Consider the following 68,597-nt stretch of genomic DNA (forward strand, 5'->3'; position numbering starts at 1 on the left):
GCTGGCATTTTTGGGAGATGCCTGGTCTTCTCTCCAGCCAGTGGCTTCTGCCTCCTCCGCCCTTCCCCACGTGGCGAAAGCGTCGGGCTCAGCCCCATCCATCGCCTGGGCGGGTGAGCTGTCAGGGCAGTGGGATCTGGAGACGGTCGCCGTGGCAGCCAGCTCGGGTACCCGCGTCTCTGAGCAGCAGTGCGGAAGCCTGTTTCTGAGCATCCCTGACCGCAGCCATGAGCAGCAGCCCCGCCAGTGGCGTCTCCTTGGAGGGGATCTCGCTGGATTCCTCCGAGGAGTCCGAGCTCCGCAGGGAAGGTAGGGATTCTCCTCCCCAGCAGATGCATGGCGGTGGGGAGGCTGCTTCTGGAATCATGAGGGGGATTGGCTCCCTCCCTCCCCCCCGCCTTCCCTGCTGCCTCCAGGGCTGTGGTCCAAGCTGAGCTGCGACGTGAGAAGTCAGAGATGCTCGGGCGGGAGAGGAGAGCTGAAAACAGGAGGCCAGTGATGGTATGACTGAGCTGGCCAAACCCCCAGCAAAGGAAGGAAAAGGGACACCGAGATGGGTTGGGGGGCAGAGGCTGTGCTTGAGCCAACTCTGCCCCCAGGGGAACCACTGACCCCCTCCCCCATTTCCCCACTGCTCCTTTCCCCTAGGGGTGCAAATCTAGGTTCTGCTCACCAGGAATGGGCACTGGGCGGGTGAGATGCTGCAGGCTGGGATCTTTGCCAAGATGGCAGAGCTGCCTGGAATTTGGGGGGCAGAAAGGGGGTGGATCTCTGGGGGGGGTTGGTCCCCATCATCATGCTTTTCCCATCCCTTCCAAAGAGATGAATGGCTGGGGGGATATTCCCTCCCCCTGCTACGCAATAGCTTGTATCTGGGGGTGTGGGACACATCAGTTCAGCTCCCTCCTACCTCTGTATTGGCACATTAAGGCACTGTTGCTAACTGGGGCGTGGGGGCAGGGACCAGGGTTTTGGGGTCTCCCTGTGCCCTTGGCTCACCCCGGGGTCTGTACTGGGGAGGGGGTTCAGTATATATAGTGCAAGAGCTGGGTGCCAGCAGGGGCCCTTTGCCTTGCTGACCAGGGCATCACTCGCTCTGTGGGTGGCTCTGCACACATTAGGGGGCCCCCATTGACTTGAGTGGGGTATCACTGTGGGCAGGAGTTGGTCTGTAGTTATTAATACGGGCATTTGGGGGAAGGAAAATTGGATCCACCTCTCTTATCTCCACTGAAATGCACTGGACTGAAGGGGCTTCTCTGGGGGGCAGACTGGAGGTGAATGGGATGGGGGCTGCCAGCATGCGTGCACCTACCCATTCTCCCTTGATTTCCCTTGAGTTTAGACAGTGGCTTATGAACGGGCAGATGCAGTGCTGGGAGCAGCTGCCTTGGGGGGTCCCTGAGGTGGTGACAGAGGGGGGTTGGCGTCCCCGACTGGAGAATGGTACCTACAACAGCCTCATAGAGGAGGGTGCCATGGGTTGTTTCTTTCCTTGGCCTTTCACCTCTGGGGCGCTGGGCTCGGGATTAACCAAGGATCCATGCATCAAGGTGTCTGGTGCTGAAAGCCCGGGTGGTCTTGACACCCACCGCACTGGTGGACACAAGGGGCTCTCTTTCTTTGAGGGATAGCGGTGGAATAGCAGGAGGTGCTGCAGATCATCATCAAGGTACCTGAGGTCCATAGATGGCTCAGGTCTGAGGGGCGTCAGCAGAGCTGGGCGTGGGGCTCAAGACGGACAAGCAGGGGAGTGTGGGTTGGGACCGAGGGACGTTGGCAGAGCTGTGTGTGTTGAGGAGCCTATGACGGCAATGCAGAGTACATAAGAATGGTCGCACTAGGTCGGACGGTCAAGCCCGTATCCAGGATCTGACTGTGGCCGAAGCCAGATGCTTCAGTGGGAGTGAACCGAACAGGGCAATTTCAAGAAATCCATCCCGTCTATCAATCCCAGCTCCTGGCAGTGGGAGATTTAGGGACACCCAGAGCATGGGTTGTGTCCTGGATCATCTTGGCTAATAGTCATTGATGGATCTATCCTCCATGATCTCATCTAATTGTTTTCTTAACACAGTTATACTTTTGGCCTTCACAACATCCCCTGGCAATGAGTTCCGCAGGTTGACTGTGCGTTGTGTGAAGAAATACTTCCTTATGTTTGTTTTAAACCTTCTGCGTATTCATTTAATCAGGTGACCCCAAGTTCTTGTGGTACGTGAAGGGGTAAATAACATATCCTTATTCACTTTCTCCTTGCCATTCATGATTTTATAGATCTGTATCATATCTCTCCTTAGTCGTCTCTATTCTAAAATAAACAGCCCTGGTCTTTTTAATTGCTCCTCATATGGAAGCTGTTCCATACCCCTAATCATTTTCATTGCCCTTCTCTGCACTTTTCCCAATTCCAATATATCTTTTTTGAGACAGGGCAAGCAGAACTGCATGCAGTATTCAGGGTGTGGGTCTACCATGGATATATACAGTGGCATTATGACATTTTCTCTTTTATTATCTGTCCCTTTCCTAATGGTTCCTAACAATGTGTTGGCTTTTTTTTGACTGCCCCTGCACCCTGAGCAGGTGTTTTCAGAGAACTATCCATGGTGACACCAAGAGCTCTTTCTGGAGTGGTAACAGCTAATTTAGACCCCCTCCTTTTGAATGGATAGTTGGGATTACGTTTCCCAGTGCGCATTACTTCGCAGTTATCACCATTGAATTTCATCTGCCATTTTGTTGCCCAGTCGCCCAGTTCAGTGAGATCTCTTTGTAACTCTTCGCAGTCTGCTTTGGACTCGGCTATCTTGAGTCGTTTGGTGTCGTGTGCAAATTTTGCCATCTCACTGGTCACCCCCTTTTCCAGATTGTTTATGAATGGGGTGAGCAACACTGATCCCTGTGCAGATCCTTGGGGAATGCCACTATTTACTCCTTTCCATGGTGAAAACTGACCATTTATTGCTACTCTTGGTTTCCTGTCTTTGGACCAGTTACTGATCCGTCAGGGGACCTTCCCCCTTACCCCAGGACTGCGTCCTTTGCTTAAGAGCCTTTGGTGAGAGCCCTTGGGCTGGTCTACACCAGGGGTTCTCAACCGTTTCCTTTCTGAGGCCCTCCCCTGACCCCACATGCTAAAAAATTCCACAGCATTCAGGGGTAGCAAGCAGGGCAATTGCTCGGGCTTTGGCATTCTGCCCTGGGCCCCAGTGAGTCTAACGCCAGCCCTGCTCTCTGGCTTATTTTGGCAGCCACCCTGAAACCTGGTCGCGGCCCCGCAGGGGCCCTGGACCCCCCAGTTGAGAACAGCTGGTCTACACTATGGAATTAGATCGACCCAAGGCAGGTCCTGTGGAAAATGTCAACACTTAAATTTCACGCCTGTGGACGTAACTGCCTCGCTACGCCGACTTAATAACTCCACCTCTCCGAGTGGTGTAGAGTGCAGGTCACTGCAGTGTCAATGGAGATATTTTCCCTTTCAGTATCTATCCCTTTCCCAATTGCGCTGGCTTTTGGGACTGCTGCTGCACAGGGTAGACGCTGGGTTGCTTACGGCAGGACTGTTCCTGGCTTTCAGGAGCCTGCCCCACACTGCCCCACGTGGACAGTACAATCGAAGCCAGCTCTCCTGGTGAGGAGGCGCGTGGCCGGCATGAGGAGCACCGTGTGGATACGCACGAGCCGTGTCATTACTGCGATGCCGGCCCGTGGGCGTAAATTCGGTCAGCTGCGTTTTGTCGTGTAGACAGGGCCCTGGAGGACTGTGGGCCCCAGGCCAGAGATGCAGTGGGGACGGACTGCTGGGAGGATGTGACCCCTTAGTCGGCGGGCGACTGCTGCCGATTAGAGGTGCTGCTCGTTTCGGAACTGCCTCTGGGTTCATGGGCCTAGTTAACCCTTTAATGGCAGGATTGTCAAAACTCCCTTGTGCTGAGCTGGGGGGTCTCGCTGCTCAGCCTGTGTTGATTGAAACGTCGCTGCTCTTCCCTTGTGTGACAGGCCAGCTCCAGAGAGTTCGGCACAGGGGCACCTGTTTGCCCCTGCCCGTGCCCACATTTCTGCCCGGGCTCCGTAGGACACGTGTGGTCACACACTTGCACTTATCACCCACGTACACACGTGGAGACAGAGCTAGTGCACGTCTCGACGCTCACACTCCGGCCTGTAGGTTCAGACACTTGCCCGCAGATACCCGGGCGCTTGTTTGGCACATCCCTGCCCAGACTCGACCACGTTTGCACGTCCAGTGACGAGCGTGCACTCACATGCCCCCATTGGCACCTGGAGACCCCAGTCATGCACCAGCACCCCATTGTGCAAGGGGCTGTACAAACCCAGAACAAAGTCACTACCTGCTCCAAGGCACTTGGTGCATGCCTGTGGGTTCGCACATGTTCTGACTCACAGATCTGTACTGTCCGTCCCTAACACTGCGTGTGTTCTCCCATCCCATTGGCATGCACACAGATGTATTTATGCCTCCCCCTGTCTCCAAAAACATTATTTTTATTCAGGTTACCATAGCGACTGAGATGGGTGGGCCCAGCTGGGTGATGTGCAAACACCTTGTCCCTCCCCCAAAGAGCTTACAGTGTAAAGGGACAAAGGGGAAACTGAGGCACAGCAAGGGACTGTGACTTGCCCACGCTTGCCCAGCACCAGAGCTGGGAATAGAAGGCAGATTTCCTGAATCCTCGTCCAGTGCTGCCTCTGTTCACAGCCGTCTGTCTGCCCCCAGAGTGGGGTTGGGAATGGCACCTTGCCGTGATGAATACAACCATCCACAGAGGGAATATTCATGGGACGCTCTGTGTGTCCTGCCCCGTTCCCATGCAAATCGTCCCCTTATCCCCACTCCCTATCTCCGCTATGGCCCTAGGCTGCAGGTTCGGCTGCTGGTGCCCTCTCTCCTTTTCCTGCATGCCCTGTCTCCTGGGCACGGGCCCAGCTTGCCCCAGCCAACAGCTCCATTCCCCTAGCCCCGGTGGGGTCTGTAAAGAGGAGCCGGCTTGTGTTACCTCCCTGATTTGGCCTCCCCCTCCGGCCCCACAGCAGGAGCCCAGGAGCAGGGTCTGATCCGCTGAAGTCACCCCCCCTGGAATGTGGGCAGCACGGAGCAGTAAACAGCCTCCAGCCTGGCTGCTCCCCCGCCCCCAACCACATGCAGCTGCTGCATTCAGTGGCCTGGAGCCAAATCTCTTATTAATGAGCTCGGTGGATGGGGCATTCGGGGACAGACGCTCGTCGCTCGCTGCCTCGGTGGCTTGTTTGTGGTTTGGGCACATGTGTTTTGGGGGGCCACCCCCCCAATTCGTTCCTGAGCAGTCGAGGTGCATTGGGAGGCATTTTCCAGTGAGCCAGCTGGTCCCAGCTGGGGTCCTACCAGTGCCCCCCCAACTCCTCAGGGATCCCCAAATCCAGGGTTTCTCCCATAACACCCCCCCCTCACTCCAACCCCTGAGGAGGATCCAGCTGAACCCTGGATTCCCCACCTCACCCCATAAAGGGATCTGCCAAATCTGGGCTTTCTCCTCAGAACACCCCCTACCCCTAATGAGATCCCCCCGAATCCAGGATTGCCCCTCACCCCACCTGCTCACTTGTACCCCTCCTAGGTTCTGTCCAAGCCCCCATATTTCCTTTGACAACCTTCTGGGTCCCAGATTCCACCCCCCCTCCCCCCCGCTTCACAGAAAGTAGCTATAAATATTCCAATGTGTTTAATATTTAACTCCCCGGCTCCACAAAGGAGATCGTTGCTGTGGATTCCAGGTGGATTGTTGGGGCTGCACCTTCACCAGTGGGGCTATTGCCTGGGGCAGGGAGCTCACCACGGGAGGGTGGGTGATGTGTGCTTGGAGTCGAGGGTGAGTCCTGCCCTGATCTATCAGGGGCAGTGCAGGTTCCTACGTTACCCTGGCATCAAAGCTCCTCCCAGTCTTCAGTATATTTACCCTCATCACATCATAGAATATCAGAGTTGGAAGGGACCTCAGGAGGTCATCTAGTCCAACCCCCTGCTCAAAGCAGGATCAGTCCCCAATTTGTGCCCCAGATCCCTAAATGGCCCCCTCAAGGATTGAACTCACAACCCTGGGTTTAGCAGGCCAATGCTCAAACCACTGAGACATCCCTGTGAGCCAGGGCGGTGCTGTGATCCCCGGGTTACAGATGGAGAACCGAGGCGCAGAGAGACTGAGGGGATGTTTACGAGGTAATTAGACACTGGGGTTGGCTCGTGCCAGCCGACTTGGGCTCGCTGGGGCCGGGGTAAGGGGCTGTTTGATTGCGGCTTGGAGATGTTCGGGAGCCGGGGCTCTAGGATCCTGGGAGGGTCTCGGAGCTCGGGCTGCAGTCTGAACCCGAACGCCTACCCTGCAATCAAACAGTCCCTTAGCCCGGGCCCTGCGAGCCCGAGTCGGCTGGCACAGGCCAGTGGTGGGTGAATAATTGCAGTGTAGACACACCCTAGGTGACCTTCCCAAGGTCACGCAGGGTGTTTGTGTCAGAGCACATGCCCAAGCCAGCACCTTAACCATTGGGCCATCCTTCCCCTCACTTTGCTCCCCCAACAGTGGAGATGGGCCTCACTCGAACCCCCCCAGATCTGAACGATGGGGTCCAGTCCAAATTGTGCAGCCGGGACCCACCTCCTTTCTGCTCCAATCTGAGACCAACTCTCCTTCCCCCCCCTGCCCCTTTAAGAGCCCCGGATCCAATGCCCATACCCTTAAAGGGACAGGATCCTGGGGGTGGCGACATCTGTTCCGAGATTGGGGTCACTTCTCATCAACCCGAAAGCGAGCCGGACACGTGGGACAGGGCAGGAGGCTGGCTGAGTTGCAGATGGCACAGCTCGTCCTCCCCACCCGGATTCTCCACCCTTGCCCATTTCTACAGCCACACCTGCCTCCCGCCCTCCTGGGTGGTGCTGGGAAATTCTCGGGTTGTTTCTTTCTTTAAGGAGAAAATGCACCTTTCCCTGCCGGCGCCTGTTACCAGTTGGGGTGCCGGGGGGAGAGTGGGGGGTCTCGTGGCTGACTGGGTGCTGAGCCATCTGCCTGCAGAGAGGGGGCAGGGCAGGGGGCCGTGGTGATGAAGTGGCTAATTGCCAGATGCAAATTGGCCCCGTTTGAAGGGGTTAGGAAGTGGCCTTCTCCCAGGGGTCCCAAAGCAGGATGGCCTGACTCTGACCGATCTTGGGGTCATGCTGATTGCCAGATTTGGGGCCAGGAAGGAATTTACCCCCCTTGGGCAGATTGGGCTGGGACCTTGGAGTTTTTTGCCTTCAGCTTGGGGAGGTGGTCCCTGGCTCGGTTCATCTGCACGTCTCTCGCCTGGTCAATTCCCTGCCATTGCAAGGGGCTCAGGCTCTGGTGGCCCCTTAGGCTCTCCTGTTCTCGGCCTGGGGTCCACAACAATTTACTTTGCTGCGGGCTGGCTTAAGTGGAACTAACGCCATTGGGTTCAGGGGGTCTATCTGTGCGACAGGCGATGGCTTGTTCCTTACAGGAGGTCAGACGAGATGAGCTAATGGTCCTTTCTGGCCTGAAACTACACACTCCTCTTTGGCCCGAGGGTGTCTCAGAAGGACAGGGACCCGGGGGTGGGGTGAGGGGTTGTCACTGAGACCACCCCATCCCCTGTCTGTTTGCCAGCGCCCCGAGCAGCTCATTCTGGGCAGCTGTGTGGCTGATTCTTCTCTCAAGGTGGTCGCAGCTTGGGACGGAGTGTGCCAGGCTGTGGGTGGTTGAATCCTGCTGGTAGGGTCTGGGTCAACCCTGTGCCCCGGCAGAGGCAGTGCGGGGCCTTGACGTCCGCCCTGTGTGGCTCTTTCTTTTTCTTCTCCTCCTCCCTCCGTCTCTGCCCCGCTTCCTTGCACTGGGATTCCCCCGCTTTCACCCTGCCCTCTTCTTCTGCACCCCTATTTCTTCCCCCAGCCATGCAGCAGGTGCTGGACAACCTGAGCGACCTACCCAACTCCACCGGGGCGGCTGACCTGGATCTCATCTTCCTCCGAGGCATCATGGAGAGTCCAATAGTAAGATCCTTGGCTAAGGTACAGTCGCATGGGGTGGCTGGGGAAGGGGCAGCAGCTGTGTTTGAATCTGCTTTTCCCGATCAAGTGCAACTTCCCCTGTCCCGGTCTTCCTGCCGCAGGTGCCTTTGTGCGGCGGTTCTGTTGCACAGTCGTCCCTGGCTCTCCCTTGTGTTTCCATTTCCATGGGCGGGCTGGGGTAGCTGCTACCAGGCCAGGCTCTTCTGGGTGTGGCTGGGAGCCACTGATGTCTGGCCTGGCCCCAGCTTTAGCCCCCTGCACTGGTATAGAGGGTCACCACCTCCTGTGACCTTGGACTGCAGCTGGCCTCCCCCAGGCCCCCCTTGGCCAATCGCATCCAGCTGCAAAGTGCACAGGTCTGGAGCGGGGGGTCATGCGCGTGGATGGGTGTGCAACGCCTGTGCGAGCGTGTGGCGTGTCAGCGGTTGAGTTGATCGAGTGGGGGTGACGCGTGTGTAACGGGGAGGAGGTGGGTGTGAGATTCTGGGAGTAGGGGTGTGTGTGTGTGTGTGTGGATGAAGCTGTTTGGGAGGGGGTTGTGGGTATATGTGCGTGTGGAGTTTGTAGGTGACACGGGTCTGTGGATGCTTGTGCGTGCGTGTGGTTTTGAATGTCACTGGCTGATCGTTTTGGGTGCTTTTCCGAAGGGTCTGACTGTATAGTGGGGTTGTATGAATGTGTGGGACACAGGTTGTGCTTCCCAGGTTGTCTGCGTGTGCTCCAATGAGCTTGTGTGTGCAGATTGGTCACACTTTGGAGCATGCTGGTTACACTGGTGGGTGGCGATGCACTCGCGCCTGTCTGTCTGCTGGCTCCAGCCTGTGTGTTTGTTCACGCACCCGTGTGCTGGCTCCAGTGTGTGGGTGTGAGTCTGTGTGTGACAATGTTATTTTTAGTACCCTTCTGTGCCTTGCTCCTCTGGGTGCCCAGGCAGTGACCTCCCACCCTGCCAGCCCCCGTCACTGGCACCGACAGAGGGGGAGAGGAGAGGCACCAATTCAAGCAGGCTGGAGATGGGCTAGCTTGCTGGGCTGCTCCCGGGCTTGGCTGTCGGAGTCCCTCGGGGGGCCGGGTGACGAGCGTGGGGGGGGGGCTGGCGGTGAAGTGCCGGAGGCACAGACCCACGGGGCTGGAGGCGCTCAGGAGAGGGAGATTTCTGCTCCCCAGTTCTTCTCTCCTCACTACTCTGCCAGGCCGACCCCCCGCCTCTCCCGGAGGGCTAGTGGCTGGAAGACGTGTGTCTGCCTGCCTGGATGCTGTGTGTGTGTGTGTGTGTGTGTGTGCTACCGTGTGTGTGTGGGCATACCAGCGCTCTGTGTGTGTGCGTGTGCGTGCGTGTGCGTGTGTGTGTCTGTGTGTGTGTGTGTCTGTGTGTGTGTGCGCGCATACCAGCGCTCTGTGTGTGTGTGTGTGTGTGTGGGCATACCAGCCGTGTGGGCATATGAGCAGTGTGTGTGTGTGTGTGTGCATACCAGCGCTCTGTGTGTGTGTGTGTGTGTGTGTGCTACCGTGTGTGTGCGCATACCAGCACTCTGTGCGTGTGTGTGTGTGCGCATACCAGCACTGTGTGTGCGTGTGTGTGTCTGTGCGTGTGTCTGTATGAGTGTGTGTGTCTGTGTGTGTGTCTGTGCGCATACCAGCACTCTGTGCGTGTGTGTGTGTGCGCATACCAGCACTGTGTGTGCGTGTGTGTGTCTGTGCGTGTGTCTGTATGAGTGTGTGTGTCTGTGTGTGTGTCTGTGCGCATACCAGCACTGTGTGTGTGTGTGCGTGCGTGTGTGCGCGCGCGTGTGTCTGTGTGCGCGCGCGCGCGTGTGTGTCTGCGTGTGTGTGTGTCTGTGTGTGCGTGTGTGTGTGCGTGTGCGTGTGTGTGTCTCTGTGTGTGTGTCTCTGTGTGTGTGTCTGTGTGTGTGTGTGTGTGCGTGTGTGTGCGCGTGTGTGTGTGTGCGTGTGCATACCAGCACTATAGGGCAAGCAGGGAATACGGGGGGGGGAGGGGTGCAAGATGCCCGGAGGCCCGATCAGCGGCTGTGACAGCTGGCGTGGCCGAGTCTCAGCGGATTCCACCGCCCGCCCCTCCCCGTTTTAGCCCCAGAGATGCTGGGCTGGGTGGGGCTGGCCTCGCCGACGGGCCCCTTGCCCCCTGCCATCCTGTTGTTGCCTAGGAGCAGATGCTGGGGTATTAAGCACCATGTGATCGGGCGTCTGTGTCACAGGGCTGGGGGTGGCAGGGGGCCAGGTGCGGCATCACAAGCCCCCCCCCCGTCTCTTCCTTTCCGCGCAGGGCCCGGCGCCTTGCTCTCGCCGGCCAGGGGCTGCAGGCGGACGGGGGCTAACGGGGTTTGTCTGGGCTCTCTCATCCCCCTCCGCAGGCCCACGAGCGCCTGGAGGAGACCAAGCTGGAGGCCGTGAGGGACAATAACGTGGAGCTGGTGCAGGAGATCCTGCAGGACATCGCCCACGTCGCTGGGAGCAACAGCACGGCCGCCGAGCTGGCATGCATCCTGCAGGAGCCCCACTTCCAGGTGCCGCCGGGGGGCAGGGCTGAGCATGGCCCTCTGGCTGTGTGTGGGGGGCAGGGGGTCTGGCTGGGGTCTGGGGGGCAGGGCTGAGCATGCCCCTCTGGCTGGGTGTGTGGGGCAGGGGGTCCAGCTGGGATCTGGGGGACAGGCAGGCTGGCCAGGGTTATGCCCTTCTGGCTGCGTGTGTGGGGCAGGGGGGCTGGCTGGGATCTGGGGGGCAGGGCTGAGCATGCCCCTCTGGCTGCGTGTGTGGGGCAGGGGGTCCAGCTGGGATCTGGGGGACAGGCAGGCTGGCCAGGGTTATGCCCCTCTGGCTGCGTGTGTGGGGCAGGGGGCTGGCTGGGATCTGGGCGGCAGGGAGGCTGGCCAGGGTTACGCTCCTCTGGCTGCGTGTGTGTGGCAGGGGGTCCAGCTGGGATCTGGGGGGCAGGGCTGAGCATGCCCCTCTGGCTGTGTGTGTGGGGCAGGGGGTCCAGCTGGGATCTCGGGGACAGGCAGGCTGGCCAGGGTTATGCCCCTCTGGCTGCGTGTGTGGGGCAGGGGGTCCGGCTGGGATCTGGGGGGCAGGGGGTATAGCCAGGGTTACACCCCTCTGGCTGTGTGTGTGTGGCAGGGGGTCCAGCTGAGATCTGGGGGATGGGCAGGTGTCACGGAGTCCCTGGGCGATGCTCTGGAACTGCTCCCCATGAAGCCAGTCAGGACTCTGGGGAAGTCGCCTTTCTGGGAGCAGCCTGTCTTCAGGACACACAGCTCACACAACTTCCACCTTCCTGGGTCTGACCTCGGAGCATTCAGCATCCTCTGCCCCTCCGTGCGCTTCCCCCAGCGAGTCCACTCAGGCAGGGCTCCTGGGGAAGCCAGAGGATCCTGCCCCCCAACTTCGCAGTCAGACGTGACTCTCAGCCAGCCAGTAAAACAGAAGGTTTATTAGACGACAGGAACATGGTCTAACACAGAGCTTGCAGGTGCAGAGAACAGGACCCCTCAGCTGGGTCCATTTTGGGGGGCAGTGAGCCAGACAACCATGTCTGCACTTCACTCCTTGTCCCCAGCCAGCTCCAAACTGCCTCCCCCTCCAGCCCCTCCTCCTCTGGGCTTTGTCCCTTTCCCGGGCCAGGAGGTCACCTGATTCCTTTGTTCTCCAGCCCTTTAGCTCTCACCTTGCAGGGGGGAAGGGCGCAGGCCATCAGTTGCCAGGAAACAGGGTGTCGGCCATTCTCTGTGTCCAGACCCCTCCACACACGCTGCACACAGTGAAGTCAGCCCTCTAGGGCTCTGCAATGATCATACACCCTTACCCCACCACCTAGATACTTAAGAACTGCATGGGGAAACTGAGGCACCCCCACACTATTCAGAGGAAACATTAAGAACAGTCCCACTTCGTCACAGCAGGTTGGCCAGGGTCATGCCCCTCTGGCTGCGTTTGTGTGGCAGGGGGTCCGGCTGGGATCTGGGGGACAGGATGGCTGGCCAGGGTCATGCCCCTCTGGTTGCGTTTGTGTGGCAGGGGGTCCGGCTGGAATCTGGGGGCAGGGAGGCTGGCCAGGGTCATGCTCCTCTGGCTGTGTGTGTGTGGCAGGGGGTCTGGCTGGGATCTGGGGGACAGGGGGGCTGGCCAGGGTCACGTCCTTCTGGCTGTGTGCGGGGTGGGGTGGGGTGGGGAGGGCTCTAGCTGGGATCTGGGTCATGCCATAATCCAGACAATGTTGCTCTCAATGCTTTATCCTCTGGAAGGTGGTAGCACAATGGGACCAGCTCCTGGGATCAGGGGCCGATTGGGCAAATAGCTCCCCAGATCCAGCCCCCGCCCCTGCCCCTGGAAGCTCCCGGTCTGGGATTGAGACGCTCGGCCGCAGCCGGGTACACAGAGAGGGTGGGGAGCTACCAGCACAGACAGTGTGAGCAAAGCAGCCCAGGGTGGAGGGTGGGATCTGACAGGGATCTGGTTCGGGCCTCATCAGCTAGAGTTTGGCTGAGATCTGGCTGGGATCCGGCCTGTGCCATGCGGCCTGGGATCTGGTCATGATCTAGGCTGTGTTGCATTGGCTGGGACTGGGTCTGTGCCATGTGGGCTGGGATCCGGCTGGGACTGGGTCTGTGCCATGCGGGCTGGGATCCGTCTGGGATCAGGTCTGTGCCATGAGGGCTGGGAGCTGGTCTGTGCCATGCGGGCTTGGATCCGGCTGGGATCAGGTCTGTGCCATGAGGGCTGGGAGCTGGTTTGTGCCACGTGGGCCAGGATCTGGGGGAGATCCAGTCTGTTTCCTGTCTGCGCTCTGCGTGCGGTGGACAAAGCCTCTTCTCCCCTGCTAACATCCCTCCCTTTCCTCCCCTCGCGCTGGGGCTCTCAGTCTCTCCTGGAAACCCACGACTCGGTGGCCTCCAAGAGCTACGAGACACCCCCGCCCAGCCCCCTCCTGGACCCCATGTTCAACAACCAGCCGGTGCCGCCGGATGCCGTGCGCATGGTGGGGATCCGCAAGACGGCCGCTGAGCACCTGGTGAGCCTGGGGACGGGGTGGCTGGGGTGGGGGCTCCTGTCAGCCAGCCGGGTGCCCACGGGGAGCCTGGCAGGGGCGTGCACGTCCCACGGGAAGGATGGTCCTGAGCATTACCAGCTCTCTAGTAACATGGGCTGCCCAGTGTGGGCCTGGCCCCCTTCCCCCCAGCTCTGTGTCTGCACAGAAGGCTGGGGAGGCCCCTCCGGGGTCCTGCCGCAGCCTCTTCCCCCACAGCGCCGGCTGCCATCCAGGCCTCCCTCCTCCCACCCTGGCAGGGCATCAGTGCCGCTCTATTAATCGGTCTGTCCCACGCTTGGCGAGGCGCCGGAGTTCAGCATCGCTGCAGGGAGGGGAAAGGGAATGTGTGTGTGTGTGTGTGGGGGGGGGGTGCATGTGTGGGAGGAGGCTGAGGGGATGTCTGTGTGTGTGTGTGTGGGGGGGGTGTGTCTATGTAGGGGAAACGGGGGGGTAGAGATGGGAGTGTGGGGGAGGAAGTGTGCGAGGATGGGGGTGTGTATGGGGGGAGGGATTGGGGGGGGCTGAGTCTGAGGGGAGGAGGTGTGAGGATTGGGGTGTGTGGGGTTGGAGGGGTTGGAGGGGCACTTCCCACAGGCTCCACCATCACACACAGTCCTTGCCTACCCCAGGGCCTGGGGGGCCAGCCCCCTTCTGCCCCCAGCTTTGTCTGGCTATGGGGTAACAAATGGCTGCGCTTATCCTCAGCTCATCAACCCCTGTCCCCCTCTCTCCCCATCTAGCTCACCCCTCTCTTTCCCTCCCTCTCCCTTCTTCTCTTTTCTCCTCCTCCTCACTCCCCTCTTCCCCTCGCCCTCTTTCACACCCTCCCATCTGGCTGGGGGGCTGGGCTGGGTGTTGCGGGGAGGCGATGGGGTGCAGCAATGGGCCCAGCTGCGGCTCCAGGGCTCCCCATGAGTCCCCGGGGGCCTGGCTATGGCAGGGCCGGGCGCTGAGGTGCATGCCCCCCTCCACCCGCAGGGCGTGACCTTCCGGGTGGAGCGGGGCGAGCTGGTGGTCGCCCGCATCCTGCACGGCGGCATGATCGACCAGCAGGGCCTGCTGCACGTGGGCGACGTCATCAAGGAGGTGAACGGCAAGGAGGTGGGCAACGACCCCAAGGTGCTGCAGGAGATGCTGAAGAACGCCACCGGCAGCGTGGTCCTCAAGATCCTACCCAGTTACCAGGAGCCTCCCCCGCCCCGGCAGGTAGGGCCCCCGCTCGGGTACGTGGGGGTGTGACGGTCCCCAGGGTGCGATCCGGACTGCCGAACTGAGATGCCTTTTACGCTGCTTTGCTGGTGAGCAGCCGCTCCTGGCCCGTGAACACACAGCCTCCAGCGTGTGACATGCTCCCAGCGAAACCCTGCAGAGTGCTACTAGCCAGCCACTCATGAATTACACCGCGGGAGAACACCAGGACATTGCCAGCCCCAGACTTTCCCCGAGAAACGTGCCCGGTCTCTACTGCCCGGCCCGCTCTCTCTGCAGCACAAGCTCCCCGAAAGTCCGTCATTTCGTCAGAGGAAAATGATATGCGCGCATCTTGGTATCGTCCCCCAAAGACGCTGGTTTAGATTGAACAGTAAAACGAATTGATTAACTATAGAAAGGTGATTTTAAGTGATTGCAAGTCATGAGGCATAAGAGTCAGAAGGGGTTACAAAGGAAAATAAAGAGAGAACAACGCCAGCTCATGTCCAAGCTTAGCAAGTGAAAGGAGCTGAAAAGCAAAAGGGGTTTTTCTCACCCCAAGCTTACAGCAGAGGTGGTGCCAGCAGAGAGACGGTAAGAAGGGGAGTGAAGTCAGGTGTTTTCCTCCCTTTTCTGTAATTCAATTTCATGGGCTAGAAACGTCCTGGCTGAGTCACGGTGACGCGCAGTCTGCTGTGGACGTGACGTTTAAACCGTCCCGATGATTGAATGTGAATTTCTTGTTTCCCTCTCCCGCCCCCTGCTGGAGAATAGCTGCTTGAGTAGGTAATAGTGGGGGCCAATGTGGCTTTGTCTCTGAAAAACTGGTCTGGGCCTGCTTTTCTTTAACTTGGAGCATGTCAGAGTAACGTTATACAGTGGAATCTTATAACTTTCCCTTCAATATTGATACACACCTTTTACCGGCACAATAATGTTCAGCAGATTATGAGTTTTCAAATGATACCTCAGAAGGTATACTTTGGGGGAGGGATAGCTCAGTGGTTTGAGCATTGGCCGCTTAACCCAGGGTTGTGAGTTCAATTCTTGAGGGGGCCATTTAGGGACCAGGGCAAAAATTGGGGATTGGTCCTGCTTTGAGCAGGAGGTTGGGCTAGATGACCTCCTGAGGTCCTTTCCAACCCTGATATTCTATGATTCTTTGTACAACATTTATCATAGTCCTGTGAACATGGGGTGCAGGCTGTCACAGGGGTTTATGCACTGCACCCCTTCTTTACACCATGCCTGGGTACATGGGGCATATGCACCCCCTGTTTATAACCCCTCCTCGGGTGCCTGAGAAACATATGTTGCTGTACCTCATTATAAATCTCCATGTGCCTGCCCTTCTCTGCTCCTCTCCCCACCCCGGTCTGCCCCCAGCCGGGGAGCGTTCCGCGAGAAGGCCAGCAGGGAATTTGTGCGCGGATGCCTTGGGCAGGGAGCTGGAAGAATTTAATAAGCAGCTGTCAGCTCAATGTGCTCAGCGGCGTAATAGAGCTGGACCAAATGTGCCCCGGGCGTCGGCCTCTCTTGCCTTCCCCAGCTGCAGGGGCCTCTGGATAAACCCAGGGGAGGGGCCGACAGCTGACTGGATTCTCCTTGGGGTGTGGGCTGCGGTCTGGGCTCTCTTTTGGGAATGGGGGTGCTCGGTGACACCCCAGCGGCAGCTCAGTGCTCATTGTTCTGGCCAGTTTGAGTCAAGACTTCCCATCACCTGCTCCCTCAGTCCCAGACCTCTCGGGCGCCGTGAGCTTGTGTCTGCCTCCGGGAGGTGGGGTGGATAGGTGTGTAGGGGTGTGATTGCTAGTGTCTTTGCGGTGTGCTCCCCCTGGAACGTGTGTTTGCCTGTTGGCTCCCAAGTCTAGGTACACGCTGGCTATGTGACCCTGGGACAGCCCCACCCCCACTCTGTGCCTCAGTTTCACCATGTGTAACAGGGAGATGACGATACATATGCAGGCTTGTGTGTTTGTGTGTGTGGTGTATATTGGTAGGCCTGTGTGTGTAGTTGTGTAGCATAGATGTGGGCCTGTGCGTGTGCATGTGTGTAGTTGTGCAGTACATATGCAGGTGTGTGTGTGTGTATCTGTGTATATATAGGGGGCCATGTGTGCAGCTGTGTGGTATAAATGTGGGCCGTGTGTGTGTGTGTGTGTGTGTGTTATACGAAGACCTGTGTGTGCAGCTGTGTGGTATATATGAGGGTGTGTGTGTGAGTGTAATATGCAGGCCTGTATGTGGTTGTGTGTGAAGCTGTGGAGTATATATGAAGGCGTGTGTGTGTGTGTGTGTGTGTAATATGCAGGCCTGTATGTGGTTGTGTGTGTGTGTGAAGCTGTGGACTATATATGAAAGCGCCCGTGTGTTTCCCTGCCGGGTTGTTGCTGTCTGTCTGTCTGTCTGTGCTGGATTTGGTGGCAGATAATCCCATTCGTGGGAGGGGTGTGTATGTGTGTTTACCTCTCTAATCCCCCAGCTCTCCCCCCCAGGAGAATTTCCTTGTCCCAGCAGCTCTGATCACCCCTCCCTTCCTGGCCATGCTCCTGCCAGGGTGGGCGGTGGGCTCTGCACAAGGGCTGCCCGGGCCTGTGCCCGTGAGAGCCACAGGACCCGGGGGGTTGGCTGGTGTTGGGATCACACCCCACGGAAGGCAGTGACTGTGGGCAGATGGCAGCAAAGGCCGTGGTGCGAGCTCCCCGACAGGGGAGGGAGGGACAGAGCAGGGGTGTGCGTATGTGAGGCTAAATGCGGCCCCCCAAAAGAGGCAATTATAGGCGGGAGCTGTGGGAACTTGACCCCGAACTCCCACAGTTCACTGAGAGCGGGGATGGTACCCCACAAGCCGCTGCAAAAATTTCCCACAAGGCCGTGCACCAGGTAGTGGCGCCGGGGACACTGGGACCCCCACCCACAGTGCCATGCGGCTTTCCCCCATGCAGCGTGGCTCTGCGAGGACGCCCTGCACCGGCAAAGGCAGCCGGACGTGAACAGGCTCTGCCGAGGGAGTGCTAGAGGGTTTCCCGGGGTAGCTGTACCAGCCTGCCCTTTCCAGCAAAGCCCTTAGCGAACATGCTTTAACATCCTAGCGTAGCCTGGGCAAGTTGTGATTTACCGTGTGCTTGCCCATCCTCTCACCAGCCTAGGTGGCCGAGGCTGTGTATCTTGCCCAGGGCTTGTCGAGACCGCTTCCGTATCTGGTTCCCCGTTAACTCCAGGTAGTTAACGGGTCTGGGAAGACAAGTGCGGACTTTCCCTGCTTCTTAGATCCAGCCTGCACAGGTTCTGTCCCTTCCCTCCGGTACAGAATGGACGCTGGTTGCCGAGGTGAAACATCTGGAGAGTGGCAAGTCTGGCTTTCACAAATGTGGTCACAGAAGTAAAAAAAAAAGACAAGCTCTCAGGGGCATGTGAGTGGAGCCTTGGGCCACCTAGACCCGTGGTTCTCAACCCAGACCCAGACTACTCGCTCAATGCCAGCATGGGGATGTCTGCCCGAGCTGGAAATGACAGGGCTTCTAGGATGATCTGAGGAATGGAAAACTTGTCTTATGAAAGGAGACTCAAGGAGCTTGGCTTGTTTAGCCTAACTAAAAGAAGGTTGAGGGGAGATATGATTGCTCTCTATAAATATATCAGAGGGATAAATACCGGAGAGGGAGAGGAATTATTTAAGCTCAGTACCAATGTGGACACAAGAACAAATGGATATAAACTGGCCACCAGGAAATTTAGACTAGAAATTAGACGAAGGTTTCTAACCATCAGAGGAGTGAAGTTTTGGAATAGCCTTCCAAGGGAAGCAGTGGGGGCAAAAGATCTGTCTGGCTTTAAGATTAAACTCGATAAGTTTATGGAGGAGATGGTATGATGGGATAACATGGTTCTGGTAATTAAATATTCATGGTAAATAGGCCCAATGGCCTGTGATGGGATATTAGATGGGGTGGGATCCGAGATACCCAGGAAAGAATTTTCTGTAGTATCTGGCTGGTGAATCTTGCCCATATGCTCAGGGTTTAGCTGATCGCCATATTTGGGGTTGGGAAGGAATTTTCCTCCAGGGCAGATTGGAAGAGGCCCTGGAGGTTTTTCGCCTTCCTCTGTAGCATGGGGCATGGGTCACTTGCTGGAGGATTCTCTGCTCCTTGAAGTCTTTAAACTACAATTTGAGGACTTCAATAGCACAGATATAGGTGTGAGGTTTTTTGCAGGAGTGGTGGGTGAAATTCTGTGGCCTGCGTTGTGCAGGAGGTCAGACTAGATGATCATCATGGTCCCTTCTGACCTAAATATCTATGAATCTATGACACTCCGGCTGCAGGGTAGATGTTCCCTGAGAGAGCCTGTGGGCTGGGTGGGGAAAGTGGGGCCCTGCTCGGCCCTGATTCATGCCCTGTGGGCTTTGCACTGGGCCAACTCCCGCCCCTGTGTCAGGAACTGCAGCCAGCTCTGCTCCGTGACCCCAGCTCTGCACCCGGCCCGGGGCTGCCCCAGGAACCGTGTGGCGTATGTCGGGGCAGGGCTGGGCCCAACGAAAGGGTTTCAGAGGCGCTGAGCACCCCCCGCTCCCATTACAGAGGCTGCATGGCCTCCCCTGGGTGGTGGCCGCAGGAAGTGCTATCCAGGTGGGGAAACTGAGGCACGTGCATGTGTGTCTGAGAGACTTGCTCAGAGTCACACCAGGAGTCGATGGCAGGGCTGGGAAGAGAGCCCAGCAGTTATTGGCACAGCGGGAGAGGAATTTAAGGGGTTGCTGAGGAAGGCATGGGGGGGCAATACATTTAAGGGGTGGGCAGAGCAGGCATGGCAGGGGGTTGAATTTGGGGTTGGCTGGGGCAGGCTCTGTGTGTGGGGGGATGAATTTAAAGGGGGCAGGCATGGTGGCAGGGGTGGGAGGGAAATTTAGGGGGATCATGGCCTGCTCCTCCAGGCAGCTCATCTTCCCTTCTAGCCTGTATCCAAGACATTGTTCCAGCACTGCCTGCCGCACCCCGCTTCAGCCTGATCGCCTGGCCCCTGCCAGCCGATGCCAGGCAGGAACTGAACCGGGGTGGCGGGCATGGGGGCAGAGCTGCTCGATGCAGACAGGAGCACGTCACCTGCCTTTAACTCTCTGGACACATTTCTCCCCCGGCTGAGGACAAAGCAGAGCCTGTCAGCCGGCCCTGGCATCTGCTCTCTCGGCGCCATGCGCCGTGGGGCCCGGGCGCTGAAAGGAGCCTGGCAGCGAGGGGGCAAGCAGGAGATGAGCTGATCTCCAGTCCCTGTGTCTCCATTTGCTATTTGGAGCTTGTCTTGGCTTGTTACCTCACAGTGGGGAGCAGGGCAGAGTCCCCCTCCACCCCTGCTCCAGGCGGGGCTCACCCATGCCCACCCCTATACCCCTACTCCTGATGGGGCTCTCCTGGCCCCTCTCCACATCTGCTCCCTGTGGGGGTCCCACCTCCACCCCAGATCCCAGCGGTGCTTCCCCGGCCCCCCCTCCACCGCTGCTCTTGGCGGGGCAAGCTCAGGGGTCAGTTACGCTTGGCTCTCGCCCTTCCAAGGTTTTCTTTGCAGCCATAACAGCGAGCCTGAGACTCTTTGTCATCAATAGCCGAGAGTCTGGGGAGCGATGGAGGGGCCTGGCTGTGCCCCCCCTGCAAGCACCCCATGGTCTGCACATGGGGAGTTGACGGAGGCTTTAGCTGGAGGTCTGTCCGAGTCATCTAGTTGGACTCTGTGGGCCAAAGGCATTATTGTAACCCAGTCACTGCCCAGCATTAACCAGCGTCAGACTCGGGTCAGGGTTTGGTGTCCAGAGACGTCAGCCGGCCAGTCCCAGGGCAAACCCCCACTGGAAACCCTAGGCACTCTTTATTAAAGGGACAGAAAAGACGCATTTGAAGAGTCAGGTTTGAAGGCAGGCTTTCGCTTTAACAGCCTCCAGCGTTCCCTTGAGCTGGGGAGAGTTTCCTAAGGACAAGGCCCCGGGTCTGACAGTCTCCGGGATGGTATTCAAGAGGGTGATTACCCTCCCGTCCGGGGCCAACAGGAGAAGTTGGTGGGGATGGGCTGGTTAAAATCCGCTCCCCTTTCTCAGAAGACAAGCCAAGACAAACACAAAAGGAGAGAGGAAAGCACAGCAAAGCTGGAAAACGCAGCTTCTCTCTATGGTGTCGACTTCACTTGCAACCTCGTGACTGGAGAAAAACAGGCCGGGCACGTGGTCTGGTCAGGCGCTCCGAGGCCTGGGACACTTGTAGCCACGTGGGGCTGTTTCGGGCATTGCTGTTAATGGCCTCTTTCTGATCTCAGCAGTCTTGGCCCGCTAAGCCAATCTCTTATGAGACAGAAGGCACCGGAGAGAGGAGAAAGAGACGGGAATCAATTTGTCTCCAAAATTCTTTCTTACATACCCCAAAAGGGAGTGGTGGGTGGAATATCTCACCCCCATCGTTATTGGGTCCACCAATTAGGCCTATTATCCGACACCCTGATTTTGGTTCATTGATTTCTGGCCCTCGGCTCCTCTTGTTCACCAGGCATAACTGTGACCCCTTCCTTGAGTGAGAGCCGGAGGCTGTTTTATCCGGTCTGTCAGTCTGTCTTGCGTTCGGACCACTCCCAGCTCTGTTCTTTGGTCTAGATCAGGGGTTCTCAAACTTCACTGCACCGCGACCCCCTTCTGGCAACAAAAATCACTACAAGCCCCCAGGAAGGGGGACTGAAGCCTGAGACTCCCCCCCCGCCTTGGGCGGGGCGCCGAAGCTTGAGGACTTCAGCCCTGGGCGGTGGGGCTTGGATTTTGGCTTCAGCCCCGGGCCCCAGCAAGTTGAATGACAGCCCTGGTGACCCCATTAAAACGGGGTGCTGACCCACCGGTTGAGACCAGCTGGTCTGTGGGATGGCAGCGCTTTACACGCTTTCCCTGGCTCTTGACGATGGAGCTCACGAGCAGGGTCGGTTGTCTCCCGGCTCCAGCCCGTGCCAGGGACCGGGGAAATGGGAATTCTCCGGGCTGGATTTCCAGGCGCTCGGCACTGCCCAGCGGGGCCTGGATTTTCCAAAGAGCTCGGCTCTCAGTTCAGGAACCGGGAGCCCCAGGACGGCAAGGGCCCCTCTGCTCTCCCTGCCTGGGGCTGACCCTGCGCTCTCCCCATAGGTGTTTGTGAAGTCCCACTTTGACTACGACCCAGCCAGTGATAACCTGATCCCCTGCAAGGAGGCAGGGTTAAAATTCACTGCCGGGGACCTGCTGCAGATTGTCAACCAGGACGACCCCAACTGGTGGCAGGTGAGGACAGCTGGGTGGCCCCGAATCCCCCACCGCTTGGCAGTACCCAGGCCTGGGTACTGCCTTGCACCCTGGGATGGCTTGGATGGGGGGGATGGGTTACTCAGGTGGGGAGGGTCATGCCACATGGAACACCCCCATCCCCAAGGCACGGAGGGGCTGGCGAGGGGACCCCATGGTCACTGCTGGTTTGGTCGATGGGATGGTGCTGAGGGCAGTCAGGGAGCTCAGCGGCAGCCGGCTGGAGGGTGAGGGTCTGGGGATGGGGGCTGGGGTGGCCGCTGGGCAGGGGCCTCCTGGGGTGGGGGCTGTGAATGGCCCCATAGTGGGGAGAGGCGCGTTTGGAGATGGGGCTGTGGTGATAGGGCTGTGGGTGGCCCCAGGGCGGGTGGGGGGCTGTGGGAATGGGGCTGTGGGTGGCCCCAGGGCGGGTGGGGGGCTGTGGGGATGGGGCTGTGGGTGGCCCCAGGGTGGTGGTGGTGGGGGGGCTGTGAGTGGCCCCAGGGTGGGTGGGGGGCTGTGGGGATGGGGCTGTGGGTGGCCCCGGGGTGGTGGTGGGGGGCTGTGGGGATGGGGCTGTGGGTGGCCCCAGGGTGGTGGTGGGGGGGGGGCTGTGAGTGGCCCCAGGGTGGGTGGGGGGCTGTGGGGATGGGGCTGTGAGTGGCCCCAGGGTGGGTGGGGGGCTGTGGGGATGGGGCTGTGAGTGGCCCCAGGGTGGGTGGGGGGCTGTGGGGATGGGGCTGTGGGTGGCCCCAGGGTGGGTGGGGGGCTGTGGGGATGGGGCTGTGAGTGGCCCCAGGGTGGGTGGGGGGCTGTGGGGATGGGGCTGTGAGTGGCCCCGGGGTGGTGGTGGGGGGCTGTGGGGATGGGGCTGTGGGTGGCCCCGGGGTGGGTGGGGGGCTGTGGGGATGGGGCTGTGAGTGGCCCCAGGGCGGGTGGGGGGCTGTGGGGATGGGGCTGTGGGTGGCCCCGGGGTGGGTGGGGGGCTGTGGGGATGGGGCTGTGAGTGGCCCCAGGGCGGGTGGGGGGCTGTGGGGATGGGGCTGTGGGTGGCCCCAGGGTGGTGGTGGTGGGGGGGCTGTGGGTGGCCCCAGGGTGGTGAGGGGGCTGTGGGGATGGGGCTGTGGGTGGCCCCAGGGTGGTGGTGGGGGGCTGTGGGGATGGGGCTGTGGGTGGCCCCAGGGCGGGTGGGGGGCTGTGGGGATGGGGTTGTGGGTGGCTCCAGGGCGGGTGGGGGGCTGTGGGGATGGGGCTGTGGGTGGCCCCAGGGCGGGTGGGGGGCTGTGGTGATGGGGCTGTGGGGGGGCTTCAGGGCAGGTGCGGCTGTGGGGAAGGGGCTGTGGGTGGCCCCAGGGTGGTGGTGGTGGGGGGGCTGTGGGTGGCCCCAGGGTGGTGAGGGGGCTGTGGGGATGGGGCTGTGGGTGGCCCCAGGGTGGTGGCATGGGGGCTGGGGGGATGGCACTGTGGGTCGTCCCTGGAGGGGGTTGGAAATGGGGGTGTGGGTGGCCCTAGGGCAGGGGTGCTCCAGAGGGTGGAGGCTGCGGGGGGCCCCTGGTGCGGGCCGTAAGGGGCCCCAGTATGCCAGGCTGGACGGGCGGTGGCTATGGGGACTCTGGCTGGCTCACCGGGCCTTGGTGCCGTTTCAGGCCTGCCACGTGGAGGGCGGCAGCGCCGGCCTCATCCCGAGCCAGCTGCTGGAGGAGAAGCGGAAGGCGTTTGTGAAGCGCGACCTTGAAGTCCCCCCCACATCTGGTAGGAGACCCCCACGGATGCCCCAGGCTGGCCCCAGTGCACGCAGGGCCCTGCTCCCCATCTCAAGAGCGTGGCGGGGGAGCCCTGCTGCCCAAACCCTCCCTGCTCCCTACGGCCAGGGCCCTGAGCCAGGCTGGTGCCCAGCCTGGTGGCCAGTGCCTGCAGGAGGGTATGCGCCCCCACAAACCCTGGCTGTGTCCTAGGGGTTTGCAGTGGCCCTGCCCTGGGGAATATCTCCAGCCAGGCCAGCACCCCGATCCCTGCTGGGGTTGCCTGTGGCAGCATCTGATTCCCGCTGGGCTTGCCCAAGGCTGAATGAGTCCGTTCTGCTCTCGGCAGGTGCCCTGTGCGGCAGCATCAGTGGGAAGAAGAAGAAGAGGATGATGTACCTGACCACGAAAAATGCGGGTGAGTGCCCCAGGCTGCCCAGGCCCTGGGCAGGCATCCCCCTCCTCCTCCTCCTGGGCCGGCTCTTGCCCCGAATCCCAAAATTATCCTTCCCCCTTTCACCCCGTCCCCTGCGCCGGCGGGGCTGGGCACACGCTGCCCCGTCCCCATATCAGCGCTGACTGTTTTGTCCTCCCCATCCGGCCCAGAGTTTGACCGGCATGAGCTGCTGATCTACGAGGAGGTGGCCCGCATGCCCCCGTTCCGCAGGAAAACCCTGGTGCTGATCGGGGCCCAGGGCGTCGGGCGACGCAGCCTCAAGAACAAGCTGATCATGTCGGACCAGGCCCGCTACGGGACCACCATCCCGTGTGAGTAAAGACTCTGCCCCCTGGAGCCAGTGCTAACCCCGATGTGCACCCTGATCTCTTTTCCCTAATCTGACCCCTGCTCCAGAGGGGGCTGGGGCTGACTGTGCCACGTGGCCTGGCCTCACGTGACTCACGCCTCTGGGTCCTCTTAGCGTGCTCTGCGGCCAGCTGGTGTGGGCATCCCTGCCCCACGCACGGCCGGCCTTAGGGGATGCACATGGAGGTTTGGAATGAAGGCACCCGGAGCGCTGGGCAGGGCAGGCTGGGGGAGCCCTAGAGCTGTCAGGTCCTGGGGACGAAAAGTCCCTGCCCCGTCCTTCAGCACAGGGTCTGGAGAGCCAGCCAGGCAGACTGTGGAGAATCACCTGTGACCGTAATTGACCAGAGGTAAGGGCCAGGTAAGCCTGTTTGTGATGGAGCAGCACCCCCTGGTGAGGAAACGGCCACCCTGCACCTCATCTGCCTTCCATCCACGTCCCTGCGGAAGGGACGGGCTCTATGGCAGGAGGGAGGGGTGGGGGGCAAAATACCTGCCCCGCCACAGGCAAGACCCGTTGCCTTGAACCCCCATGAGTCCTCCACTTGTGGAATGTGGGGTGTGTCTGCCCCTTGAATTTCAGGATCCTGCTGCTGCCAGATGGGCTGCAGACGACAAAGCACCCCGAGGGGGGTGCAGTGGGACGGGCCGCTCTAATCTCCCCGTAAGCGTTTGGAAATCAAACGAGCTGTCCCTGAGATCACAAGGCAGGACTTGGCTTCCGACACTGATGCACCGTTCAGCCGGGTGGCAGCTGGATCCGCAGTTTCCCAAAGTTTGTGGGTGTTTGGGCTTGTGGTTCTGGCTCAGCCCAGTGTAGGGAGACGGGCCAGCCACACAGCAAGGGCTGGGGACTGGTTCCCAAGTTTTGGATGATGATTTTGATTCAAGCTGATCACGCAGCTTGATCCCACAGTTGAGGGGTGTCTGGACCTGGGCTTCTGGTTCTGCCCATTACAGGGAAGATCCCAGAGCTGGGCACAGGCTCTCTGGGTTCCCGGAGTTGCGGGGTGTTTGGGTCTGAGGTTCCGGTCTGGTCCCCTCGCCGGTCGTTCTGTAACTCACGCTCACCGCGTTATTCCTGTGCCCCTTGGCAGACACTTCGCGGAAGCCCAAGGATCACGAGAGGAACGGCCAGGTCTACTGCTTCATGTCGCGGGGGGAGATGGAGGCGGACATCAAGGCTGGCCGCTACCTGGAGCACGGGGAGTACGAGGGGAACCTCTACGGCACCAAGATTGACTCCATCCATGAGGTGGTGGAGTCCGGCAAGATGTGCATCCTGGATGTGAACCCGCAGGTTCGTGCTACGGGGACAGGCCCAGCTGGGAAGCCCCTAGTTATACTAGAGGGGAGGTTGGGCTCTGGCTTGAAGCTCTGGAGGACAGCCACCTCTCGGGCAAAGCTGAGGCAAGCTTCCCCTGTACTCACCCCAGCCACCTGTCCCAGCCCTGACTGGGAGGGGAGCGCAGTCCAGGGCCCACTGAGTACCAGGCCTCTCTGCTGAGCCTGATCGCACACCTAGCGGGTGGTGCCCACACGCAGGGGAAGGGCCCCTGCCCAAAAATGCAACTGATAAGACAAATGGTGTGAGGGGAAACTGAGGCACAGAGCAGGTCAATGACAGAGCCAGGAGCAGAACCCAGGTTTCCTGGTTCCCAGCCGTGTGGCCTACCCATTGGGAAACACTGTCTCCCCACGGCTATAGCTGGTAACACCTTTTGGTCGCTACCTGCCAGGGCTGGATCTGAGCAGCGGGAAAAAGCTCTGGGTCCCATTCCCAGCACCCCGGCTGCATGGTCCCCCTTCACGCCTGTCCCCTTTGGAAGCTCGCTGGTCCTAGGTCTGCACTGACAGCCTGGCTCTGTGTTACCCAGGCGGTGAAGGTGCTGAGAACGGCTGAATTCGTCCCCTACGTGGTCTTCATCGAAGCCCCGGACTACGAGACACTCCGAGCCATGAACAAGGCGGCGCTGGAGAGCGGTGTGGCCACCAAGCAGCTCACGGTGAGTCCACGCCAGCCCCGTACCCCCACAGAGTGCAACCAGAGCAGGGGGTCAAACCCCCTTTCCCCCACGCGGTGCCACGAGACATTGGGGTCATAGGGCCTTCCCTGATCACCTGGCCCATGCCATGTCTTTGGCCCACATGACCCAGGGTGGCTGAGCTGTGGCAGGCCCGGGTTCCACGGGGCGTGCCCCTGTATGCACACGGCTCTGTCCACAAGTACATGCACTGGGATCGGGGCTTGCTCCCCTGTTGGTTCTTCCTGGTGGCCTTAATGGCCCCTTTAGAGGCAGGTGCTCAGCGCTTCCCCATCCAGCGCCTCCCTGAACGCGGCCACAGTTTGGACTCTCCATCCAGAGGGGTCAGCAGGGAGATCTCCTCCCCAAGTGCACGGTGCGGTCCGTTCCCAGAGCCGCCCAGGAGAGCTGGGCTGTCCCCCTGACCCGCTCGGATGGCTGGCATGGCGGGTGTCCCATGCAGCGTCTGCCGCTGGCCTCCAGGGAATGGCACAGCCAGGCTGCGGCGAAGCAGGGGTGGGCTGGCGTGGGCAACCCCTGGGGGAAGACAAAAGGAGGGCAGGGGGCCGTGGTGGGGATTCGCCAGCCCCTGCTGAGTGCAGTGCCGCAGCATGGTGCTAGAGGGCACTGTGCTGCCCCAGCTGCCAATCATTACATTTCCCATGGATGCTTTTTGCACGTGGGCCCCCTCGTGCCTGGCGCTGTCCCTGCCCCTAGAATCTTTCCGGGCTTATAATTGATCATATTCTGCCTCCTTCCGTCCTCCATCTGTCTTCAGCTGATTACGGGATCCGTCTTCATATCCTGTCCCAAAGAGCTGAGTAGCATTTCTGGGTGGCCGTTCCAACTGCGGCCATGCCCCTCCCCACAGGTAGCCGCATCTCCGCTCTAGGATCTCTGTATAAAAGGCTGCCACGCTCCACCCCAGAGGTAGATGCCTCTTAGTCCTGGGATCCCCGTACCGACAGCTTGCTGCGCTCCTCACCAAAGGTGGCTGCATCCCGGGGGTGGGGTGAAACGAGCCCTGCGTCGTTTGCACCTCTGCTTACCTTTGCAAAGCTCTTTTGGGACCCCCCCCACCCCCCCCTGGAGGCGTGTGCTCTTTACCCCTGTGCGCAGAGCTCTGGGGCAAGGCTAACGGGCAGCATCCGTGCTTGTGTCTGGGCAGGAGGCGGATCTGAAGCGGACGGTGGATGAGAGCTGCCGCATCCAGCGTGGCTACGGCCACTACTTCGACCTCAGCCTGGTCAACGACAACCTGGAGTGGACATTCCAGCAGCTGCAGGAGGCCCTGGAGAGGCTGCGCGCAGAGCCCCAGTGGGTCCCTGTCAGCTGGGTTTACTAGGACGCTGGGAGCGAAGGCCTCCCCACCCTGCCCCACGCGGAGGGCACTGCCGACCCGCCTCCCCTCCGCCCTCCCTCCTGCACAAACCACGACGTCTCAAAGCCAAGGAACCCGGATCCCCTGCCTGCGTCCCAGGCCTGTCTTCGGGGGAGCTGCGGCCCGAGACAGGTCTCGTCCCCCCAAGGGCAGGCGCTAGCTGGAGCTGCCAGTAGGGTGTGGGGAGGCAGGGAACTGGGTGAACATCCCCTTCCCCCTCCCCCTGAGTTTTAACCAACTTTGCCAGAGTTAGAGAGTTTCTTGTAGACATTCCCGAGGGGCACCCCCAGTGGAGAACCCTTCTCTGCCCTGGACACGTGGCTGGGGGGCAGTGGCCCCCCATTTCCTTCCAGGAAGGGCTAGGGTGGCCATGGGGAGGGTTGAGAGAGCAGCCCAAGGCGGGGCCGTGCCCAGGACACTAAACACAGCCTCTTTAGTGCCCGGAGTGGGCACTGGGTCCCCCTTCAAGCCAGCCCCAGGGCTGTGCCCGGGGCCAGATCCCGGCAGCTGGCAGAGGGAGGTGGGCATGAGGAAGGCAGCGTGAAGCGTGCCGCAGGAGCGCACAGAGCTGGGGATGCCAGCTGGCACCTCCCTCCATCCCTGCGCGTTCTTCCTTTTTCACCCAGCTGCCCGCTCCGTGCCCAGGCTGCATCCCCCTTCCCGGTCCTGAGCTGCCCTCTCTGTGCAGAGGTGCCTGGCATCACCTTCAGCAGCTCCCTGGAGCAGCTTGGGGCATCTCTCCTCACTGGCCTAGGCCAGGGGAAATCTCAATAGGGACCAACCGGCTCAGGAACAGGGATGTTCCTGGCCATCTTTCTTCATCGTTCCCCACTGGGCCAGCGGGGTGGGGACGAGGGTGCAGCAGGGCGGGTTCGGAGCCCATCACCTCCCTGGGCTAGAGCATCAGATTCTCCCTTAACCCGTGTCTGGGGTTCGGGGCAGGAGGCGTGTCCACCAGGGAAATGAGCTTGGTGGGCTCAGTGGGCTTCTTGGATCAACCGTAGAGACTAACTCACTAATTCCCCACCGTGAATCCACAGCTGCTCCCCAGCAAAGACTGATGAGTTATTTCAGGGCTGGCTGGCTGCGGGGGCAGAATTTCCGAGGAAATTACTGGCCAGTTTGGTGCCGCGGGAGAGATCAGTGCCGTCCCAGGACGACAGGCGCACCTTAGCGAGCCCAGTCCAAAAATCGGCATGGTTCCGATGCCCTACCTGAAAGAGACGAAGCCACCACATGCCCTGCCTTACCTGCTCCCACAGAAAACCCGAGATGGATTCGTCCGGAGTGGGCCACCGCTCTGGATGACCCAGAGCAGAAGGAATCTTCTGGGGAGATCTGCACCAAGCAAATGCACAGCTGTCTCACTGCCGAAAATTCAGCTCAGTTTACAGACCCAGCCCCCGCCTTCCGGCTCCGAACCGGATAGATTATTCCCCCCTCCCAATTTGAACTTTTGCAAATGTCCCAGCAATGGTCGGAAAAGCTGCCCGACTTCCCCCCCAGCTTAGAGTCTGTGATTGTGGTGGTATTGAAGGGGAATTGCGGCACCTCTGGAAATCAATAGCTTTAAGGTCCAAATGGTTGAAGGAGGCACCCTTGAGGAGGGTCTTGTTACATCCCTGGTGTAGGACACAGGACATCTGGGCACAGGACATCTGGTGTAGGACACAGGACATCTTGATTCCCTGCTCTGCTCCAGCCTCCTGGGCAAGTCACTTAATTGCTCAGTGCCTCAGTTTCCCCACCTGTCCAATAAGGTTAGATTAATAATACCCCACACTGAGAATACATCTGTTATTGTAGGTGAGGCCCTCAGATACTTTGGGGATGTGGTGGAACCTAGAGAGTTAAGTAACATAAATACTTTTCAAAAAGAAAAGGAGTACTTGTGGCACCTTAGAGACTAACCAATTTATTTGAGCATGAGCTTTCGTGAGCTACAGCTCACTACATCAGATGCAAACCGTGGAAACTGCAGCAGACTTTATATATACACAGAGAATATGAAACTGTGTATATTCTCTGTGTATATATAAAGTCTGCTGCAGTTTCCACGGTATGCATCCGATGAAGTGAGCTGTAGCTCACGAAAGCTCATGCTCAAATAAATTGGTTAGTCTCTAAGGTGCCACAAGTCCTCCTTTTCTTTTTGCGAATACAGACTAACCCGGCTGTTACTCTGAAACCTGTCATAAATACTTTTGAGGCTCTGGACCATAGACCTCAACTGTAGGTTTTAGGATTTATAAAGTGACAGCAAAATAAAATAAAAACCATAATGATTGGATAGGTGGAACCAGCCAGGGGCATCACTAGATATCAGGTAAGGGGGGTAATTGCCACCGCCAGACCTCGGTTCGCCCACCCCAACTTTTCATAGGTCTATCGGCTCCACTTTTTGCCTCCTGCCCCAGCTTTGCAGGATAGAAGTGATCACATATAATGTTCTATATCCGCTCCTGGAATTTTTCTGAAATGGTGCCTCTGGAGACAGTCGGCAAAATCCAGGTCCGGGGGGATCCTCAAAACATGGGGCCAGCCAGCTCTGCGGTTTAGGGTCATACCTGTTGCTCAAAAACCATTAGAACAAAGATCGGTAAGAGTAGGAGGGTTGTGTGTGGACAGTGGACAGCCCGCAAACAAGCTGCCTGCCTGGGTGCGAGAGCCGAGGCGGGAAGGACAGGTGCCTTCTGATCTGATCACCAGACAGGTTTGTTAGTAACCCGGTGGGGTGGGGGGTATTTATTTATTTTCTTGGTAATAACTTTTGTCTTGCGTATTTCTTTAGCCGAATCCACACGCAGACTTAACTGACCCCATCGAATATTAAAGCTAGCTGGTCCTGCCCTCCTCTTATTTACCTGCCACAGGCGATTTTAGCCCCAGGCCTCAGTTTCCCCCTGCAAGAATGGTGACGAAGTTGCCCTCCTTGGTCAAGCGCTTTGAGATCGACCGGTGCAAAGCTCTAGATAACAGCTGACTAGTACATCTCCGCAGTCCCTGGGAACCGCATGACATCGTTATAATTTCTGAAGCCATTAGAGGCCTCAACTGAGATCAGGGCCCTGTTGTGGTAGGTGCTGTACATACACAGAGAAAGTCCCTGCCCTGATGGGCTTCCAGTCTCAGTACACAAATGGTAGGAGGGGAAACTGAGGCACAAAGGGGTGAGGAAGTGACTTGCCCAAGGTGACTCAGGGAGTGCCGGGAATAGAATTTCTGGATACCTGGTCCAGTGGGCGATGCTGTCTCCTCTTGGCTTCAGTGGCGGCTGGGTCTTCTGACTCCCATCCACGGGGCCCCTGCCCACAAGTCCTTCCCTCCGTTCTGGAGTGCAGATTTCTGTGTGTCAACAACTACCTCAGGCCTCAGCTGCAGCAGGGCAAAGGCAGAGCCCTGGCCTTCGCTCGGGCAGGTAACTGAAGAAGGAGCTGTTTGCAGTTGTTTCCAAACGGCTTTATTTGCTGAGTTTTTTATTTTAAGGCAAAACTCCGTCTCCTGTTTCTAACCGGCCTGGCTGCAGTGTGCCCCTGGGAACCCAGACCCCTGGCATGCACAGGCCCCATGGCCGCCGGTGGATCTGGGACGCTTCCAGTTTTGGGTGCCTGACTTGGGATGACTGGGGCTGGTTTCCACAGGTCTGGAGCAGTCATTGCTGTTGGTGTTGGTTCTGACCTCCCCCTCCTCCCACAATGTGTCTGTGGCCCCCATTATTCTGGTGTCAGAGACCCCACAAACTTACTGTATTTATCGCAAGTCAGGCACCCCAAATTTGGGGCCCCTTGTAAAAATTTGGGCCTTAAGTTCTTGTTTCTCAAATGGCCGGAGTTCCCCTTTAAAAGCAACTGTGGCTAGGGTCTCCCCTGCTGGTTGTCACTGTGTGCGGGGGGGGGGGGCAGAGGGAGCCAGGGAGAGACACCCATTGGGAAGGGGTGATACCCCCCCAAATTCCAATGCAAATCCCCTTTGGGAGGGCGCTCTCCAAACTGTCCCTGCTTCGGCTCAACGGACCGCCCTTCCTTACTATTAAAATGCCACCCCCCTGAGCTGCACCCCCCCTTTCTGTTCCCACCTTCACTGGGGGAGTGACCCCCAGGTCTCTTGCCAAGAACCCGTTCCACAGGGTGTATTTCCGTTGTAAGATAATAGCTATCACACAGAGGAGAGGATTAATGTCCCTTGTTTTAAAAAATGCTATTTATGTAAAGAAGAGAAACTGGCCGTATTCCTGTCTGTCGGGCAAAGCGGGGTAATGCAGGCATTGATCAAAGGTAATGGCCCAGCGACAGGAAGGTGTTGGCCTCCCATTGCTCTGTGGGGCTGGCAGTAGAATGCCAGGCTCTGAAATCAGAGCGTTTTGGGGGGGTTATTTTTGATTGGTTTTTAATGCTGGATTTACAGCCTGGCAGTTAGATTCCCCAAAGGACTCAGCACCCAGCGGGAACCTGGCCCGCTGGGCAATTTGGTGGATTTGGCGCTTGGTGATCTGGGCCCAGAAAGTTCTGGTTTGTTTGGGGTGAATCAGTGCGACTTTTTGCCCCGGGGTCTGTTTTGCGTCTGTAGGTGACTGTGAGGTTGTGTGAGAGAATGGGGCTGTGTGGGGTGGGGTGTAAGTTTGTTTCCCTGTGTCTGTATGCAGGTGTGTGTTTGTCCCTATGAGTTTATGTCTCTGTGTCTGTACACACGGGTGTGTGTTTGTGTATGTGCATGTGTGCCTGTCAAACAATTGCCAATTCTTGCAATTTTATCACACGTTTCACACTGTTTGTTTATTTAGTCAAATCCCCAGCTCCTGGTGTCAGGTGATTCTATGAGACTCTTAGCTTTTTTTAAAGTAAGTTTCTATCCCTCCTTGTTCACGGGGAAACTCTTGCAAACACAACCCTGAAAGGTGCCGACACCTTTTGGCAACTAAAAATGATTATTTTTAAAGTCTCATGACTTTAACGCCAATCTCCTCTCTTTTCGGGGTTGGCCTGACGATTTTTTAACATTTGAGGTTTGCAACACCGATGCCCTCTCCTCCCGCTCCGCGTGTGCGCGTGCGTGAGTATGTGTGCATGCAAATGGGCGCTGATGCGTGTGAACGTAGCTTCTGATGACGACTCACTCCATGTTAATGTTACATTTGCTTTGTGGGGCTTAGCCAGGGATGGTGACTGACAGTTTTTCCCCTAACCCCTTTTCTGTCCCATGCTCTGTTTCCTATTGAAGGGTGGGATTAACTGGATCTAAAGACGATGTACATATTTCCTTCTGGATGTGTCACTAACATACACTATAGCGAATGATCCTGCACTGCCCCCATCAGCAAGAGAAATGGACGTGTTTGATCTCTGATTTCCACCGGTCTCTCCTAGTCCACTCCCGGCTCTGAGCTTCTCCATTAGTCTTCTTGAAACACACACGTTTTTAATGGTTCCATGTAAATACTGAGCAACAGTGAGCTGGAAAAGGTTTTTTCCCCCCTTCTCTTTGTTTTTGGTGAATGGTGATAGTTCCCCTTCCCCTCCCTGGAATTGTCTATTTCTTAGACTTGTGTTTATTAGAGAGCTCAGCGGTGTGATGTCCGTGTCGGGTCGGTGTTGCGTGTTAGAAGCCGGCTAATTTGGATTGTTTGTGCCCTGTTTACACCACGCTGCCCTCTATTCATTGGAGCTGCCATGTTTTATGGTGGAATCTCTCCCTTTTTTTGTTTCTGAACCTGGGGGGATCCTGCTAGCCCCCCCGCCGCCTGGTCACCTCTGTGTGTATGTGCGCGCCCGGTGATCCTGACCCAAGGGGCGTGTGACGATTCTGGACCAGTGCTTGGCCAGGCTGTGATGCAGGGGCAAGACACCCCCCACTTTGCCAGGCAGCCTCCTTTTGCAGCAGGACCCACGAACCCTCCCACCAAGCAGGTCGAGGGCCTGATCCTGGGAGCTGCTGAGCTGCAGGTGGGAGGCGCTTGCCCCTCCATAGGCTCGAGGGGGGTTGAGGATGCTTGGGGCCTTAGCCTCCGGCAGCATTGGTTTGAAATGCCCCTTCTGGTGGGGGTGCCATGCCAAGATGGCTCTGGCTGATGGCTGGTTTGGTATGGGAGGGGGGTGACCAGTCAATGAGGCAGATGACATCAGGCCTGATTGCTGCCCCGAAAGGACCATTTTCAGGGCTATGGGGTGAGGTCAGGAGGGGAAGTCACATAGGTGCCCCCCGCCCCCCCCCGGCCCCTCAGTGCTTCCAGCCCAGGCAGGCTGAGGGCCCTGGCCTGGGTGTAGATGACCTTGTGAGACCGTTTCTCTCCGGGGTGGGCATGGCCCCATGGAGCTTTCTGCCAGGTTGTGCCTAGTGGAGAGGCCGGGCGCCACTCGTTCCCTGTAGCCGGGGGCTGTGATGGGCTTTGCCAGCAGTGCCATTTTACACCAGGGGAGGAGCTGGCCCCTAATTTAAAACGTTAAGTCCCCCCGGCCTCCCCTGTCTGTCGGTCCCTTCTCGTCCGATTGAACGAATGACAGTGACTTTTTTGTACTGACTCTTTTCTATTCCTAGTTACTTTCTGAGCTGGGTTGCTAGATGCTCGGAGCCCTGATGCTGTACATTTCTTTTATTTCTCGGTTGTGCGAGCTGATCCCATGTTCCTGCCGGTGAATGACTCCTTTTGTTACTTTTCAGTTACTTTTATTAAATTTAAAGCAAAAAAAAAAAAATCCCTCACGCATGCTGGCTGTGTTGTTTTCATCTTGTCCTCCTTGGCGCAGGCATTTCAGAGGCATCCTCCAAGGAAGCCAAGTGAGTTACACTGTTGTAAAATGGGTGTGAGAGGAGATTGGGCATTCTGTGCCTCAGTTTCCCCATCTGCGTTAACAATACGGGCTGATCTCCTGGGGAGGTGAGACTGGAAAGGGTTCGAATGAATATTAGTGTCTGTAAAAGGCCTGGAGATCTACAGCGGGAAGGCGCTGGAGAGGGGCAGGTTGTTAGTACAGGGGTCCATGTGCTAGTGAATACCTGATGAGCGGGCATATGTCTGGAAGAGTGTGTGTTTGCCGTTGAGTGGAATTGAATGAATCAAGGTGTGCGTGTGTGTGTGTGTGTGTGTCACTGTATCTGAAGGAGCAAAGGGGTGTGTGTGTGTGGGGGGGGGGTGTCAGTCCGTCTTCGGGGCGGCGTGCATAAGTTTGTCTGGAGCAGTGCATCAAAGTACCTGGGAGCAGTGGATCCGTGAGCGCCTCCACTTCGTTTGCCCGGCTGTTGCAGAGCAAGGCCTGGCATCCCCAGGCAGCGCTGAGCAAAGAGTTAACAGCCCTTGGCTTATCTGCTGGGACTGAGGCCAAGCCGACTCCCTGCCCACCTGCTACTCCCACCCCACCCCACCCCAGCCCACGGAGACTCCAGCCGGCCTCCTTTGCTCGGGATTTGTGCTGAGCTCTGCAGCCTGCAGCAATGTGGCTGGTGCTTGTCCTCTGCCTCTGCCTGCTGGCCTTGGGGCTGCTGGGGGCCCGGCACTTTGGCCCGGCGGGGAACCCCTTTGCCGGGGGGCCCCTGCAGCCCCCCAGGCCGCTGGTCACGGATCAGAAAGTCAGGGACAAGGTCCTGAAGCAGGGTAAGTGCAGCGCGTGAGCCAGGGAGCGTGCCAAGGGCCGGCGGGGGGAGAGCGTGAGCTCTAAGCCGCACTTGGGCGGCTTCAACACTGTCCCACGGGCGCCTGTCCCTTGTCACCTTTTGGCTGGCAGTAGGGGCGCGCATCCTCGAACTTCCCCCGGGGGGGGTCGCTCACTTCCTGCCCCTCCCGGTTGTGACCCTCTCCTGTTTCCCGACGGCTGAGGCACCTGGCACCTGCCAGCCCCTGGCCGGGTATAGCCGCGATCACGCCGTCCGCTGAGGTTTCCTGTGGGCAGTTCTGACGGCCTCTCTGATCATTCTGCCGCGTTTGTGCTTTCTGGTGTCTACGGGGGGATTAGTTTAGGGATACCCTGAACTCACGCTCTGGGTGAGAGCTGCCACGGCAGTTGCTAGCTGTCCGATTGCTTGAGTGTCCCGCTCCATCTGAGAAGCGGGTGAATTTAGCTGTGTCTAATTATGCTCTTTCACAGCGGAGGGCGGTTGTCAGTTTCTCCTTCCTCCACAGCAGGCGGCATGGCCTTTCTTTGCAGTACCCTCGGATGCTCTTGATTTTTGCCGGTGCTTCGCTTCCAAGCTACAGGACTTTTTCCAACCAAAGTCAGCGACATCTAAATCCCATAAATACCGTTTTAGGTCAGCTCTGATATGCTGGTCCAAATCGACTGACTTTGAACCACTCCGGAGGGGTATTTTAGTGCAGACTCCGCTTTCTCTGATGCAAAGATAATTGTTGTGGATCAGGATCCATTCCACTCTCCAGGAAATCCAGTGGTGGCCCTTGTTGAGTTCTTGAACTGCCTTTGTTAATGTTTGATAGAGATGGGTGGCACTTTTGTCAGAGTAATATGTCCCTAGGGTCTGCCTTAGGCCATGTCTACACTACACTGGTTGGTTGGTATAGCTGTGTCGGTCAGGGGTGTGATAAAACCACGTGCGGTGCCGGCAAAACCCCGGTGTAGATGCAGCTACGTCAGCGGAAGAGTGCGTCTGTGGGCATCGCTAATGTGTCGTCTGGGGAAGTGGGTGGCTATGCTGGCAGAAGAAACTCCTTCTGGTGGCATGTGCTGGGTCTAAAGTGGGGGCCCTGCTGGCATAACTATACCAGCAAAGCATTCGCAGTGTAGACCTGGCCGTTTGGGCAGTGGGAGATCGCTCTGACTCCGTACCACTTCGGAGTTTTAGTCCTGGGCTGAGTGCACGGCTCCCACCTTCTAGAGCTGCTGGCCTGGGATAATCCCTCTTTAATCCACTGTCACTTTGGTTGCCAGACGTCTGGAACTGAACCTGGCCCGTTGCACGGAATCACCAGTCTGGTGCGAGTCCGCCCAGGCGGGGTCCTGGGGAAGCCAGAGGGTCCTGCCCCCAAACTCCGCAGTCAGATGTGACTCTCAGCCAGCCAGTAAAACAGAAGGTTTATTAGACGACAGGAACTTGGTCTAAAATAGAGCTTGTAGGTGCAGAGAACAGGACCCCTCAGCTGGGTCCATTTTGGGGGGCAGTGAGCCAGACAACCACGTCTGCCCTTCACTCCATGTCTCCAGCCAGCCCCAAACTGACCCCGCTCCAGCCCCTCCTCCTCAGGGCTTTGTCCCTTTCCCGGGCCAGGAGGTCACCTGATTCCTTTGTTCTCCAGCCCTTTAGCTCTCACCTTGCAGGGGGGAAGGGTGCAGGCCATCAGTTGCCAGGAAACAGGGTGTCGGCCATTCTTTGTGTCCAGTCCCCTCCACACACACTGCACACAGTGAAGTCAGCCCTCTAGGGCTCTGCAATGATCATACACCCTTACCCCACCACCTAGATACTTAAGAACTGCGTAGGGGAAACTGAGGCACCCCCACAATATTCAGAGGAAACATTAAGAACAGTCCCGCTTCGTCACAGTGAACCTGGCCCGTTGCACGGAATCACCAGTCTGGTGCGTAGTTCTGAAATCTTTCCTAAACACGGATGGCAGGTTCTGCTGGATCCGAGGCTGTGTTCCTTTATGCCCCTCACGTTCAATGGTTCAGTTTTCATCTGCTCTGAATCACTCCCGTCTTCTGTCGCTGCTGCATTACCTGCTCCGTCTTCCGACAAGCTAAGAAAGCGTCTTTCCGTTCCTGCACGGGGAGTTTTCCCCCGTGGTTAGCGTTTTCTGAATCAGACCCTGAATTTGATCATTGAGATGGAGCAACAGGGACAGAACCTCACCCCCCACTCACCTAACACATCACTTTTCTAAATGCCTCAGGAGCCACCCGATCAAACCTCCGTGGCCCGTGGGCCTCATATTTGTTGGATCGACCCAGCCGCTCCCTCAGAGTCAGGAGATCCCGGGAGAATTTGCAAGCTCCATTTTGCAGCCTGGGGCCCAGAACAAATATCCACGTTTGTCACCCCCCTGAGTCACAAGACCCAGCTTTGCAAGGAGAACTTTGTTTCCGCGGGGAAGTGAAACCGTTTGTCCTTAGGAGCTTCTTGCAGGCGGAGACCCACCTCCTAGTGCCTTGGCCACCTTTTCTGCCAGCAGTCCTGCCTCTGCCTGCTTCAGACCCCCTTCCCCGAGCCCCCACACTGTCTTTTCTTAAAGGGGCCGCTCCCATTTCTCTTCATATCAAATTTGTGTGGCTAATAACAGGAAACAAATATTCAAAGTTATTAGCAAATCTAGACAATAGGAACCTGCTTCTAAAACACCTCGTGCGAGTGCTGTACTGGCCTGATCACCTGGGGGGAGAGGGGGACCGTTTCTCGCATCGCACCCCTGCTCTCTGGGATGCTACAGTCATTGCTCAGAGCCGGCCACTGGTGGGCGCAGTCTCAGCCCAGGAGGGACTGTCCCTCCGTATGTGGGGCAACACTGTCTCCACCCACTCGCCCTGGTCGTGTGTGGGACCGGCAAGGCCTGGGTGGGCGCCAAAGAAAGAAGCCAGAACCAAAAGGTGGTCCCTGCTCCAAAGAGCTCACAAAGCGGGGGACTAGCAATCAGGACTCCTGGGTTCCATTCCCTGCTGCACCACTCTGTGACCTCGGGCAAGTCACTCCCTCTCGCTGTGCCTCAGTTTCCCTCCAGAGCGGGTGTTTGAATGGATTCACTGCTCCCACAGGTAAAATTCGGTGAGTCCCCCCCGGGGTGAAAGGTCAGTATTACTCAGGTAACCGACCCTGAAGACCCGCTCCCCAGAGCCAGACGCTTCGTTTGAAACCTGCCCAGCCATGGAAGCAGGAGCTGGCCCAGGACACCAGATTGGCATGGGGATGTCCGCCGATGTCCCCTAAGCCTGGCGCAAGGCAGCCAAGATGAGAGAAGGGGCAGCTCACACCCAGGCCCTGGTCTCAGCTGGGCCGCATCACTTCTCCAAGACATGGACTAATTTGAGGGCCGACAGACTCCCCGCTCATGCCCCGCGGTGTCTGGGTGAACAGCCGGTCTGGCCAGTCCTGCGGGCGCCCCATGCTCACGTCCTGCCCCTGAGTCCCGTTTCATTTTGAATCTTTGTTTCCATCTGCACCTTCCTCCCCCCCCACCCCCCCGGTGGCTTTGACTCAGCCCGGCCACCGATTTCGTCGTTATCCAGCGGCACGATAATCCCCGTGGTCCGGGGCAGATGGAAGAAGCCCTTCTGGGCCCGTGTTTTTAGATTTAATCTGTGTCTATTCTGGTCTGCGGAGGCTGGGCTTTTTTTTTTATCTCCCTCCACTCCCGTGCTGGAGTTGTGTGTTCGGGCTGGCTGGCTGGCTTGGGGCCTCCTCCGGCTTAAGAATCAGACCCAGACAGAGAGGGAGAGAGGCCACGCCGAGGGTCCTTCCAGCCGCTCTGGCAATGCAAGGGGGCCTGGGTGTCAATGAGAATCAAATCCTCTCTCTTTGGGTCGGTCCGGGGCTTGTCCGGTGTGGGGGTTCCCTGGCTAGCGGGGGGGGGGGGTCCACATCAGCTCTTGCCTGGGGGTGAAGACCCGTCCTTGGGGGAGGCAGGAGTTCACCCAGGAACAAGTCCAGGGGCAGCAGGTTTGTATAATTTTTGCTGGTGCCCAGAAAGGGTCCAAGTCGTCCCCCCACCCTCCAGCCTTGTAAACCGATATATATTTTTCAAAATAATGTAAAAATGGACTGGAAACAGTAAGTGTTTAACAGTTTCCCTGTACTGCACAATGTGGGGGGAGTGTGGGGCGATGAGGGCTCTGGGGTGGGGCTGGGGATGAGGGGTTTGGGGTGTGGGAGGGGGCTCAGGGCTAGGGCAGAGGGTTGGGGTGCGGGGCGGGGGGACGAGGGCTGCGGGGTGGGGCCGGAGATGAGGGGTTCGGAGAGCAGGAGGGGGCTCAGGGTGGGGCAGAGGGCTGGGGTGAGGGCTCTGGCTGGGGGGGGCGGGCTCTGGGAATGAGGAGTTGGGAGTGCCAGGCCCTGAATATTTCTGGAGCCCAGGGCCCATACAACTTGCCACCCCTGAACAAGCCCTCTGTTTGGTGCCAGTCAGCCAGTCCAGTCTCTTTATGATGCTGCTCTCTGGATCTCTGCCCAGCCCAGAGCTGGCGTTCAGCCTTCTGGGTCTCCGCAGCAGCCCCGGAGATCGGCCGTGGGGCACTGGGGTGGGGTTTTCTGCCATCTGGCTGCTCAATCCTCTGACAGCTAGGACCACCGAGGCAGAGTGGAGTGGGGATTCACACCTGCCCCTGGGCTTTCTGGCTGTCTCTCCCTCTCCCTCTCTCTCCAGGTGGTTGCCTATCCTGCCGGAGCAAATAACCCCTGGGTTAGGCCTGAAACTGGAGTGAAGCTGTTTGCTAAAGCAAAATCCAGCCTTAGCTTTGTCCCCCAGCTCAGGATTGGGGTGGGGCGGGGGCGCGAGCAGGCGCTTGCCAGGGAATTTAGGTGGTGTCATGGAGTCCCCGGGCGCTGCTCTGGACCTGCTCCCTACGAAGCCAGGCAGGATTCTGGGGAAGTCTCCTCTCTGGGAACAGCCTGTCTGCAGGACACACAGCTCACCCGGCTCCACCTTCCTGGGTCTGACCTCGGAGCATTCAGCATCCTCTGCCCCTCTGCCCACAGCAAGTCTGCCCAGGCGGGGTCCTGGGGAAGCCAGAGGGTCCTGCCCCCCAACTCCGCAGTCAGACGTGACTCTCAGCCTGCTGGTTTATTAGACGACAGGAACATGGTCTAAAACAGAGCTTGTAGGTGCAGAGAACAGGACCCCTCAGCTGGGTCCATTTTGGGGGGCAGCGAGCCAGACAACCATGTCTGCCCTTCACTCCTTGTCCCCAGCCAGCCCCAAACTGAAACTCTCTCCAGCCCCCTCCTCCTCTGGGCTTTGTCCCTTTCCCACCTGATTCCTTTGTTCTCCAACCCTTTAGCTCTCACCTTGCAGGGGGGAAGGGCCAGGCCATCAGGTGCCAGGAAACAGGGTGTCGGCTATTCTCTGTGTCCAGACCCTTGCACACACCTGCCCTCTAGGGCTCTGCAATGATCAGATACCCTTACCCCACCACCTAGATACTTAAGAACTGCATAGGGGAAACTGAGGCACCCCCACACTATTCAGAGGAAACATTAAGAACAGTCCTGCTTCGTCACAGGTGGTTCCCCAGCAGCTGCTGGGCCTCGTCTCTTGGGGCTCAGTTCTGCACCCCAGGACCCCCCGTTGGGAGCCCTTTGCCTGCATCCCCTGGCGATGGGACCGGCCTCCCCACATTCCCAGCAGCTGCGTTGTTGAGCCATCTTGATCAGACAGGTCACTGGCCCTTAGGGTGACCAGATGTCCAGAGTTTATAGGGACAGTCCCGATTTTGGGGTCTTTTTCTTATATAGGCTCCTATTACCGCCCCCCCGTCCCGATTTTTCACACTTGCTGTCCGGTCACCCTACTGGCCCTCCACCCGGCCCTTCCGCGCTGCTGGATTCGCCGCAGGCCTCTGGGCAGCTTCTGCACGTGCATCTCCATCCGCTCAGCCGTGTGGCTGGATGTGTCGGCCCATGGCCCCCTTGGGCCAGGTCCTGGGCGGGAGAGAAGGAGGGGAGTGACCGCGTCTCGGCAGCTGGGCTGCTTGTCGCCAGGCTGCTCCTGTCTCTGGAGGGGTGGGGTAGTCTTGATCCGTCCCGGGCCAGGCCCCGCGTGTCCGAGGTCGGTAGCTGATGCAGGTGGCCGCCCAGCCCTGGGTTGCTTTGGGCCTTCGTGACCCAGTCGTCAGGGCTGCCTTCTCCTTAAGGGCCCTGCTGTGGGTGTGGGGCCTGTAGCGGGAGCCACCCGCTCGGCGGACAGTAGAATGAGCCGGTGGCTGCTGGCAGACTCCCCGAGCCTCTCCCTGGATTGCTGGGGCCGAGAGCAGCACCCCATCATGCCCTGGGCGGCACTCGGGGACCCACACACCTGTCCCAGTCGCTGCAAAATGTTTTCCACTCCACCCTTTTGTTCTGCTGGCCACCCACCTGCTTCGTTTGGGGCAGCTCCCGCCTAGCTGGCTCAGCAAGCCCCAGCTCTCTGCTACTCCGGGAGGCTGTCTACTCGGAGCCCCGCTCGGAAAGCTGCCAGGGAGCCCCTATGTGGTATCCTATAGTCTCTGGGGTGGTGGAGGCTGCCCTTTGTTGGGGTAGCTGGTCTGACATGGTCCCTGCTGAACCGTCCCCAAATCTCATTTGTGACACCCACCGGAGGTCCCCGGCGTCAGCAGATGGGCTCCGCCGTCCCCGCCTAAGCCCCAACCCCCTTTCGGGGAGATCAAGGGTTAATCTCAGGGTCAGAGCCCACCCTTCCCACTAGGGCAATCCTTTTACCGTAGCCCCAGCCAGCCCCAAGGGAGAAACCCCAGCGCGAGAGACTTAGTGAAAGTTACGCGGGTACCTGCCCCCCTCCAGTGCAAGGTAGTGAATTGCTCAGCACTAGATGGACATGCCTGTCCCCTGCCTTCCCAGGGGCACCCCCCTGCTTCCCAGACCCCTGCAGCCATTCACACCAGGGCAGGGTGGGCCTGAGGCCCTACGGCTCAGATTCCCTGGTAGGAATGACCCCCCGAGGCGCAGGGGCTGTGCTTCCTGGGTGTTTGGGGTGAGATGCCGCAGCCGGGCCAGGAGAAGGAGACAGAGGGTTTCGGGCTGGGTGGCAGTGACCCCACGTTCCCCCCAGCATAGGGCCGTGGCGTGGGTTGCCCTGCCCGCTCCCCCGGGATCCTGCAGGCTCTGGTGTTGTTAACCCTTTGCCCTCCCTTGCCAGGTTTCGCCCTGGAGAAGGTGCCAGCCGACCTGGATGCCATCGTGATCGGCAGCGGGATCGGAGGCCTGGCCGTGGCGGCTGCCTTGGCAAAGGCCGGCAAGCGGGTCCTGGTGCTGGAGCAGCACGACCAGGCGGGGGGATGTTGCCACACCTTCCAGGAGAAGGGCTTTGAGTTTGATGTGGGTAAGCGGTGGGAGGAGCCCGCTGGATGCTCGCGGGCGAGGACGTCAAGGGAGTTGCTGGATTTCTTGGGGCCGGGCCCGGCCTGTGGGACCCCCCCCCCAGCTTCTTGCCTGGGCAGAGGGCAGTTCCCCCGTCTGCGGTGCTCCTGCTGGGGAAATGGGGTCAGGGTGCGGGGGCTAGCCCCCACCCCACCCGGCACTCCCACCAGAAGGGTGACCAGATGTCCTGATTTTAAAGGGACAGTCCTGATATTTGGGGTTTTGTGTTATATAGGTCTGGGTGCGGGGGCTTCCCCAGCAGGAGCGCTGGGCAGACGGAGTGGGTCGGGGTGCGTGGGGGCGCCTATTTTTCCAGGGACCCCCCCCAGTTGACCAGGGGCAAGCAGACGGGGGAGCAGAAGGGACTGATGAGCCATACTGGCTGGAACAGTGGGCATCGCCTGCCTCACCAATGTCGAGGGGTTTTGTGGGCATCGCGGCAAAGGAGAGTTTAAGGCAGGATTTGAAAAAGGGAGAGGTCTCACTGCATGACCTGGGGGGCGGGGGGTGGGCAAGTCCCACCCCTGCTCTGTGCCTCAGTTTCCCCATTTGTAAAATGGGGGTCATGATAATGACCTGCCGCCCAAGGGGGCAGTTACTTAATATTGGTAACTTGGTGGAAGGTGGTCTGATTCCTCTAGGGGATGGTCGTGTGAAGATCCCCCTCCGCCCCCCCGCTGGTACACTCTCTCTGCAGGGTGCCGCGGGGACACGGGGGGCCTAACAGCAAGGTTAGCTGAGGTCAAAACCAAACCAACCCCCCCATCTCCACCTCTCTGAAGGTGACTCCAAGAGCAGGACGACGACGGCTAATTGGTTTACTTAATTCCCTAGCATCTGCCGCTGCGGGCTGCCAGATTCATGTCAGATCTCATAAGCTAAGCAGCACGGGGCCTGACCGGTAATTGGATGGGAGGCCGCCCAGGTGGCTACCGGTGCCGGGGTAGGTGGGGCTCTTCTGCCAGCCATAGGCCGGTTGCCCAGCCGAGGTGCTAGCAGCGTGGCAATTAGATCCCAGCAAGCGGGTGACGTGTGCTCAGTACGTGGGACCGGGGCATGCTTCCCCTGGCTAGCCGCAGCACGCTATGGGCATGGCCCGGATTGCCCCCTTTTCTCCAAGCTGCATCCTGTCACGGAGTGTGGGGGGAGTCCAGGCCCTGCACCCCTCTTCCAGGGATTCACTGAGACTCTCAGCCAGCCAGTAAAACAGAAGGTTTATTGGACAGCAGGAACACAGTCCAAAACAGAGCTTGTGGGTACAAGCAGGACCCTTCAGTCAAGTCCTTCTGGGGGAGCAGGGAGCTTAGACCCCAGCCCTGGGGTTCCCTGTGTTCCTCCACCCAGCCCCAAACTGAAACTAAACCCACCCAGCAGGCTCCCTTCTGCAGCCTGTCTTCACATTCCTGGGCAGAGGTGTTACCTCCCCCGCCCCCTCCTGGCTCAGGTGACAGGCTCTCAGGTCTCCCATCCCCAGGGCACATTCCCAGGTCAACACTCCCCCCTCCCTGCTGCGTCACATCGTCACACATCCCCAAAGATCTCACCTTCCAAGCCCCTCCACACTCCATATCACCGGGGCTAATGCTTTCTCTCTCCCTCCTGGCCTGGCAGGCATCCACTACGTGGGTCAGATGCACCCGAAGGGCATGCTGCGGGTGGCTTTGGACCAGCTCACGGATGGCCAGCTGGAGTGGGTGAGGCTGGAGGACCCCTACGACAGCGTGACGGTAGGGGACCGGGACTACCACTTGTGCTCGGGCAAAAGGACCTTTGCGGAGGAGCTGGAGAAGCAGTTCCCGGCAGAGAAGGAGGCCATCAGGGAGTTCATGAGGCTGTCCAAGGTGAGAGCCGAGGTCGTGGAGCAGACCCCTGGCTGCAGCAGCCCCAGCTGAGATCTGGGCCCCACGGCGCTTGGTGCTGTACATGTGCCCAGCGACAGAACCTGGCCCTGCCTGGGAGGGGAAACCAGAGACACAGAGAGGGGAGGTGACTTGCCCAGGGTCACTCAGAGCAGGGAACAGAGCCCTGGCGTCCTGAGGCTCAGTCTGATGCTCTGACCATTGGACCATGCTGCCTTGTGATGCACCGGTGCCATTGTGCTAGAGAGTCTCCCCCTCAGGATCTGAGATGGCTGGGACCCTCTCCTTCCCTTCCTGGGGGGAAAGAAGGCTCTGCCAGGCCCGTTACTGTGGGTTGCTCTTGCCTTTCCTGTAGATGGCGGCGACACGGGTGCCCCTCATTGCTATACTCAAGATGATCCCCCTCTGGCTGGCCACGCTGCTGATCCGCACTGGCCTCATTCACTGGGTCTCCCCCGTCTTCAAGATGGCGGGCACCAGCCACAGCCAGGTCATGGAGCGGCTGACGGCCAACAAGGACCTGAAGGTGGTCCTCAGCTACTTCTTCTACGGTGAGGTGGGCCCCAGCCACCTGCCCCCTGGGGTTTCCCCCTGTGAGGCAGGGTGCCCCTGGTTGAGTAATCCATGACAGGTCAGCGCGGGTCAAACGCCTCCCTGCCAGGGAGTAAAGATGCGAGGAAAACATCTCTCCCAGGATAGCTCCCCGGGACTGCTCCCAAAGTACACTGATATCATCTAAACTTGCTATAATTAACTTCTACAAAACACATAGGTTCGAATGACCTGCCACTAAATCATCCCTTTTCTAACTTTCAATAAACTTTTACTATCAGAGCCATCTAGATTCAAGGCTGTCCATCCACCTATCTCCTTTCATTCTCAGTTATTTACTTTTCCGCCCCTTCTCCCATTCCGATTACCAAAACTGCCGGTAGTTATGACCTTGTTTCTAAAAGCCCTGTCTCCAAATGAACCCTTCGCTAATATGGCTGCAATTAGCTTGATCACATTCTGGGGTATATGCCCCCTACAAACCCAGGGCAACACCAGGTTCAGGCCTTGCAAGGGACATTCCAGTGCGAGGACGCGCCCCTGGGGTTGGAGTGAGATCCCGGGGGGGGGGGGGGAGTGGTTACTTTTTGTGACTCGCCCCCTTGCCGCCAGGCGTCCCCCCCCGGGACTCCAGCTTCCTCATCAACGCCCTCATGGTGCACCACTACAAGCGTGGCGCCTGGTATCCACAAGGGGGCGCCAGCGAGATCGCCTTCCACGCCATCCCGGTGATCCAGCGGGCTGGAGGCGCTGTGCTGGTGAGAGCCCGCGTGGGGAGGATCCTGCTGTCCGAGGGCGGCGCGGCTCTGGGTGAGTCCCGGGGGCACCTGGGTTACCCCTCCCCACATGGCGGAAGTGCGTTTGCTAGGGTCTGGTGTCCTTGTCTCCCGGCAGGAGTGACGGTGCAGAAGCGGGGCCGGGAGGAGGCGGTTTATGCCCCCGTGGTGATCTCGGATGCTGGGATATTCAACACCTTTGGGACCCTGCTGCCCGCAGAGATCAGGAGCAAAGCAGGTAAAGGGGGAGCAGCCCTCTGGGACCTCAGCAGAGGTGGTGTCTGCCCCACCCCTCTCCAGGAGGCCAGGCAAGGGCCCAGTCTGGCAGACAACTGGCACCGGTCCATGGGGTGGCAGAGAGAATGGATGGGCGCGGCTGCCAGCGTCGGGCTGTCCTGTTCTCCTGGGCGCATCTGGGAAGTCCTAGGGCGGCCCCGTGGAATTGAACCCTGGGCCTCCAGACCCCAAAGCGTGAGGCTCGCCTGCTTGTGCTGAAAGACCGGGAGCAAAACCACAGGGGCAGGAGCTGGCTCAGAACTAGCAGGGGCTGCAGAGACAGACGGTGTTAGCCTGGGGTACCAGAGCAATCGCCAGCGGCTTTCCCCTGCACCACCCATCTGTACCCCCCTGGCCCCTCGCTCTCTCTTACAGGGATCCAGTCTGTGCTCAGCATGGTACAGCATGGCATGGGCTCCTTTCTGGTCTTCGTGGGCCTCCAGGGGACCACCGAGGAGCTGGGCATCAAATCCACCAACTACTGGATCTACCTGGACAACGATCTGGACGAGATGTAAGTGGCAGGCCAAAGGTCCCTAAGACCTCTCGGTCGCCCCCTCAGAGCAGGTGTGCTTCTCTGCCTGTCCCATCTCTGACACCTGGGTCCTGATCCCGTGCCTCGGTTGGTCCAGATCCTGTGGTGCTCTTCAGAAGCATAGAGCATCAGAGATCTTAAGGCTGAAAGGGATCAGCTTGTGGTAGACCCAGTGACCTGGCCCCATTCTATCCTTTAATTGCGTTATGAGGGACCCCAGCCGGGAGCAAGGCCACGCTAGTGCTGGGCACAGAATAACAGAGGAGCTTACATTGGAAACAAACCTCTGCCGATTCCACCCCCAAGCCACCCGCCTAGTCTCCCAGGTGAGATTTTTCCTCCTTTCCTGCCCGACGCTGCTGTGCGGCTGGCAAACAGCCGCTATGTCCCGCCCCAGAGGTGGAAGCATTTCAAGGGCGAGTGACGGGATCCCTGCACGTCCCTTACCTGCCGCACACTTGGGGAGGTGAACGGGAAACGGAAGTAGTAATGGAAAACATTATGCAAGTGAAAAATGCCCACTTTCGTCAGACGACGCTGACCAGAGCACGGTTAATGATGGAATTAAATAGACAGGGTCTGTACGTTAGGTGTTGCCGACGGAAGGAGCCGTAGAAGCAAAAGTTAGTATTCCTTGTCCTCTCTATGTTCCAATGGTTATTGTTGATGTTAGAATAGCAGCTAAAGGCCCCAGTGTACTAGGCACTGTACGGACACATGGTAAGCGGAGACAGTCCTGGCTCTGATGAGTTTACCATGTAAATAGTTGAGAGATGAAGAGAGGGAGGGGAAACTGAGGCACGGGGTGGGGACGCAACTAGCCCAAGGTCACCCAGCAGGTCAGTGGCAGAACCTGCCCGCTAGACCATGCTGTCTCTTCAAGTGCTCTGCTTCCCTTCTGGCTCGCAGGGTCTGTCGACACGGTCGTGGTGGGGTGTCTGTGTGGTAGGGACGTCCGCTAGGGGACGTCTGCGCTGGACACACGACAGCGGCAGAGCTGTGGCATCATTGTGTAGACATGCACCGCAGCGGTGGAAGGGGTCTTCTGTTGCTGGAGGGGCGGTAGGGGTGACCTAGGCGTGGGGGTCGGGGTGGATTAATTACACCGCCCAGGGCAATGCACAGGGCCTAACTCTGTCTGGGCAGACTTGTCGGCCGTACCAGACGGAGGTGGTGGAGGGACAAGGCGAGAGCTAGGTGTGTCCCAGCTCAGCTGGAGCCTGTGACCTCGGCCCCTCGCCCCACGTGTGCTGTGACCCAGAGCTGCTCGCATGCCAGGCCCCAGGGGTCGAGGTCAGACCTGGAGGGCAGGTCCCAGGGGAGCGGTTTGCGGCTGAGTTCAGACTCATTCACTTGTAAGGGGGAGGCGATGGGAATTGCCCCCTGGCAGAACGCATTCTGCCCTCACCACCCACTAGGCAGCCCTGTTACTCCACGCATAGGAGGGGGTGGGGGTAGGTGGCGAGGGTGGCTCATGGGTGTAGAGGGCTGGGGTGCAGCCCTCCTCCTTCCCCTCCTCCCCAGGAGGTCTGGCATCCCGCCGTACCATTTGTGCTTTTTCTGGTCCTTTCAGGATGACCCGCTACGCTGCCCTCAGCAGGGAGGAGGTCAGTGAGAACGTGCCCATGATGTTCATCACCTTTCCATCAGCCAAGGACCCCACGTACCAGCAGAGGCACCCAGGTACCCACCCAGAGACCGGCAAATGTGTCCTGAAGCTGGGAACCATTGGAGGGTGGGGCGGGGGGATATGAGGGAGGTTCCTGTTCATGGAAGGTCAAGAAGATGCCTCCTGGCCGAGGACCAGCAAGACTGAGCCAGTCCTGCACAGGTTAAGTAGTGGCCGTCTCTGTACCTGCTGGCCACCCTATCCAGTAGCCAACGGGCTCGCACTTCTCACATGGGCCTGTTGCCCCATCCTTAAACCCCTGCCACCCTCCGTATGGTGCCCCTGGATCTAAGGATCGTGCCATCCCCTGGCCAATGGTGAAATGTCCCGGGGACAAACCCCAATCATTAGAGGGCTGGAGAAAATGCCAGATGGGGGGTTGTGCTCGGGCTCTGGTGCTCTCCCGACCCCCAAGACAGGAGAGCCCAAGCGTCAGCCTGAGCCACAACACCCCACTCTCGCTTCAGGGTCTTGCTGCCCTCCGAGTGTCGGGTCTAAGCGTCACCACCCCGGCTGCCCCCGGGGATTCCTGCCTGGGAGGGAGGTGCCGCCCCCGGCTCAGCAGGGGCCGCTGGTGAACCCAGTAGCTTTTGGCTGAGCTAGAATGCAGGCCAGGTGTCCTCCTGGTTCACGCCGGCTGAAGACCCGGTCCCATATCTTTCAGGCCGACGCCCAGTCCTAGGGCCGTGACTCCAATCGATACGTTGCCCTGGCCGTGCGTGCTCCTCTAGGACAGCCATCCTGCCCCCACAATCACGTTTCAGGGGGCTCCAGATGTCCTTCTCCCATTTGGGGGGCTGGCCCAACATCACAGAATGGGGGAGTGTTGGTTGGGGCAGGGGCCTGTTCAGGAGGGTCCCCCGAGGTTTGCGGCCAGCTTGAATCAGCTCTGTCCTCTCCCTGTGCTCCAGGCCACTCCTGCATGACCATCCTGACCATGGCTCGCTACGAGTGGTTCGAAGAGTGGTCAGGGGCTGGTGTGAAGAACAGAGGGGCTGACTACCATGCCTACAAGATGGAGATCGCCCAGCGGCTGCTGGACATGGCCTTGGAGAGGTTCCCTCAGCTCTGTGGCAAGGTGACACCCCAGTAGACTCCTCCAGTGGGCCTGTGCCGGTTTCTACTGGTGAGCCAGTAGTTCTGTGAGCAGTGAGCCCTGGAACCATTAGCCCCATAGCTCCATTGCTCTGTGCCCAAGGGCTAGCTGCCAGAAGGTCCCAGGAGGACCCAAAGCTCAAGTTGAAGTAGGCATGGCCCTGTACGTAGTGGGTGAGGGCAGGTCCAGGTTCTCAGATCAGCTTCTTGGTCTCTGGGCCTGGGCCTGCTGGGGAGGATTCGTACTCAGCTTGGTGGGGCGGGGGAAGAGCCACAAGGGATTGTAGGAGCAAAGGTCCTGCGACAGCTGGTTTGCCACCACGTGATAACTGCGATTAGCTGGCGCAGAGGGGACATTACTAGAGCCCATTCAAGGCGTGTCACGGGGACTGGTGGCATCCAGAAGCCATGTTCACACTGGAAAATAGATGGATTCCACACCCATGTTCGAGCCCTAGTGTAGACAAGGCAAGCTGTCGCTTGAATGGGGAGTAGCTGGTCAAGGGCCCCCTTAGCTGCGAGCCCAGGCTTAACCCCAACCCGAAAGCCCGGTTCTGAAAAGCAACCGGAGACCCCTTTGATAGCTCCAGGGGAGCCATTGGATCCAGGCGAAGCCCCTGGATTGTGAAGAGATCACTGCACCCGGGACATGCATACACACACGTATGTACACACACACACACACGTGTACAGAGCAGGGAGCGGAGGGCCTTTTCCCAGTGAAGACAAGCTGTGGGCGGGTGGGTGGAGTGGGGGTCCAAGGGCAATGGGGCAGGGACCCTGACCTGGAAGGACTTGGGCCTGTATAGTTGGACATCATGGGGTCCTAGAGTCCGTGCTGGGGGGGAGTGGGTTGAGGGGCAGGGCGTGGGGGCTGGAAGGGCTGGCAACGGGCGGTTTCTGTAGCCCCACGTTGCTCCTTGGCCTGCATGTTGTCCCCCTACCTCTGGGCAGGTGGAGTTCCTGGAGGCGGCCTCCCCTCTCACCAACCAGCACTACCTGGGGGCGCCCCGCGGCGAGATGTACGGGGCCGAGCATGACGTGAGCCGCTTCGCGCCGGCCGTCGTGGCCACCATGCGGGCGGAGACGCCCGTCCGGAACCTCTACCTCACGGGTAAGGGCAGCCTCCGGCCCCGGGGCTGTCCCCACCCCGCCCCGGCCGGTGGCGCTCACCCCACTCCGCCTAGGCGTCGGGGTGGCCCACCGGGCCTTGGTGGGTGCCCGGCAGGTTGGCCCCTGCTCTTGGGTTGAGCCCTGACTTCACAGGAGCCGGGTGGGAGGGGTCCCTCCAGGGCTGGGTTGGTGGAGCTGAACCCAGAGCGCGAGTCCCCCCCTGCCCGGGGCGGGCCGCTCTGGGTGGCGGGCGGGCTCGGGGGCAGCATGGCAGTTCTGCTGTCTGACGCCCTCCCGTGTGTCCCCATCCCAGGGCAGGACGTCTTTAGCTGCGGCCTGGCCGGCGCCTTGCACGGCGGCCTCATCTGCGCCTCCGCTGTCCTCAACCGCATCCTCTACGTGGACCTGCTGCTCCTGAAGAAGAGGCTCAAGAGGGAGCACGGCAAGAAAGCAGCCTAGGGCCCCCCCGGCGGGGGGGGGAGTGGACCCCATCCCTGCTCACGCGACCCAGGGACTAGCTGCCCCATCTCCGTCCTCTGATGCTCAGCCTCGCCGTGCCCCAGCTCTTTCCCTGGGGCTGGGAACGTGCCGGAGAAGGAAGGTCGGAACCTCATCTACACACCCGTTCTCACCCCCAAACCTGCTTTTCCACCCCCAGTCTGGGATTTCCCTCCATCCACCCCGGCCGCTGGCTCTGTGGATCGGTCTACACGGCAATTAGATACCCGCGGCTGGCCCGTGCCAGCTGACTCAGGCTCGCAGGGCTCGGGCTAAGGGGATCCTTAATTGCAGTGTGGACATTTGGGCAGGTGTTTTGGGACCCTGTGCGGTGGGAGCTCGGGTGGCAGCCTGGGCCTGAACATCTGTGTCTCCAGCTGCTGGGCCATTGCCCTGGAATGAGGAGACAAAACCCAGCCTGGCTTTCTGCCTCTAACATTTTGGGGTGCAGTCCAGCCCACTGAGGGGCTGTACCACCCCTGGCCTGCTGCCTCGAGTGCATTGCAGGCAGCAGGCAGGTTCCCATCCTGAGTGTCTGAGGAAAGCCACAGCCCTGGTCCAGCAGCTCTGCCCCAGCAGCCTGCCAGCACTTGCCGGTCACCCTCTGACTCCACCAGCCTGGGTTACCACTTCCCGGGTGGCCTCAACACATTCCCCGTCCCCGATTTCCCCCCAGAATGCGTGTTCTGCGCTGTCCATCCCTTGCCTGGTCTGTTGCCCCTCTGAGAGGCTCAATATACGACAGCTTGCCACCTTCAATGGAGTTACCCAAACAGTTTGCAACATTGGATTCGTTTTGATTAAAGAATCAAATTAGTTTATTGAACTACAAGAGTTAGATTTTAAGTGAGTACAAGTAGAAGGCACTGAAGTCAGAAATGGTGACAGGAGAAATAAAGGTAAAACGCTTTCTAAACTGAAACTAGGCTTGGTCCAAGGTGAAACTCTTATCCCGGGTCCCCTGAAACGCTGCTGACCCAATTCTCCGGCCAGGATCTGCTCCCAAAGGCTGTGTCTTTTGTTGTCTTCGGTGAAAGACAGCAGGCAATGGCTGGCTGGGGAGCAATCCCCTGGGGGTGTTTTTGGTCCTGCCCCCCCTTCCTTGCCAAAGAATGGTCACATGCTACGTGCATGCCCCCATTAGCTTTGATGACACCTGGCTAGAGGCGTCAGCTTGTCCTTTGGCTTGGAGAAACTGGTTTACCCCTTCCCCAGCCTTGGCTGGTCAACACGCCTCCGTCCCGATTTCAGCTGAGAGTCATCACTGTACAAATAATGTCGCTACACCCCTTTCACCAGGCCGTTACTGACCAGCGCGTGATTCGTTCTCAGAGGATACTGCACAGGGCGTATTGTATACAATGATTATGACAATGGTGTGTAGGGTGTGAATACAGGGGTGCATCCCGTCGCACTGCCGCCAGCTGGGAAAGGCGTCCCTTAGCCAGGGCTGCACAGCCAGGATGGACTATGGGGTGGTGCCTTCCTCCCCCCTGCACCCCAAATATTCCAGCCTGCGGCAGGGGCTGGAGGGCGCAGCTACCGTGCTGGGCGCTTGGTCCAGAGGTTGCAACGCTTGGTTCGATGCCCAAATCGGAGGCGGCGGTGTCCAGAGAGTGCAGATTGGTGCCAACCTGGAAGCTGCAGCTCTGACTCACCATCCCCGCCATGGCTAACCAAACACCAGCTGCCCAGCATGGAACTCACGCTAGGTATGAGCTTGGGGCGGCTGAAAAACAAAGGGGGTGAAGCTGAGGGTGCTACCAGCACCCCTGGGTGGGTACAAGAGGGACCAGCACCCTTGCCACAGCTCCCTCCAGTTGTCTGCTGCTGGTCCCAGCTGGGTTAGTCCCCACCCTGTCTGTCGTATGTCGCCTGGCACTGTCTGGTCCTGGATCCCACTTCCTGCCCTGATGGCTGTTGGCTTATTTCCCGACGCTCCACGGTCCTCGGCAGCAAGGCATGCAATGTGCCACTCAGCAAGGACGTGGGCTCAGCTAGCTCTTTGGGGATCCCCGCTGAGCTCCAATGAGAAAAAGCGGGGCACACATGTAACGGTTGTCGGCAGGCGGGATCGAACCTGGGACCTCCATGCATGAGCCCAAAGCCACCTGGCTGTTAAGCAAACTCGTTAATCTCCCTCTAGGTGGTCTCGGTGCCACGAGATGGGACAGACCGCCACACCCAGCAGGTGTGTGGGTTCATACTTCCCCTCGCTGAGGAAACGCGTCCCGACCTTCAGAGACTTCCCAGTCGAAATCCCGGACGAGCCCCCACTTGAAACGCCAACAGACCCGGGCGGTCGGCGGGCAGGATCGAACCTGGGGCCTCTGGAGCTGAATGCATCAGCCTTTACTGCATGAGCTACAAGCCAGGCGCCTGGTAGCCCAGGCCGTAGAGCAAACTCATTAACTCGCTCTCTCTCTCAAAGGGGTCTCGGGACAGAACCCCGTGCCCAGGAGGTGTGTGGGTTACACACGCAAACAGGCTCCCGTTTCTCCTGCCGTGTCAACAAACCGGGCCGGGGTGTGCAGCCATTATAAATCAACGGGATTGCGCGAAAGCCACACCCGACGCCACCGCTCATGGTACAGCGCTCGTGGGGGGCGCAGAAGGGCGAACCCTCTGAAGAGCTCTGGCCCTGAGGGAGACGAGATGGCACTCGTGAGGGCCCTGGAAGCTTTTTGGCTTGCGCCAGAGCATCCCCACGGGACAGTGCTTGGCGGGGATGCTGGCGAGTTGTTCGCTCCGACGCCGGCCTGGCCTGCAGCACAAGCTTCCCGGGGAGGCTAAGGGGAGCAGCTGGCCCAGCCCTGGCAGGAGAGCGCCCCGTCCGGCCAGGGTTTGCCCGCTGCAGCCTGGCTGCCGGGGGCTGAGCTGGGCCCCACCATTTGGAGACGGCAAAGGAGATTTAAAGCCAGCTCTGTCCTTGTCCCTGCCCCATGTGCCAGGCAGGGCCAGCGAGTGCTCAGGGGCTCGGCTCGTGGAATTTAGCAAAGTCCAGAGTGTAGCAACGTGATTGCCTGGGGCGGGAGCCGCTTTTATTGCCCCCTCGTGAGGAGTCGGGCCCTGCAGCAGCTGCCTGCTCTCTGGACCGGCCAGGGGCGGGGGAAATGCTGGGGCCAAAGGACGGCGGGCGCCTTGTCTCCCATTGGCGCAGTGGGCGCCCTTCCCCTCCCAGTGCCCCCGCCCTGCTCCCTGCCCCACTGATGCCACCCCCCTGAGCTCTCTTCTCCAGCTTCATCTCCCCCTACCTGAGCCTCTTACCTGCCCTCCAGCCCCCAGCTCTGCCGCCTTCCCTCCATCGCCCAGCTCCCCCATGGGACGGTTCAGCCCCACACCAGTTATACCCCCTCCCCCAGCAAAAATGCTCCCTTGCCTTGCCCCACAACGGGCCAGCCCCTACTCCAGTGGGGGAGCCGTGCCTTAGCTCACCGGCGCCCCCTGCAGATTCGCCCCCAGGACCTGCACGCCAGCAGTCCACTGGGATTGATTTGTGTCCTCGTGGGACCAGGCCCTCGCACGCAGGCAACAAACACGACACCGGCAGGGTTTTGACGTATAAATACAAGCAGCTCGGGTTGGCCCCGTTGGCTAACTACACAGAGCAAGAGCCGAACAATCAAACAGCCCAAGGCAGCAGCAGCCAGTGCTGACAGCCCATTTCAAATACAGGGAGGGGCCGGCTTTGAGTGGTGTTGTGACCCCCCACGGGCCCGGTCCCAACACCCCTGCAATTGGGCCCGGGTGCCCTTTTGATGCGGGGGCAGGCGGACCCAGTTTGCATGATGTGACAGCCCGGCACACAGGGTCACAACGTCACTCACATCTGGCCCTGGTGCCCCTCCGTCATGCACTGCCCATATTTATTTGAGACAATGAAGTTCAACCCCACGGCTTGAGAATCAAGATGATCACCAGGTGGGTCGAGCGGGACATGCGAAAATGGTTGTCAGCACCCCCAACTTCAGCCAGTGCCAAGCCACGGCCAGCCTGGGACCCCGTCTCTGGTGGGGGGTGTGGGCAGGACCATCCAAGGAAGATGCAAGAACCCTGCAGGGGGCAGTCCTGGGATAACCTGGGGAAGCACCTGTCTCACCCCCGACCTCTCCCTAGCTGAAGTTGCAGATGCCGATGGCCATTTTTGGGTGCCTCACTTGATTCACCAAGTGATAGTCTTGTGACGAGCATCTGCCGCAGTGATTCTTGCTAAGATAAGGACCAGTGATCCCCATGCTTCCAGGCCGGGGCTGAGCCCCTGCTGGCGGTTAGGAAGGAATCTCCCCGCCTGCTGCACAATACGATACACTGAGGGGTGGCATTCAGCCCGCTGAAGCATCCACCACTGGCCACTGAGATCTGTTGCCAGTGGCCTTTCGTGACGCAAACGACCCACTGCGGAGGGCTCAGAAGAACTTGTGAGTTCATAGCGCCCGCCCTGCCGCCGTCCCCCCCAAACCACACATGATCAATGTGGGGTTGAACTAGGGTTGCCAACATTGTCTTTAAAAACATATGGGCTGTGGGTGACAGAGGGGCACCTGGGTCAGATGTGAGCAACGTTGCCACCCTGCGTGCCAGGTTCCAACATCACTCAAATTTGGCCCGGCTGCCCTGGCATCAAACGGGCGGCCGGGCCATATTTGAATGGTGTTGGGCCCTGGCACGCGGGGTCACAACCCCACTCAAATCAGGCCCAGCCGCCCCCTCCGTCAGCATCCTCTTTGACCCTGGTATTTCAACCAGAGGGAGCAGCCTGAGCTCTGTCCCCAGCAATACTGAATCAAAGGCCTCCCCCCAAGCCCAGCCCCGGCAGCCCCCAACCTCACACCCACACCCACCCTACTCGGGTCAGCAGCACAGGGCGGAGTCCATGGGGAGGGGCTCCTGCTTTAGCACCGGTCTCTTGTCTCCAGCCCTGCTGGGGCATGTCCTGCCACGGTGCCCTTGCCCCTTCCTGGCTGGTGCCCCCATGGCAGGGGGTGGCTTATCATGGCAGTTGTTGGAGAGAGATTGGCTGGGGGGGGGTGTTAATCGCTGCCACCCCAAGGTGATGCCAGCAAATGGCGAGCTCCGTGGTGCCCCCCTAGAATCTGGTCTGGTAGTTAACGCCTGTTGCTGGAGGGTCTGCCATGATGACGCTGTAGGAGGGCGGCGGGATGGCAGGGAGTGGGTACAGGGACTGCTTCGACACCACCTAGGAACGGAAGCATGTCAGACAGCTCTGCCAGGCGCCCCGCCGAGCCCGCAGCTGAGAGACTTTTGGGGTCACCGGGGAGGAAGTGTGATCTAGTGGGTAGAGCGGGACGAGGCGGGGGACTGGGAGTCCTGGGTTCTATCCACAGCTCGGGAAGGGGAGCTGGGATCAGGGCTCGGAGCAGGGGGCCGGCCAGAGCAGGATCCAGTGAGGGAAGGTGCTGCAGACGGGCCGAGTGATTAAGGCCAACGAACTGACTCGGAGCCAGAGCCAATCAAGCCGGCTTGCTCGGCGCTGCACTGGGCAGCCCGCAATGCACTGGTCAATGGCCAACACCGCCATCCGAGCCCTGCCCCCCCGTCTCCCATGACGCTAGCCCGGGCTCACCCCACCGGCCAGCGGGCACGGATGGGCTCCGAGCCGTAGAGATCCAGGAGGAGCTGTGCGAGTCCTGGATGGGGCACAGCAGGCTGGGCAGAGGGCGAGGCCCTAGGGCTCTCAGTTCTGCACCAGCTGGCAGGGGGCTGGCGACGGGTGTAGCAAACTGACAGTGCCCGCTGCTCCACGGGCCGGCAGATGGAACCCACCTCGCTGTAGGGCGGGGGGTCCTCCTGTGGCTGCTGGATGGGGGACTCGGGAGGGGCCGGCCCGGGGGCAGGCGGGACGTGGGACTGCGCTGGTTCGACGCCCTCCGTTTGGTGCAGCACGCGCCAGGTTTTGCAGCACTTGTACATGGCGAAGAGGCAAATGCCCCCTATCATCACGCCCGTGATGATGAAGATGAGTCTGCCGGGAGAGAGCGACACGTGGCTGCAGAGGGCAGGGCCAGGTGCGGTCACGGGTGCGGGGTGAGACGGCCACTGCTGTCCGGGGGTTTTGGTTCTGGCCCCTAGCCCGCCCCGCTCTGGAGAGTCCCTGAAACACGGCCCCTTCCACAGCGCCGGGCCCAAGTGACCCAGCAGCCCCTGCCCTCCCCCACGGGCCGTCCATGTGCTCAGCCAGATCTCTGCTCACAGCACCCCTGCACGGGGCAGCATCCCCCACACCATGCACCTGCCGCTCCTGGGGCTGGGGGGGCCCGGAGTCGATGCGGATCAAGGGACCTGGACTCCTCTAACTCTTACCCGAACATGTTATTCGTCTCCTCCTGAAGCTGTGGGTGTAGGCTACAGCAGTGACCATCACAGCAGAACTCTCCTGAACACCTAGCAGAGAGAGAGAGCGCCAAGGGTGATTCCCTGTGACCCCAAGCCTGCGATCCATGGCAGTGCCAGAGGAAGCACTGGCTTTAAGCCCACGCTGCATTCTCCCTATTCTAGGGCAGGGCAGGGTGCTGCCCAGTCCCAGGTGTAATTTAGAGCAGCCTCAGGGCTGCTGTAACTCACGTTCATTTTCCCATTGGCCTGGGAAGCAGCGAATCGCTGCAGGGCAGCATGCGCCAGACATGCCGCCGATCCACAGTGTATGCCGGTGGCTGGGTGTGGCGCCCTCCCACTGTAAGGATACAGCCTTTTCCTGTAGCCATATTATAAAGCCTTAAGACTAAGGCCTTTGTCTGCAGCCAGATTACAAGAGCAGCAGCCATTAGCTAAGAAGCAGGAAGTCACATCCTCACGTTCCAGCTAAATTACATGAAACCACTGTAATATCAGGCTGTTAAGAAGGAGACCGCCCCCACCTCCTAATTGCACCCACTATCACCAGCTAAAGAAACAGAGCTTAATCTGGTTAAAGAAAACTTAGTTTGATAGTATCCTGTCTGGCAAGGAATCACTTATCTATACTTGGGGTTGTGAAATCCTCACTTCTTTATTGTTTTGTCATTAAGGTCCCCACTTCCCTATTGTTTGTCTGTATGATCTCTGGCTGGTTCTTTGATTGTTTCTGTTCCATGATTAATTATGCTACGTGTAAATTAATTAAGGTGGTGGGGTAGGATTGGTTAGAGAATTTTATTGGGATTGGTTAGTAAAATTTTAGTAAAATGACTGGTTAAGGTAGGACTCACGTTTCACTATATAAACTGGGGTCCAGAAGGAAGTTCTTTGGGAACCAGCTCCAGGACACAGCCCCCCCAGACCAGCGCTGCCAGATCTCAACACTCTGCCAACGACACCGGGCAGAAACTGGAGTCCCCCAGGTGGACCCGATCCTGACTGGCCAGCAAGAAAAGTCCATCTGGCTTCCTGGGAGTGGTGAGTATTGCACATGTAGCGTGTGCGTTCTGGTTTTGGTGATTATTAATAATTTGAGGTTAAGTAGGCTATTACCGTGTAAGGCTCTTTTACTGGTAAAAGACCCCGCAAACAGGGATGCCCGGAGCCCTAGGAATTGGGTAAGGGTAGGTGCCTTTCACCAGGAGCTCTAGGAGCTAGGAAGGGGTGAGGGGGGTCTACACTGACAGGGTTACGCCTTGAGCCCTTGGAACCGGGTAAGGGCAGGTGCTCCGTGTGTGAGTAACAGGGAATTTTGTGCAGGTAACCCCACCATGAGCCTGGGAGGGGCCTGCCCCGGGGGCTTTCCTGTCGAGAATTTCTGCCCTATTTCATTTCCCTCCATCAGAGCGGGGTGAAGGGGGACCCAGTAGGCCTGGGACTTGGCACCCCGGATTGAGAGCCACCCGGGCTATGGCTAACGGCTCTGGAGGCCCCCACACAAGCAGGGCTGTGAACGTGGCCTGGTGGCTCGGGGACGGGACGGCAGGTGGTGTGGCAGCTGGGCGCAGTGATACTGCCGGGGAAGGCTAATGCCCCACAGGTGAGGGCAGTCGTGAGTCGGGGCAGCGCCGGCCGGCGGGACGGGGCCGAGTGGCAGGACCGGGATGCACAGAACTTACACAGAGACCCCGCAGAGGAGAAAAGTCTTTGGCGAGACCTGTAGAAGGAGATAAAGCGTCAGTGAGAGCAGGCCAGGCGGGCTTTCTGTGCCTCAGTTTCCCCATCTGTGCAATGGCAATGAGGCCCCCCTACGCTTGGAAAACACTTTGAGGGCCTCAGATGAGGAGGCCAAGTTAAGAACGAGGCTGGATTATTTGGTTTTTATTCACTTTGGACCCAATTTTACCATTTGCCTCCCCCCAACCCTGAAGTGATCGACTTCTTTGAGATGAGCCGTACCATGGGGGCTGGAGTGCTCCTGGCCATTACAGCTCTCCGGCACGTCGCATCTGAGGAAGAGCACAAACCCTGGGGTCTTGGCCAAATTCCAACATGAGTAATTCCCTTCTAGCTCCTCTAATTCCTCCTCGCCTTTCCAGCCTTAAACTCTTGTGTAGAGGCAGGTGATTAAAGTGCTGCTGCAATCCGGCCCAGAGGTGGCTGCGTTTCAGTGCTGGGAGAGCCATCCCCAGATACAGGGTTTGTGCATCACGCTGGAACCCTTCCTGATGGAGCAGACATGAAGAGCCCGGACCCCTCTCCCGCAAGAGCCTGCCCGTCCTGGGATGTGAGATCCCTCGGGCTGAAGGTGCCCCCTGGTCTTCGCCATCAGGGCGTGAGCGCTGTCCTGGCAGAACGTGACACGTCCTAAATGAATCCCTAGCCCCTGACTTGGTCCTGGCACTTTGACCAGTGGTGAGTGGCAGGGTTTACCCCCGTCCCCCGCATCACGTACTGCAGCACGGGCGCTGGGCTGCGGGCATCCCGTGATGGACGCCTGGCCTCTCTGCGGGCCGAGGCTGGAGACTGGGGACAGAGCCAGGCCGGGCATTAGCAGGGGGCATCAGGGGTTAGACTGGAGGCTGACTCAAGCCATGGGCTTTCAAGCTACCCAGGCCCCGGAGCCTGAGACACTGTGGGGTGCAGGGTATTCGCTCTGCACGTGGGCTGGCGACGAACCAGCTGCAGACCCCTACTGCTAACCTGTCGTGGGGGAGGGATCCCCTCAGAGATCAGGGGCTGAAGGGGCCCTGTTGCGTCCCCCTCACTGAGTCCACATCTGCTCAGTTGCCAAGTGCTGGAAATGCCTGGACAGAGGGAGGGTAGCCCGGGGTTAGGGCATGAGCCAGGTTCTGCCACAGCTACCCTGGGTGGCCTTGGGCAAGTCACTCAGTCTCATAGACTCATAGACTTTAAGGTCAGAAAGGACCATTATGATCCTCTAGTCCAACCTCCTGCACAACACAGGCCACAGACTCACCCACCCACTCCTGCGATAAAACCTCTCACCTATGTCTAAGCTACTGAAGTCCTCAAATCATGGTTTAAAGACTTCAAGGTGCAGAGAATCCTCCAGCAAGTGACCCGTACCCCATGCTGCAGAGGAAGGTGAAACCCCCCCAGGGCCTCTTCCAGTCTGCCCTAGAGGAAAATTCCTTCCCTACCCCAAATATGGCGATCAGCTGAACCCTGAGCATGTGGGCAAGATTCACCAGCCAGACACCCAGGAAAGAATTCTCTGTAGTAACTCAGATCACATCCTGTCTAACATCCCATCACAGGCCATTGGGCCTATTTACCATGAATAGACAAAGATCAACTAATTGCCAAAATCATGTTATCCCATCATACCATCTCCTCCGTAAACTTATCGAGCTTAATCTTGAAGCCAGATAGGTCTTTTGCCCCCACTGCTTCCCTTGGCTGTTCCAGAACTTCACTCCTCCGATGGTTAGAAACCTTGGTCTAATTTCAAGTCTAAACTTCCTGATGGCCAGTTTATATCCATTTGTTCTTGTGTCCACATTGGTACTGAGTTTAAATAATTCCTCTCACTCCCTGGTATTTATCCCTCTGATATATTTATAGAGAGCAATCATATCTCCCCTCAACCTTCTTTTAGTTAGGCTAAACAAGCCAAGCTCCTTGAGTCTCCTTTCACAAGACAGGTTTTCCATTCCTCGGATCATCCTAGTAGCCCTTCTCTGTACCTGTTCCAGTTTGAATTCCTCCTTCTTAAACATGGGAGACCAGAACTGCACACTCTATTCCAGGTGAGGTCTCACCAGTGCCTTGTAAAACGGTACTAAAACCTCCTTATCTCTACTGGAAACACCTCGCCTGTTGCATCCCAAGACTGCATTAGCTTTTTTCACGGCCATATCACATTGGCGGCTCAAAGTCATCCTGTGGTCAACCGGTACTCCGAGGTCCTTCTCCTCTTCTGTTACTTCCAAGTGATGCGTTCCCAGTTTACAGCGAAAATTCGTATTACTTCCTAAATGCCTGACCTTGCACTTCTCACTATTCAATTTCATCCTATTACTATTACTCCAGTTTACAAGGTCATCCAGATCCTCCTGTAGGATAGCCCGGGCCTTCTCTCAATTGGCAATACCTCCCAGCTTTGTATCACCTGCAAACTTTATTAGCACATTCCCCTTTTTGTGCTGAGGTCAGTAATAAGAAGATTAAATAAGACTGGTCCCAAAACCGATCCCTGAGGCACTCCACTGGTAACCTCCCTCCAGCCTGACAGTTCACCTTTCAGTAGGACCCGTTGTAGTCTGCCCTTTAACCAATTCCTTATCCACCTTTCAATTTTCATATTGATCCCCATCTTTTCCAATTTAACTAATAATTCCCCAGGAGGCACCTTATCAAACACTGAAATCTAGGTAAATTAGATCCACTGCATTTCTTTTGTCTAAAAATTCTGTTCTCAAAGAAGGAGATCAGGTTGGTTTTCTACCTTTTGTAAAACCATGTTGTATTTTGTCCCATTTGTGATTGACCTCAATGTCCTTAACTACTTCCTCCTTCAAAAATTTTTCCATGACCTTGCATACTACAGATGTCAAACTAACAGGCCTGTAGTTATCTGGATCACGTTTTTTTCCTTTCTTAAAAATAGGACCTATGTTAGCAATTCTCCAGTCATACGGTACAACCCCTGAGTTTACAGATTCATGAAAAAATCTTGCTAACGGGCTTGCAATTTCATGTGCCAGTTCCTTTAATATTCTTGGATGAAGATTATCTGGGCCCCCTGATTTAGTCCCATTAAGTTGTTCGAGTTTTGCTTCTACGTCGGATATGGTAATATCTGGCCTGCATTGTGCAGGAGGTCAGACTAGATGATCATAATGGTCCCTTCTGACCTAAATATCTATGAAAATCTGCATCCATATCCTCATTCCCATTTGTCATGCTACCATTATCCCTAAGATCCTCACTAGCCTCATTAAAGACTGAGGCAAAGTATTTGTTTAGATATTGGGCCATGCCTAGATTATCCTTGACCTCCACTCCAGCCTCAGTGTTAAGCGGTCCCACTTCTTTCTTTGTTTTCTTCTTATTTATATGGCTACAGAACCTTTTACTACTGGTTTTAATTCCCTTTGCAAGGTCCAACTCTACTTGACTTTTAGCCTTTCTCACTTTATCCCTACATGTTCTGACCTCAGTAAGGTAGCTTTCCTTGCTTTCCCTCCCATCTTCCACTCCCTGTATGCTTCCTGCTGTTTCTCTGTGCCTCAGTTTCCCCACCTGTACAATGGGGATAATTGCACTGGCTGGGAGGCTGACTGCATTGCATGTTGTGAGCTCTGGGATCCTATGGTGACAGGGCCCAGATCACTGCCTCCGGGCTAGCATTGGGTTAGCAGCTGGCCTGGCAAAGCCCTGCTCATGCTGATGCCGTTCTCTCAAGGAGCGGACCCTTGCTAGCAGCAAGGCCAGGGTTTGCTCGCGGCCACGCTTCGCTCTGTGGGGCGGCGGGGCGCGTCCTCACCGACAGTGCTTGTGCCGACTGGGCTGTGAGCATGGGGCGGCTCCTGACAGCCGCGGTAAGTAACGCAGCGTCTCTACTGACACGGTGTCCACCTCGCTACCAGGGAGGTGGCGTTATTAAGGCAGTGAGCGAGGACCTAACTCTGGTGTGGACCTGGCCTTAGCGAGCGACGGACTGCCCTTCCCAGCCCCGGAGGCAGTGTAGACGCACAAGAGCGCCCCCTTGGGGAGCTAGCGTGGAGTAGCCGGGGGCGTCAGAGCAATGCTGAGGTGGCTGCTCCGGGCTTTCCCCCGGGTCGCTCCGAGTGCCCCAGCGGAAGGATTTCGCCCCCTGCGGGGACTGGAGCAGGCTCAGCAGTGCCAGGGCTCCGCGAGCGAGGAGCTGGTGGGGCTGGCGTGCTGGTGGCGCTTGGGGGGCAAAGGTGGGCGAGGGGGCAACATCTCAGCCGTCACTTCTCTACGCCAGATTGTGAGACAGAATCAAAACCCGGCAGAGGCTGCTCCCAGGAGCCCACGGGCAGGGAGCTGTCAGGGGCCCGGCTGCATCTGGGAAGCCTTGCGCAGTTTGGGTGCTGCTAACCACTGTGGAGGAAACAGAGCCACAGAGAAATTGTCACCGGATCTACATCTCAAAGCAAATCGGGGCAGAGCCGAGAATAGAACCCAGGAGTCCTGGTCCCTGTCGCTAACCACTAGACCGCACTCCTTATCCGGAGCTGGAAACAGAATCCAGGAACCTTAACTCCCAGGGTCCTGCTTGGATCCCCACCCCATATGCCTCCCCAGAGCGGGACATAGAACCCAGGAGTCCTGATGCCCATACCGCCCCCCTCGCTGTAACCACTAGATGACACTCCTTCTCAAGGCAATAACAAAGCTGGGGTGAAGAAGGCACCAAACCCATGGGCCCCAGGCCACGTCCGAAGACGCCCCAGTCTCAGGTGCAGAAGCAAGCAGGGTACCCCATGCTATAATCTCTCGCCAGCTGCCCCTGCTGCCCTCTTACCGGCTGGAAGTTGGCAAAGAGGCAAACCAGGAGCAGGTGGGCCGGGGGTCTCCGGGGCGGGGGCATCCTCCCAACAGCCAGGCTGCCAGTCACAGCTGGCTCAGGCATAGCCACTGCGTTCGCTCCTCTGCAACCTTTGCTCTGGGGATGGGCCAAATCCCCTGTTCACTCAACACCCAGCAAAGCTGCCAGGGCCCTGGAGCCAGCTGGGCAATGAGCCAGCTGGGCAGGGTTTGCTCCTGAGTGCCTGGGCGCAGAGCAATGCGCTAAAAGCCGCAGTAACCCAGGGGCTGGGCAAATGGGGCTGTACTGGGGGACTGGCGAGGGCTGGGTGACTGAGTCTCCTGCGCTGGGGAGGCCGGTGGGGGGGTGACGAAAAATCTCCCACGTGAGGCAAATGGGACAAATTCCTCACAGATGTAAATGGGAGAAACTCCACTGATGTCCATGAAGCAGCAGGGAATCTGGCCCTGGGAGGGGGCTGGGAGTGACCCAAGATCCTTCCAGGCCCCGGCTGTGGGGGAAGCAGGAGGGTCTGGGGGAGTGGGGGGTCACTGCCTCCTAGCAAAGGCCTCGGGCAGTGTCTCTCCCTGCTCTCAAGCTGTCCCCGCCCCGCCCCGATCAGCAGGCACATTTATAGGGTTCAGCCTCAGTGTCCCCATCGCGCTGACGGCCGCACCGTGCAGGCCCGGGTGAGATCCGGGCTCCGTCGCACGGGGCACTGGGTGGACGTTCCGGGACAGACGGTGAATCAGGCCGAAAAGTTCAAACTGCCGCAATTTTTGCCAACTGGAAAAACCAAACCGATGGTTTTGGTTTGGGCCAATGAAAGGCTTCGCTTGGATCGGTCTGAAACCCTTCGTTCGCTTTGGCCTTTGGTTTCAAACCTGTCTTTGGCCCTACTTAGCTTAAACATTCGACCCGAAACGTGCGGCCAAACCAGGAAACTCCCATGTTTCATTTCAAAACTTTATTTTCGCTTTGGGTGCCGGGGTGGAAGCGACTCTGTTTTGCATCAGTTTCGGTTACAATGAATCAGAATTTTTCGACTGAAAACATGTTTCCATGAAACTTCCCTAGCGAACTCCTGCACCGAGAGACCAGGGCCCCGGTGTACCAGGGACCATAAATGGAGCAGGAGACAACCAAGGCCCTAAAGACCTTATGCTAGACCAGGGATCATCTTTTTTGTGTTGTGTTTGTACAGTATCTAACACCACAGAGACCTGGGCCAGGATGTGGGCTCCTGGGGGGCTCTAGTAATACAAAGCATAAGGATTATTATCTGGGGAGATCAAGGCTGAGCTTTCCAAAGAGTGCGGCAAGACCCAATTGCTATTGAAAGTAAGGGACTTGACCAAGGTCACACAGCAAGTCTGTGGCAGAGCAGGGACGTGACTGCGGTTCTCCTGAGTCCCAGCCCGGTGCCTTATCCCCCCAGCCCCTCCACTGCTCGCTGATCCCTTGTTATTAAACATCCCGGACCGACCGGCTGTGTTTACACGAACACATTGTGCGAGGCTCCCAGCCTGGCCCGGCTCCCAAACTCCCCTTGGCATCTCGGCAGCGGGGGAGGAACGTCAGCGAAGGAAAACAAACAGCCCCAGCAACACGCAGCTCCTCTCAGGTGGGCTCCGCTGAGGACTGATGGATCTTGGGGACCGAGCCGCCCGCTTCGCCGGCGGGGGCTCTGTCCGGGGCAGGGCTGAGGATCTGTGGCAGAGCGCGTGCGGGGGCTCCAGCCTCAGCCAGCTGCTGATCTTGCTCTGTCAGACCCACACGGGGCCTCTTACTTGCAGCGTCTATTTCCCTGGTACCTTTTGTTGCCCCAGTGTGTGGGCCTCTCGGCTTCCCCAGCCAGCCCAGTCTGTTCCCATGCAGATCAGGAGTGCGGGGGGGGGTTCTGCTGGCCTCTGCTCTCAAAGGCCTGGGAGGCTCTGGGCAGGAGAGAAGATGCCAGTGAGTTCCTGTGCAAGGCAAGCTGGGTGCTCGGGTTCAAGCCAAGGGTCAGCGCCCCCAGCAGGGATCCGGGAGCAGAACCAGCTCCGGCTGGGCTCTGACCCGAGAGGTGTGGCAATTCCAGGGTCTCCCCACACGGTGTCAGCGTTGGCCTGGCAGTGGGAGGCAGGGCAGGTGGGGTCTCCGGGCCCACGCTGGGATGGGGGTTCACCCTCAGGACGAAGGGGCTGGACTCCCCCAAAGCCTGAGCAGAGCTGGTGCCTGGGCCAGGGCCAGCTGGGAAGCCTCGATTCCGGGGTGCGAGGGGGAACCCTGGGCTGCCCCTGCAGGCAACAGAGCCAGAACTGTGGCGGGGGGGGACCCCAGGATCTGAAGGGGAGAAAAGCTTCAGGACCAAAGCGATACAGTGATCACGCGACCTAGCCTGACCCAGGCCGCCTGTCCAGCAGGGCTGCTTGACTAGGAGGGGAAGGATCCTCAAGCGGGGGGTGAGGGGGGCAGTGTCTTGGCAGGACTGAGTGACAGCAGGGGGGGTGCAGGGTGGGACTGAGGGGCTTTGGCAGAGCTCAGTGGGTGTGAGTCCCCCGGACTGGGATAGCAGGGGGCTGCGGGGCAGGACTGAGGGGCACGGGCAGAGTTCTGAGCAGTAGGGATCCCAGGGCTGGACTGGCGGGGGGTGGAGGAGGGTTGTGGGGGTCCTCAGCCCTTTGCTCTCAGGGGAGCTGGAGTTTTGCTGCGCACGCACGGTGTGGGGTGTGGGGTGTGCGTGGCGGGAGCTGCCGTTTCTTTCACCCGCCGATCCTTGCAAGAGCCAGGCTGGGGTCCCAGCTCGGTTCCCGAGGGGCCCCGGTGGCCCAAAAACCGGTGGCGCCGTCAGCCCGGCCTTTGCTCTGCCTGCTCCCGCCAGGCCCTGCATGCAGCCGGCCCCTCCTGGGTGTGCGTTGCCTTGTCCGCCAGGTGCCCGAGTGAAAACCCCTCTCCCCAGGCCAGGCCCCGCTGTGGATCGACACCTTGAGATCTCCGTGGCCGGGATAACCGCCGCCAGGGCCCATCCGGCACCATCCCGGCTGAAGCAGGAGTCTGGAGAGCGGCCCGTGCCGGATGGGGTGGGCGACACCCCCTGCCCCGTATCGCAATCGGAGATGGCTGAGCTCCCACAACTCTGCAGGCCCTGCGGGGTTCTGCAGATCTCCCAGGGACCTGCTCCCTCCAAGGCGAGATTCCCGGTGCCTCTGGCTGGGCCGGAAATGCCAAAAGCTCAGGGTGGATGGGGGGGCTGGGGCCTAGCCCCCCACAGCTGGGCCTTTAGTGCCAAGGTTTCCCCCCTCCGTACTTTGCTCTGCCCCTCTGGGGTCTGTGGCTGCAGCAGCTTTTGGCGGCGTCCCCTAGAGGCACATATGCGGCCCGGGACACTGGAGCATCTCCAGACGCCCACGTGTTAGCTGGGTGGCAGGGGCCAGGGCCTGGGCTGGAGGGGGCCTGACAGCCCGGGTGCATGGGGTGGGCTCCCCCCACAGGCCTCAGTGTCCCAGCATCGCCCTATTGGGAGAAAGCACCAGGGCTGCCTAGGATGTGGGGAGGGAGCTGGGAAAAGCTCCGGCTGCCGGGACCCGGCCTGGGCACTGCTTGGGGGGAAGCTCACACTGCTACTTTGGCTGCAGTCCCCAGCCTGGGCTGGCAGGGAAGCTGGAAGCTGCCGTGCTGGCTGGGAGCGTGGGCGGGAGATGCCAGAAGGGCTCCAGGGAGCGTCTGGGCCGGCAAGGAGGGGAACCAGATTGCAAAGAAAGGAAAAGCATGTGGCATCCGAGGGGGCAGCGGGTGCGGGTTGCCTTCGAATGGTCTAACCTGCTTCAACGGGAGCCAATCCTGCTCACCACGGCACAGCTCCCACAGGCTCCAGTGGGCACAGCACCGCAAGGAGGGGCCGTGCTGGGGGCCGCGTGCAGAACTCCTCAGCTCTGCTTACACCCTGACCCTGGGGTGGGCCCTCAGTGCCCCCTCCACTTCTGACTCAGGGTGGTACGGGAGTGGGCGATTTAGTAACACTAATCATGGCAGTGCCCTGTGGGTGCCCGGGGGGCCTCCAGCACCGAGCTGCCCCCCGCAGTGCTTACAGTCCGCGATCCCCGCAATCTGAAGCATGGCCACTTCCCGCCAGGCCCTAGCAGTGAATTGACCGGGGCTGCCCCCTGCAATGAAAGTTGAGCACGTCCATAAATGCTTTACTGAGTCATGGCTGAAGCCGCGAAATATTTGTCTCCGTCAGAGCTGGTCGGGAAGCGGAATTCCTCCCTCTCGTCTTGAAAAAAAAAAAATTCATTCCCAGTCGGAACAAAACACCAAAATTTCCCACGGAACAAAAGTTCCGAAAAGTTTGGATTCGGGACCATTGACATGTTTCACTTCGACTGAGGACGTCAATTCCTTTCCTTTAGCCTGTTATCTCACAGGCATGAAGTTAGCATGTTACAGCCAGCCCAGGACGCGAGCGAATCCAGATCACATCCCCATTTTAACAGGCTGTCGACGTCGAAACACAGCGTTGATCGCGTTTTCTTTTACCCTGCCCCAGTTTCCCCCCGGTGCTCCCAGGGGGAGCTGTTTGCTGCTTGTATGGGAACTCGCTCCTCGACCTCTGTTATGGCGCAGAATCAGAAACGCAGCACTGCAGAGGGCAGTCTCCGGCCGCCTGCACTCAGAAAGGACCAAATAATCCTAGAGCATCCCTGAGCGGGGGCTGTCCAGCTTGTTCTTAAAAACCTCCAGTGACAGGGATTCCATAACCTCCTGTCCCAGAGCTCAGAGTTAGAAAGGTTTTCCTAATATCTAACAGAAATCTCCCTTACTGCAGATTAAG

The 68,597-nt window shown here is 58.7% G+C and overlaps 2 protein-coding genes across 4 annotated transcripts; both read left to right on the forward strand.

Annotated features, from left to right (window-relative positions):
* The first annotated feature begins 203 nt into the window (after window positions 1-203).
* MPP2 (MAGUK p55 scaffold protein 2) lies at window positions 204-29,465 on the forward strand. 3 transcript variants are annotated; one of them, XM_084615845.1, is made up of 12 exons: window positions 204-309; window positions 7,947-8,065; window positions 10,438-10,590; window positions 12,942-13,091; window positions 14,088-14,315; window positions 21,451-21,582; window positions 23,229-23,334; window positions 23,674-23,742; window positions 23,931-24,092; window positions 25,227-25,429; window positions 26,007-26,135; window positions 27,322-29,465. In XM_084615845.1, the coding sequence occupies exons 1-12, from the start codon at window positions 228-230 to the stop codon at window positions 27,496-27,498; spliced, it is 1,710 nt and encodes a 569-aa protein (XP_084471971.1). In that variant the 5' UTR covers window positions 204-227; the 3' UTR covers window positions 27,499-29,465. The 3 variants fall into 3 exon arrangements, with proteins under 3 accessions (XP_084471971.1, XP_084471972.1, XP_084471973.1); XM_084615846.1 differs by having other exon boundaries at window positions 7,947-8,047; XM_084615847.1 differs by lacking the exons at window positions 204-309; window positions 7,947-8,065 and adding an exon at window positions 10,170-10,244.
* A 5,477-nt stretch (window positions 29,466-34,942) lies between these two features.
* Window positions 34,943-51,803, forward strand: LOC311513536 (all-trans-retinol 13,14-reductase-like). Its single transcript, XM_084615434.1, has 11 exons — window positions 34,943-35,119; window positions 42,317-42,499; window positions 44,149-44,378; window positions 44,752-44,947; window positions 45,561-45,758; window positions 45,843-45,962; window positions 46,376-46,514; window positions 48,109-48,218; window positions 49,116-49,282; window positions 50,254-50,413; window positions 50,726-51,803. Exons 1-11 carry the CDS (start codon window positions 34,960-34,962, stop codon window positions 50,869-50,871), a joined length of 1,809 nt encoding a protein of 602 aa, XP_084471560.1. The 5' UTR covers window positions 34,943-34,959; the 3' UTR covers window positions 50,872-51,803.
* The last annotated feature ends 16,794 nt before the right edge of the window (window positions 51,804-68,597 follow it).

The sequence above is a fragment of the Lepidochelys olivacea genome (assembly GCF_965140295.1).
Source record: "Lepidochelys olivacea isolate rLepOli2 genome assembly, chromosome: 27".
NCBI lineage: Eukaryota > Metazoa > Chordata > Testudines > Cheloniidae > Lepidochelys > Lepidochelys olivacea.

Bases quoted from the DNA above. Each gene is read 5' to 3' on its own strand.
- MPP2 (XM_084615845.1), top strand. From the start codon at position 228: ATGAGCAGCAGCCCCGCCAGTGGCGTCTCCTTGGAGGGGATCTCGCTG. The intron at 8,066-10,437 runs GTACAGTCGCAT...CCCCCTCCGCAG, and splicing joins TAGTAAGATCCTTGGCTAAG to GCCCACGAGCGCCTGGAGGA. The intron at 24,093-25,226 runs GTGAGTAAAGAC...GCCCCTTGGCAG, and splicing joins CTACGGGACCACCATCCCGT to ACACTTCGCGGAAGCCCAAG.
- LOC311513536 (XM_084615434.1), top strand. From the start codon at position 34,960: ATGTGGCTGGTGCTTGTCCTCTGCCTCTGCCTGCTGGCCTTGGGGCTG. The intron at 35,120-42,316 runs GTAAGTGCAGCG...CTCCCTTGCCAG, and splicing joins GGACAAGGTCCTGAAGCAGG to GTTTCGCCCTGGAGAAGGTG. The intron at 50,414-50,725 runs GTAAGGGCAGCC...TCCCCATCCCAG, and splicing joins CCGGAACCTCTACCTCACGG to GGCAGGACGTCTTTAGCTGC.